The 72089-nt window shown below is 38.9% G+C and overlaps 1 protein-coding gene across 1 annotated transcript; it reads left to right on the top strand.

The window, feature by feature from the left end:
• Positions 1-4551: 4551 nt before the first annotated feature.
• On the top strand, positions 4552-25543 carry LOC308530530 (ankyrin repeat domain-containing protein 26-like; the record flags this gene model as incomplete). Its single annotated transcript, XM_081107242.1, has 8 exons — positions 4552-5149; positions 5258-5421; positions 9593-9770; positions 11061-11999; positions 13518-13913; positions 17883-17995; positions 19239-19356; positions 25256-25543. Exons 1-8 carry the CDS (start codon positions 5141-5143, stop codon positions 25541-25543), a joined length of 2205 nt encoding a protein of 734 aa, XP_080963368.1. The 5' UTR covers positions 4552-5140.
• Between the last annotated feature and the right edge of the window lie 46546 nt (positions 25544-72089).

Here is a 72089-nt window from a genome sequence, read left to right on the forward strand (position 1 = left end):
TCATTTCATTAGTCTCAAGGTATTTTTTGATTTTTGCCTTGATCTCATTGTTAACCCCTTCACTGTTTCGTAACACGTTATTTACTCTTCATGTGTTTGTGTGTAATTGATTTCTAGTTTGACACCACTGTGGTTGGAGAAGATGTGAGGAATGATTGCAGTCTTCTGAAATTTACCTAGGCTTGTTTTATAGACTTACATTTGGCCTACTTAGGAACTGTTCCATTTGCACTTGAAGAAAATTTATACCCTGCATTTTTAGGTTAATAATGCTCTGAACGTATCAACAAAATTCATTGGAGTTTTGTTTGGAGCTTTTAAAATACATACATTTACCTTCTTGCTTTTTTTTTTTTTCTAAGATCCATCAATGTCAAAGGGGTACTGAACTTCCTAACTATGATTGTATAGATATTTGCTTTACATATTGAAGTGCTCCTCTGGTGGGTGCATATATGTTCATAAAGGTTATTTCTTCTTGTTGGATCGGTTCCATATTGTTATGTAATGACCTTCTTTGTCTCTTTTTATAGCCTTACATTTAACTTCTATTTTGTCTGACATAAGGATAGCTATCCCAGCTCTTTTTGTGGTTTGCATTTTATTTATTTATTTATTCATTTATTTATTTAAATTTTATTGGGGTGACATTAGTCAATATGAGCATATAGGTTTCTTGTGTGTGGATTACTATTTTACAAAAACTGTATATAGGACCATGTGCCCACCACCCAAAGTCAAATCTTCTCCTGTCTCCTCATATAAGTATGGAGGGGTCTCTCTTTTCTGTGCGCAGCGTGGAAAGAGAGTGGTTTGATTATTTGAGTAGAGGCTACTGGGGATTTGAGAAATGAAAGAAGAAGACAAGACACAAAGATGGAAGGAAAAAGCTAGGACCGGGTGGGACCACCGTCCTCTTCTAAGGGACAGACAGGGACCCAGCACTGAAGCAGTGTGTTTATTTTATACCCCAAATACCAGGAGGTTTCACCAAAATTCAAGATAAAGGGTCTTGGCTAGGCAGGAGTCCTATTCATTCCTTAGACTGGATTTTCGTAACAAAACCCACTCCCAGACACCTGGGCAAAATGAAGTCAAGCTGAGAACACTTGTGCCTTTTTGGTAAGATGTGTATCCAGGACCTGGCTCTGCCTGTCACCTTGGGTTCAGCTGGCAGTTATTAAGTATAAATGCCCATGTGCCTTTCCAGGGGCCCTCTACATCTCCCCCGTTTTTAAATATATCTTGTGGACATCTACTTGGAGCCTTCAGACTTGAGATCACAGGAGCTTGCTGATGACTGAAAAAAAGAAAAGAAGAAGAAAAAAAAGGATAAGATTAGTAGTACACAAAGGAATCCAATTAGGTACCAGGTGGTGTTTTTTAATATATTCCATGGATTAAATTCTTTTCAATCATCCAGCAATTCTTTTGCTAGTTTTGCTTGAGATATAATATCATCATGACTATTCTGAATGGTTTGCACATGTTTGTGTAGCCGCACTAGGTCTATACTGATATTATTATGATGCTATATTCACTCTACAGGCATCTTGATGTTATTTGAATCCCATAGAGAACTGTTATAGCAGGCTGAAATCACACAAATATATGTAAAGGCAGCATGACACTGCAGCTGCTGTCTAATCTTGATGCTTTCTAATTGATTACTTAGTCCTATCGCTACAGCTTCCAAAGCATTTAGCTTTGTTCTAGCCTTTTGTCTATATCTTCTTGATCATGAAATGTGGTTGAGGTGTTCTGAGCCAATTCATTGACAAGCTTCGCATTCTGGATGCTTTGGGTCAATGCAAGAGAAGAAGTTATAGCAGATGCAATAACAGTAACTAGTTTAACAATACCAAAAATAATACATCCCAAAGCACGCTTTTCCCGGAACAATTGTGTAATTCCTGCAGTGCCTGAAGGCCCACACCATGATACCATTTTTCTGTTATATTGGTAGGAAGCATAATAAAAGAAGACTGCTTTAAAATTTATATATCTACATTCAGGTTATGCCTAGAAACGCAGCTGGTAAGGTTACAGTGATGGCATTGGACAGCATAATGGGTGTCCAATCTGTTGATGTTCACATTTCCAGTTACCAATACATTTGGGGCTGGACACAAGCTCATAGGCATAGGAAGGGCTCGATGAACAGCTCCTTTAGTATTAGCTAAGAAAGAGCCAGTAAAATTAAGAAAGTCAAGGGCAGCAGCTAAAAGCCGCGGATCTTTCTGTAAATTTCCTGTTTTCATGTTCAGGGCATTACTTACAAAACCTCCTGGTAACATAGGTTCATGATGGGGATATTTAGCATCAAGCCTATGGGACCAACCCAATACATAGAAGTCAGAGCCAGAAATATTATGTCTCAGTGGTATAGGATTGGCACAATCCTGCCATTGAGGACATGCTCCCAACTCAGTAGTGGTGATATTAGGGCAGGAGGGGGGCAGGGGATGCTTACCAGACAGCAATCGGGTGGCCTTAGGAAATCCTAGTTTAGTAACTGTCTGAATATGTTTTCCCATATCCCAATGTTTGCACCTCCATAGGATGTCTTATTTTCTTGGCCTCTCTCCCCCTTTCTGTTTTTGTAACTGAGTCTTTAAGGTTTGATTAGCTCTTTCTACAATTGTCTGTCTCTGAGGATTATAGGGAATTCCTGTTTTATGTATTATTTGGAATTGCTTTGGAAACTGCTGAAAGGAGAAGCTAGTTAGTATAGGCCGGTCCATTATCTGTTTTTATCTCTCGGGGCCATCCCATGACTGAAAAAGCCTCTAGGCCAGCAGTTCTCTACCTGTGGGTCGCCAACCTGTGGGTTGTGACTGCTTTGGGGGTCGAAGGACCCTTTCACAGGGGTCGCCTAAGACCATTGGAAAACACTTATATAATTACATATTGTTTTTGTGATTAATCACTATGCTTTAATTATGTTCAATTTGTAACCATGAAAATACATCCTGCATGTCAGATATTTACATTACAATTTATCACAGTAGCACAATTACAGTTATGAAGTAGCAATGAAAATAATTTTATGTTTGGGGGTCACCACAACATGAGGAACTGTTTTAAAGGGTCGCAGCATTTCATTTAGCTCTTTCTTTTTTTAAAAATACATTTTATTGATTTTTTACAGAGAGGAAGGGAGAGAGGTAGAGAGTTAGAAACATCGATGAGAGAGAAACTTCAATCAGCTGCCTCCTGCACATCTCCCACTGGGGATGTGCCTGCAACCCAGGTACATGCCCTTGAGCGGAATCGAACCTGGGACCTTCAGTCCGCAGGCCGGCGCTCCATCCACTGAGCCAAACCAGTTTTGGCAATTCAGCTCTTTCTTTTTGGGGATTTATCCTGTATTGTTTTATTTTGTTTTGTTTTGTTTTTGTGTTTGTTTTCATTTGGGGCATCGTTCTTCTTCTCCCCATTTAAGCTACCACTTTGTATTTGTTTCTATGAATTGGATTGATCTACTCTGTCTCCCAGTCTTAGTAAAATGGACTTCTGTGTTAGGTGTCTTGTCAGGCTCATTGGCATCATTCTTTCTGATCACCTTAGCTGGGTACTCCAGGAATGGCACTTGTGCGTGTTATGTTAGCCCTCCTTTGTAGAGTCTTAATGCTTGCCTATTTTTGGATGGGGTTGATGCTCACGCTGGCTGACCACAGTGTATGAGATGCTATGTGAAGGCTGGCCCAGGTCAATTAATACATGCCAGTATGTTGTGGTGCCTGTTGAGATCTTCATTTGGGTGTACTGATTGTGGAGCAATTGCTTCATGTTCTGTAGCTCCCCATTGGAGCCTCTTGGGAAGGGGGTGGTGGGCACACGGTTGTATGTCAATGTCAGTCTTTGCCTGTGACTTCCTCTGGGTGACCTGTGTGGAGCTACAAAGAGATGCAGTGTTTTTGACTGCCTCTGCTAGGCCTAGGTGCACCAGCGAGGGGCCAAGCTGCACAGCAATACCTCCTTCCACCAGCACAAAGCCCTGGAGGAAGCTAAGAACAAAGCCCAAATCTCTCTGAGATCCACCTCTGCCAACTAGCTTTCTGTAGGGGTCAATCACTGAAAGAGCTCCCATTGGTATGTGAGTCCCATGAGGTAAGTGAGCCATCAGGTAGGTGTGAATGGTGCTTTCCATGTTGATACAGATTCAAGCTCAACTTCATTTCTGGCTGTGTGGCCACTCAGCAAAAGTCACAGGCTATGCAAATAACAGCTATCACGCACTGGGTACACATGGACCTTATGGTTGGGGGGGGGGGGCACCTCAGAGAGTCATTACTGTAAGGCCAGCAGAATTCATCAGGCCCTAAAGACGAAGACTTGGCAGTGTGACATTAGGGGGGCATTACACACTTTCTCAAATTGTACTTTAACTAACAATTCATTGGCCTCACAATGCTCCTATATTGTAGTAAACTTTGGCTCATATATTTTATAAATGCCACACTTTTTTGATATCTTTAAAGATCTTGGAAAATGTAAAAGGCAATATAGGAAACAATAGCTTTGTGAAGAAAGAGGAAAGCTTCCTATTTGTTACTGAGGCACAATGTCACATCCTCTAAATCTGTGTAATGCAAGTCACAGGTGGGAAAGACAAAAGAAGCATATTTGCATTTTTTTGTCATTTATTTTATTGTTTCTGTGAGATAAATGGGATGGGGTAAGTATGGGGAATATTAGGTAGCAAAGGGTGGATTTTGTGTGAATAGGAGCACAAAATTAAGAAATCACTCTTAGACGTCTTGGGAAATTTGGCTTCTATATAGAAACAGACACAACATTGCAGTATTTAGAGCAATTTCAATGACCCTTTATGATCAAATAAAACACTCAAAATATTTTCACTGATTCAAGTCACAGCAGTTTCATTAATATCATGAAATTAATGAAAACACAATCTTTTGATGAATAAGGTAATAACAATATCTTTAATATCAAACATGCATCAAAGGTTAAAGGAGAAAATAAACAGAGAAGCACTATAAAGGAAGTATCAGGAAACATATATGAAGGTGCTGATGATCACAGTGACAGAAATGGATTGAGACAGCAAAGCAACAGTCAACAAACTGATACCCAGCAGTCAAAGGATGAAATTAATGGAAACACAGTCTTTTTCATGAATAAGGTAATAGCAAAACTAAATCATAAAGCCACATGAGAAAGGTAATGAAAACACAGTCTTCTTAATGAATAAGGTAATAACAATATCGTCATTATCAAACTTTCATCAAAGGTTGAAGAAAAGAAGGAGCAGAAAAATAGTAAGAGGGAAGAGTCAGGAAACATGGGTGATGGGGCTAATGATGACACTGACAGTGTTGGAGTGAGACAGAAAAGCAACAGTGAACAAAGTGATAAGCACCAGTTTCCTATCGTGGAGAATGAAGATTCTGAGAGGTAAGCCTATAGCAGTATTTAACAGTAGGTAATTATTCTTTTCCTATAAAACAAATTCCAAGTTGAGTTAATATTCATGATTAACAAATTTTGAACTTATAGTAGAGTGAACCTTGCTTTCTAATTAGAAAATGCTAATCAACAAAAAGTGAGATACCATTTTTTTTAACTTATAATAACTAATTATTGTATTTAACAAATAAAACCAGAATTTTCCCACTGGAGGAAAAGGCATCCTCATGCACTATTGGTAGATGAAATTAGCACATCTTTTTCAAAGGGCAATTGAGCTTTTTTCAAAATGTCATGTATGTCATTCCTTTATCACAATAACTTCACTTCCAGAACTAGATCTTTCATACAAACATAACTAGTATAAACACACACATATACAGTCTAAGGGTATTTATTAGATGTTATTATGTATATAAAACATACAGTAGGTCATTATGTATAGAATACTAGAGGCCTAGTGTATGAAATTCATGCACTGGGGCAGGGGGTGGGTTTCCCTCAGTCTGGCTTGCACCCTCTCACAGTCTGGGACTCCTAGCTCCTTACTGCCCACATGCTAGCTGCTCCTTACTGCTTGGCTCTCTGCTCCTTAGCACTGCTACACAGGCTGGAGAGGCTCCAGCCACCGCCTCTCTGCACACCAGCTGTGAGCCTGGCTACTGACTGAGCAATGTTCTCCCTGTGGGAAGGCACTGACCACCAGGGGGCAGCTCCTGCATTGAGCATCAGCCTAATGGTGGTCACTGTGCATCATAGCAACCAGTTATTCTCTCATTCAGTCAATTTGCATATTAGGCTTTGATTATATAGGACTGGAAACTAGGCTAGAGTATACAAAAGTTACCAAACATTTTACGTTGTAAGAAAATCATAAGTAATTGGTTTGCTGCCATTTTCTAGATATACCTATATATATATATTAATGCTTCCATATATATATATTAGAGGCCCGTTTCACGAAGATTCACGCAATAGGCCTTCCTTTCCCTGACTGTCAGCCCAGGTTTTCCCCCAGCACCCGGGACCCAGGCCTTTGGTCTGGCCACAGCAGAGAAGCCAAGCCTCTTCAGTCTTCAGTCTTCAGTTGTCTTCAAACTTCACTTGTACCAGCGCCTTCAGTTTTCACTCTTCGCCTTCATATGCAAATTAACCCGACATCTTTGTTGGGTTAATTTGCATACTCATCCTGATTGGTGAGTGGACATGGCAGAGTGAAAACGAATTTACATATTTCCCTTTTATTAGTGTAGATTGCCATGTGGATATTTTACTTTTTCAAATTTCAAATTTCTATTTTCCCCTGAACTTTATTGAGTCATAATTGACATGTAACATTGCATATTTTGAAGGTATATAGTGTGTTCATTTGATACACTTTTATGTTGGTAGGTGATCAGCACAGGAGTGTTTGTTCACATTTCCATTACAACACATAATTACCAATTCTTTTTTTGTGATGAGAACATTTAGATCTACTCGCTTAGCAACCTTCAAGCACAGAATACAGTATTGTTAACTATAATCACCATGTTGTACATCAGACCCCCACATGTGATCATCTTATAACTGAATTTTGTACCTTTGACCAACATCCCCTCCCCTTTACCCACACCCTCAGCCTCTGGCTACCACCACTGTACTCTCTGATTTTGTGAGTTTAGGTACTTTAGATTCCACATGCAGGAGAGATCATGCAGTATTTGTCTTTGTCTGACTTAGGTTTGCTAGTCTAATACTCTCAAGGTTCACCTATGTGGGCACGATTGGTAGTAAAACCTGACAACAAGTAAGTCCAGTCTGCCTGTCACTACTTGAGCCAATTAAGCAGAGACAGGTTTGATTCATATATGAGCATTGATTCCAACAATGCTTGCAGTATGGGGGAGCAGCCGGTCATCCAAGAATATTTGCTCTGAACACCATCCACCCCTCACCCCAATAAACCAGCTATCTGAATGGGGTAGAATGATAAAGATTACATGGGGAAGTAGGCAAATGAAATAAGAATGGTTATGTAAAAGTAACAAAAATGGGTCTTATAGGCATGGAAATATAGGCAAAAGGAAATAGATGGGTATATTGTTTACAGATCACAGGCAATGCAAGCTGAGGGGGTGGAAAGTGTGGGCACCTCTGCGACTCCATTGTTGCTCCAACAAGGTAATTAATCTTTCCATGATATTAGGCAGTTAAGGAGGATGGGCCACATTTCCAGGTAAACTCCCAGGTCCCAGAGGGGTGGGGAGAGCACCCAGCCAGATCAGAACATACTTTCTTTAATCAGAACAAAATAATCATGGTTAATAGAGCATGATTACTGTTTCTTATAACTATAGCCAGTCTCTATCATTCTATTTCTTTCTGATGCCAGAGAAAATTCCATTGTCTATGTATGTATGTTTGCATGTATGTATGTATGTATGTGTGTATACATAGACACACATAATTATATACATAATATACACATACCTACAAACATACATATATGCATACATACATACCACATCTCTTTATCTGTTCATCTATTGGTGAAAACTTAGTTCATATATCTTGGCTATTGTGAATAAGGCTGCCGTATACATGGGAGTATAGCTATCTCTTTGAGGTGGTGTAAAAAATGTATGATTATGCTAAGTGAAATAAGCCAGTCAGAGAAAGATAACTATCACATGATCTCACTCATTTGTGGAATATAATGAACAACATAAACTGATGAACAAAAACAGATCCAGAGACAGAGAAGCATCAATCAGACCGTCAAACCTCAGAGAGAAGGTAGGGGAGGGTGGGGGTAAGGGGGAGAGATCAACCAAAGGATTATATGCTAGCATATAGGCCTAAACAATGGACACAGACAACAGGCGGGTAGGGGCATGAGTGGGGGGATGGGGGGATAATGTTGGGGTAAGGACACATATGTAATAACTTAATGAATTAAATAAATAAATAAAAAGTATTCCACTATTTCTAAAAAAAAATAAAAATTTGTATGACTGCTCTCTAAATGTCCATTAGGTCCATTTGTTCTGATGTTTAGTTCAAGTTTAACATATCCTTGTTGATATTGTGTCTAGATGATCAAATCATTGCTGAAAGTGGGGTATTGATGCTCCCTGCTATTATTGTGTTGTTGGATATTTAAACCTTTAGTTCTGTTAAAATTTGTTTAATATTTTTAGGGGAACAAATGTTGGGTGCATACCTATTTACAATTGTTATATCTTCTTTATGAAGTGATCCCCTTATCGTTATATGTAGACCTTGCTTGTGCCTTGTTACAATTTGTGGCTTAAATTCTGTTTTGTCTAATAGAAGGATATCTACGAATGGTCTCTTTGGTTTGCCCTTGCAAGGGGTATCTTTTCTCTCTCTCCGCTTTGAGTCTTTAATAAGGACTTGAATCTTGGCTAGTGTGGCTTTCATGGTTGGAACACATTCCTATATACCAAAAGGTTGTAGGTTTGATTCCAGGTTAAGGCATATACCTAGATTGTGGATTCCATCTCTGGTCTGGGTACATAGAAGAGGAAACCAATTGATGTTCTCTCTCACATGGATGTTTCTCGGTCTGTCTGTCTGTCTGTCTGTATCTCTATCCATTCCCCTCTGTCTAAAATCATTGAGCACATCCTCTGGTGAGGATTTATTTTTTAAGTTAAGAAAATGATTGGAGTCTCTTGAAGGCAACAAGTAGTGGGGTCTTATTACTTAATCCATCAAACACTGTATGCCTCTTTTCCTTTTCATTGAATTTATTGAGGTAACTCTGGTTATCAATAGACTACAGGTTTCAGGTGCATATTTCTACAACAAATAGTCTGCCTGCCATATTGTGTGTTCTCTACCACTAGTCATTCCATGCCTTTTGATTGGAGAATTCAATCCATTTACAAAGAAATTATTGACAGGTAAAGGATTACTAATGCTATCTTGTTCTCTGGCTGTTTTGTAGTTCCATTGTTACATTCTTTCTCTCTTGCTGCCTTCATTTTTGAATTGAAGATTTCCGTAGTGGGCTTTGGATTCCTGCTCTTTATCTTTTGTGAATCTGCTGGAGATTTTTGTTTTGTGGTTGCCATGAGGTTTACATAAGATATCATATAAATATAACAGTACATTTTATATTGATCACAGCTTTGATTGTGTTTAACTGCAGATTAACCTTACAAGAAGAAAAAGAGAAGAGACAAAAAGCTGATCTGTTAAGTAAGAAGAATACAGGGCAGTCAAGGAAAAAAGAAAGGCAGTCTATTAAAAATGTTGAAATGAACCCCAAAGTTGCAAACACCACTGGAACACAAGTGATGCTATTGAAGACTGTAAGAGGGAATACGGTAAATTTATCTTTGGTAAAAATTTCTTATATCTAACAGTATTTTATCAATAATTGTATCTTTTTTATTTAGTGTACATTAAGACATTTTAAACAAGCCCAAAATGTTATCTCATTCTAAACATGAGCTGTGACATTTAGGACTAAAATTATTAATTTATTACTATCATTGCCAGGTAGTATATACTTTGTATATGTTTTCTAAATGAAGAAGGGGACAATAAATTGAGTTTAACCATTCACATCAATGTTAATTTTGGCTTTAAAAAATGTTAACATACAGGATAAATTGCCTTGACACTGTGATGGAATTACTCAAATGTTCATAAATAAATTTTCTTTCACCATACTGCATTTTTGCTCTATGACAAATTTAGCTATCACTTAAGTTAAAATTTGAGTTCTTCATGAAGATGAAGGATCCTTATGCTTAAAAAGGTTACTTCCTTTTAACATTTTTTTAAGGAGCTGTTCCTAAGCTTTGAACTTGTTGTTAAAGGTATGAGCTCACAAACTAAATGAAATATGTCCCTGGGTTTTTGAAGAACAAAATTACACTCAGAGGCGACTTTCTCAAGAACAGAATGCCAATATATTACAAGATGGAATTCTGACCAAACACCTTTGCAAACCAAAGGGGATAGAAAGCGCTCATAAGAGCAACAATTTTTGAGTCTGGAGACCTGGGGAAAATCCAGAAGTTGCTTATCTTTTTAACCTCTCCATTCCAGATTGTGTGAACTAAAGGGTTCAGTGATGGATGTAGAAGAGCTTAGGACAATGCCTAGATGATCAGTTATTAGTAGAGGTAGTTTTTATGACTGAAAGTACAAAAGCAGTAGACTATCTATGAGATAATCTTTGAAAGATCTTTTTTAGGAAATTTAGTTTCTCCTAGTATATGCAGTGTTAATACTCTTACTGTGGGGTAGCTGTATGTTCTGTCTATAAGCTCAATTTTTAAGTGTAGTTAGAGTTATTAATCTTTTACTTAATGTATTCTGGGTTGGTAGTGATTCAGAAAAAGCCCTTTCCAATTCTGAGATTCTTAGAAAGTACCTTGTGGTTTGCTTTTCATTTTAAAAAATCCATCAACTTATATTAATTTTTTGAACTTTGGAGGAGGTAGGCTTGTATAAAGTTAGAGGTTTGGTGAAATTCTATTTTTTTTATGAGGGATATCCGCCGATTGGAAACTTTTTATTGTAAACATAAAGGTTTCTTTCATTTCAGAGGCTATCATGAAATATCATTTCAATGAGTTAGCTAAAATCTCCTTTGTTGTACTTAGGTTTCTGATAGTGATGCAAAAGAAAAACGTCTGTTACGTGAAAATCGCATGTTGAAGAATAAAATTGCCATGCTAACACTGGAACTAGACACAGTGAAAAACCAGAACCCAGAAATGGTGAAAAAAAAAGATTTTTTGGACATTGTGATTGTCAAAGAAAAGATTGACCATCTTGAAAAGACAATAACAGAAACATTATTTCAACTCAAAGCAGAGCTTGAAGTTATGAGAGCTGAGCTGACAATGCTAAGCTCTAAACTGGAGGATGAACGACAAAACAGAGGAAGACTGGAAGCAAAAGGTGAATCACACAGGTCTAGACTGGCTACTGTTGTACAGGATCATGAACATTGTCAGATTTTAAAAGGAGATCTACAAGTTGATTTCAAGAAAGAAAAAGAAGAATGGATTTGTTCCCAGGACAAAAATAAATCTGATATGTCTAATCTAAAATGTGACTTTGAGATTCTTTCTCAAAAATTTTCTATACTTGAAAGCAAATACAACCGCCTAGAAATTGAGTTGCATCACACAAGAGATGCTCTCAGAGAAAGGGCATTAGTTTTAGAAGATGGAGAAAGAGACCAAAGCCAAACGCAGTGTCAAAAGGAGGAAACTGAAAATGTGTCTCAAAAGGAACAAGGGAAAGTGAATGCAGACATTGGAAAGCAGGAATCTTTACAGCAGAGGCTATCTCACCTGCAGAGTGAAAATAAGTGGCTTCAAGAACAGTTGGATCAGACTCACAATGAATCTGACAGTGAAGAAGAGACAGTCATTAGAATGCAGGATCAGTTTGTGGATACCATAAAAATATTGCAAACCAACAGTGAAAAGCAAGGTCTTATGCTGAATGAAACATGTAAGGAATTAATCAACGAATGCCATCTTTTCAAAGAAAGCGGACTTCAGTATGAAAATGATAAAACAGAAAGAGATGTAAGTATCCAGATAGATAAATATTTTCAAATTTCCTCAAAGAAAATTCATAGCAATATTTGAGGATGGCTAAATGTTGAATCCAGGTGAATATTAAAAATGTATAGATTATAAAGCTGTTTGTTCTATCATCTTAGAAGTAGACATTGTATCCATCAAATGAACATCAGACCTGGGAAGTGCTTTGTTTGAGTAGAGACATTGTGCTGCCCATGAAATTTTAAGAGGTTAAGTTCCAGATTGGTAATAGATGTAGATTGATAATACTTAAGTCTTATACTGATAGAATAATAATTTTAGTCTTTCTGTCATTGAATTTTAATATTGTTAGGAAGCAGATAAATGGAAATGTTCTTGCCTCAAATGAGTATTTTCAAATTAAGATTTAATTAAGTGGGTTTTCTTGACAATCAAGTTCAGATTTCCCACATGAACTGAAGTGTAGATGTTGTATGTCATAGTACCTTTTCTCCCCTGGCTCCTTGTACATTTAGGTTGATATAGTGTTAGTTTTATTCATGCCAATTTGAATGAAATTGGGAAATATTTAGTCTCAATAATATATTCATATGACCTCTTGATCTTTTAAAGGCATCTAATTTTCATTCCATCATAATTTGGGACAAATGTGGTGAGTTTTAGCAAATGTATACCTGATTTACACTTTCAAATACTATTTACAATTTTATTTGAATATTTTTACAAATAATTTGTTCATATTTCTCATGTTAAGGCCTAATTACTATCATTTGGGGCTGTTTGTTCAAGACAGAAAGCATTGTAGCTCTTTGTGATTGAATAATTTGACATTGGATCTCTATTTCAGTCTACTGAGGAGTGGAGGGATTTATGTGTAGCAGGGAGGGAGGTCAAGGCCAGGTTACCTAAGACCTTGAAGACCCTCGGAATGACTTCACTTTTCTTTTAAGATAGGAACCTATTGGAAGGATTTGAGCAGTGGATTGAATGTTCCAGGTGCTCTGACATTAATTCAAACCGATGGTTAAAAAAAGAAATAAAAAGAGAAAATGTTTCATACTATTGAATTCACTACCACTTGATCCACTTACATACCCATTTTTCTTTATGATGTCAGTAGATCGTAAAGTGTTGAGATTCATGAGGGGAGGAGGAGGGATTGAGAGTGTGGCTGAGTCAGCTGTCTAAGTACCTAATACTGATTAGGCAGGAGGATTACATTTTCTGTGACTTTTACCTGATTAAGCAAACAGGTGCATGTCCATATGAGGAAAAGAAGGTGAATCGAGTCTGGTAATGATACTTTTAAAGTTACATTTTATGTTAATAATATATGACTCTAACAAAATATATCCAGTGTGGGCCAAAAGTAGCTTTCTAGTTGTGTAGTATGGAGAGTAATATTATAAGTAGTAAGTAACCTACTCGCAACTGTAAACCTTCTTTTGCCCAATCCTGTATGTGAATTTATCTATGATTAACACAATTTAATAATGATGTGATTCATAAAATCAGTAAGACAAATATCTTACTTACTAGGAACAACTTCAAGGAGAACTGGCTGATACCCAAAGAAAACGGAGACAACTTCAAGGAGAACAGGATGATACCCAAAGAACAATGAGACAACTTCAGGGAGAACTGGCTGATTCCCAAAGAAAACTGAGACAACTTCAAGGAGAACTGGCTGATTCCCAAAGAAAACGGAGACAACTTCAAGGAGAACTGTCTGATTCCCAAAGAAAACGGAGACAACTTCAGGGAGAACTGGCTGATTCCCAAAGAACACTGATACAACTTCAAGGAGAACTGGCTGATTCCCAAAGAGAACTATTTATGACAGATGCTTCACTGAAGATTGAATCACATCGTCATATGCGTTCACGATATAAAATACAAGAGTTGCAGAAGGAATTAGATGAAAGCAGAAGTCAAGTATGTATGAAATTGAACATGTCATCGTTACTCTATAGCTGGTTAAATAATATAAAGTGTTTTAGGATATGACTTTTCATGGGCAGCTTTCTTTTGTATTTTCATTGTGATTAATTTATTATAATTTCATTATCTTTATAGTGCACTTATTTCTTAAACCCTGGCTTTTATTCTGCCACTTGTAGTTTATGTTTTTTCTTATTATATCTGCCCTTAGGAATTTTGACAGTTATGCATCATTCTTCATAGTGGGCAAAAGGCTTTCCTTCCCTTTCAAAAGAGTATTTTCAGTGATATTTCCATTATCATGATGAGGCAGCCAGATCAAATAAGAAATTAGTGTTAAATTTAATGTTCCAGAAAATTATTTTATGTCTTATCTTCACTTTGTTGAACCCATATTCCATAGATTTCAGAATAAGTCGTACAGGAAGGTCATTATAGTAACCAATTGAAGTAGGCATAGCCTTCATTCTCATTCACTTAGAAATGAAAGCATGGAAATATTCAGATCATTGTAATATGTATAACCACAACAGACAATTAAGCACATTAAATCTAGAGCTCCTAATGATATTTAAAAAAAACTGTATTTATACAATTCAGATAGCCACATATAATTTGCAAATTTCAATTGTACGATTTAATATTTTAAAACATAGATTTGTGCATCTGTCACCTCAATCAATTATAGAATATGTTTATCACTCCAAACACCAACTATACACCACTTAGCAGTTGCTACCAGCTTATCATCTTGCCCTGCACCGGGCAACAATCAACCTAATTTCTGTCTCCACTGATTTGCTTATTCTGAATAATATACATATATATGTATATGTGTGTATATATATATATATATATATATATATATATATATATATATATGTATATGTGTATATACACACACACACACACACACACACACACACACATATATATATATATATATATATATATATATATATATATATATGTACTCACACAAATTGCAGTTCTTTGTGATTGGCTTTTTTCATTTGATGTCCCATTTTAAAGGTTCATTCACATTATAACAGATAAAGATATTTTATTCATTTATTTTTATTGCTGAACTATATTTCATTGTGCTGCTCAACCATTTATCCATTTTTCAGTTGAGGGACATTTGTGTTGCTTTCACGTTTTGGCTATTAATAATTGTACTATGATCATGAGTGCACAAGTCATTGTGTGAACATAGGTTTTCCTATCCTGTCCATTGGATTTTAACCCTGGGAGATAACTGGGCTGATTTCAGCAACTCTCCACCTTTACTTTTGCTGTCTAGGCTGCCTTTTCAGTTTCTGTTCCCTGGCCTAATGCTTCATCTATTCAGACCTGGCTCCCAACCTCTCCTTTTCCATGAAATGTACTCCCACTGTTTGAACTCTCACTGAACTCATTTTTTTTCCAGCACTTGTCATCTAGTCTGTGAGAATAAGTTAGCCCCTAATTTCACATGGTTTTGATTTACTTCATGAAGGAGAATCTTGTCTTTCTGAGTGTAATTAGTCTGTGGAGGCTATTATTTGATATGAGGGTGCCTGTCTTTGTGTACATTGAAAATATTTCAGCTTAACTATTGTTAGGATACAATTAAATGCTTTTATATCACTAGTGGTCTTGGGATTCAAACCCACATATTTGAACAACACAAGGATGAGGTGAGGAGTCAAAATTAGCAAGAACATAGCTCTAGATTTTTGAAGACTTCAAAGAATATAGTTGAGGAAGCCAGTGAAAAGAAGTTCAGGAGACTTCCATAGGTCAGGTCTCTATGGAATAGGAAACTATTATTATTTTTTAAAGGCCAATAATTGATAATCTATTTCTTGTAAAAAACATTTGCATTATAAGAGAAAAACAAGACACAGAATGTTGGTCAACATCCTAAGGGTAAAGGCGCCCCCAAATTCAGAACATAACAGTCATACACTCAAAGTAGCACCAATAAGAACCAACATAAAATGTACCAGATCAGCTATCTACAAAGGTGATCCGTATCGCTCATGGCTTATGAGTATGTGGCTGAGGGTATTGTCTATGGAAGCAAGAAGGGAGGAAGAAATATAAAGTACAGGTGACCTTAGTACAGGGGTCAAGGATGAAATATTGATTAGGGAACCTGGTTTGACCTGCTGAGGTTTATGGATCTCTGATAGGATTTTTAAAAAGAAATAGACTAATCTCTATAATTCTGTCTCTATTTTTCTTGGTTGCTCATTAAATGCCACATCTGAGTGAAATCATATGGTACTTGTCTGTTGGTAGTGTTGATGCTGTTGGGGTGTGGTGTAGGGGTGGAGTGAAAAAGAAAAAAAAATAGAGAAAACCCATGAACGTTGACAACACTGTGGTGATTTCTGTAATGTGAGGGATTGTGTGGCAATGGAAAAGACCATAACAGGGATACATGTGGATGGAAAGAAAAAAAAAAGAGAGAGAGAGAGAAGTGATATAGGGGGAAAAAAGAAAGAAAATTGTGAACCTGGATGACGAACTATGGAGGATCAATACAATATTCTATCTTCTTCTGCTTCTGGTTAGATAATCTCTATAATAAAAGGTTAAAAAAGGATTCTCTTAGATTAACACTGTCTGTATCTGCTGCTAGACTGGAGCTCCCCTAATTCATTTTTGTGTAGTATTCCTCTTCTACATCTGTCTGAATTTGATATTATCAGCTTTGATCTTATCAGCTTTCTGCATTTTAGGGATTCTTAGGTTGATGCTATTATCTTCCTGTCTTTTAGAAAGTCCTCATAATTTCTGTTTTATTGATTATATACTTATGTTCATATGACAAGTAGATAATCTCTAGCCATATCTTTAACTTAAATATTCAAAACATCAGATTTTAGTTATTACCTTAAACATTCAAAGACCATCAGATTATAAAACAAGGTATGGAGTATCTTAAACTTGTTACTTCTTATCCTCAACTGCAATGCAGTTCTAGTCCATGGCTTTCAACAGGTGAAGAAAAATAGCCAAATAACCATGCTACCACTTCATACCCCTCAAAAGAAGCAAAAATAAAGATAAAGATAAATAAAAATGGAATTGAAAGAGTCGAGGACTGGACATCATGGTCACTGTTTAGAAATGCACTGTGGACGGAGAACCAGATGGAGAGGGTGGATGTGGTCATTGTTATCAGTTTCTGCTGAGAAGTAAAGCATTAAAAGACTAAAAACGATGATCCTCAAAATTTTTTTAGTGCAATTATAGGATTGAAATTCTGATTCTTATACAAAAGAAAAGAATGAGTGGTTAAAATATGAATATATGCAGATGAGACCTTGTAGTAAAAATGTTAGAGTTTAATGGAAGGGGACAATAGGACGATAGAAAAAGCTACACAAATCAAGTAAAAGTTATGTTTACTATATAATATAGAGAAGACGCTTTATTTAAAGAGAAAAGTGTTTAATAGAAAAGGAGAAACTGAAACCTATGGAAGAAAACTTACAGAGAATGAGAGTCTTTATCTCATTCAAAGTCAGATTATCATTATAAGGTAATGGGAACTGCATGGGAATTTTTCAAAGATGACCTTAGTAAGATGTGGTTTAATACAACCTGGAATATCTTGACGTATTGATGAAAATGTATCTAGGGCACCTTTTGAAACTAAAAGGTCAATATAGCCTTAAAAAGTATTTTAGCACTTACTATTTTATATTTCAAAACCTCTGTTTGAACAAATTTCAGCAATTTTAGTTCCAGAAAGAATTTGGTGGAAATGTAAAGTCAATTTAAGCTGCTGTAAGAAGTCATTTTTCTTAAAATCTGTACTGATTGGCATCTAGTTTATAAACCCCTCTACTACATTTCATAAACTTGTCCACACATATTATTCATGAACCCAGGAGAAATCACATTTTTAGGAAAGAAAGGCAAATCTCTAGATTCCCACAAATAATTTTCTTTAAATTTTTTTCAAAGTGTCAGCATGAAAAGGAAGAATCCAAGAAATACATTGATTTAACCATATCTCTGCAACAGAGCTTGCATGAAGTAATGAAGCAAAAGAGTGATCTAGAAAAATCAATGGCCAGGTAAAATTATAGCTCAGATCATTTCTACCATGAATTAAGATTTATTGGTCACTTACTTTATTAAAACCAAAATAAAAGTTTATTTCCTATCTGTAATTTCATAATTAAACAAATTATCCTACTTAAAAATTGTCTGCAGAAACTCACAGCACAATGTGAAACTGTTTTGAGGGCTATGATATTATACTTACACTTGAATGGTTCTAAAACCATAATGAGGATGCTTTTTGCATATCCTGTCACCTGCAAGTTCCACGTCTACCTTGAATGTTTATTTCTGCAAAATATCTTCTCTGTCTGCTGATCCTCTTTTCCTAGTGTGCGTCCCCTCAGCATTCAAATAGGCTAATATCTTGGTTCGGCTTATCTTTCTCTCTCTTTGTTTAGTTATAAAAGATATCATACATACAAAAATGTCCGTATGACCTAAAGAAGAAGTTGGGTAATCCTGTTTTTACCTCTCATAGAAACACAACAGCATTTTTCCCATACCTGGGAAGCCCCACATGGCTTCCTTTCAGTTTATTGGCTGAGTTCTTAAGTTGGTTCTCTGATTCTCATCATCAGTGCTTTTCCTCTCACTTAACTGTCTTGCTCTACTTTATTTCATAGCCCTTTCATTTTGTTAACTTTGTGCTAGCAAAGATCTCTTCTTAAAGCAGACTTGAGGAGACTGTTACACGTTATCTCTCTGACTTCCCTCCTTCTAAAGCCCTTCTCCTTCCCCATTCCCCCTTCCACTCAGACTTCAAAGAGTTTTCTTTCCTGCTTCTCCTTCTACTTTGAATGATCTGGTTGATGTTGGTACTTTTCTTTCCTTCTTGTAGACTGCTGTCAGTAGGTACCAAAAGGTATTTTGTGTCTTTCCAAAATATTGACATATCATTATGCTTTTCTTCTTCACCTTAGATACTTATCTCTGGTTTTTAGTTGATATTTGATAACAGGTTCATGTTTTATATTAACATAGTAAAATGAATATTAATAATAACTTACTTATAAGAGCTCTATACAGTTACTATATTAACTCTCTATCACACATGTCATGACTTGTTTTTCATCTTATTCATATAAGATTATAATTTAGCTAGTATGTTTTCAAACAATTTAGATTAAGACAAATAAGAGGATCATAATTTGTAGATTTGCGTATTTTATATGAAGGAACATAATATCTGTGTAAATAATTATTAAATATTTACTCTGAAAGAATTTGACACTTTTCTTTTGTACATTTCTTCAGATTTCAGGAACCCTTAAACATGCCAAAGAGGAATTTGAATGAAGACCTCAGTTTCCCCAGAGATTTAAGACCAAGTCTAACAGGAATGGGAATGCAGACTAGCCGGTTAATACAGGAGGTAATTACAAATCAGTTTGGGGACCCCAAAATACCTAATTTGGGGAAATAGATATCATTCAATGTTTTGAACAATGAAATATAGATGTTTCTGTTTATTTTAAACACTTGTCATCAGGGAAAAAGACAGCATTTTTCTTTATCACTTTTCCATAAAAAGGGCCCACTCTTAACTCTCCATGACTTAAAGCCTGGCACCGGCACCAAATCACAAAGTTTTTGGAAGCAGCTTGTTTGAGACATAATGAACATACCATGCAGGTCACTCATTTAAAATGTACAATTCAGTGGCTTTTTCTGTATTCAAAGAGTTACACAGTCATCATCACAATCCCGTTGAGGACATTTTCATCCCCCTTAAAAGTAGCCCTGTGCCCTTTAGCAACCACCCTGTGCCAACTTCCACTTCCTCACTCTTCCTGGCCTTAGAGAACCACTACTGTCCTCTCAATCTCCCTAGAGTTGTCTATTCTGCACATTTTTATCAGTGGAATGAAACAATAAGTGCTCCTTCAGGCCTGCTATTTTATGAAGCAGAACGTTGTCAAGGTGCTGCTGTCTTGTAGCATGTATCACCAATACTTCATTTCTGTTTATTGCTGAACAACATTTCATCGTATGAAGTGATTACATATTTTTAAATTTACTCATCATTTGATGAACCTTTGGGTTATTTCCACTTCCGGTTTGTTAAAAATGCTGCGATGAACATTCATGTCCAATTTTTTATGTGCACATATGTTTTCATTCTGTTGGAATATAGTTATAAATGGAATCGCTGGAGCATATCTTTAACCTTCGCGAAATTTCCAGACTGTTTTCCACGGAGGCTGCACCATTTTACATTTTCATTGACAGTGTGTGAGGGTTCCAGTTTCTCCACATTCTTGTCAATGTGCCATTACTTGTCTTTTGATTGTAGCCATCCCAGTGGGTATGAAGTGGCATCTCAGTGTTGGTTTTGATTTGCAATTTTCTTTTTTAATATATTTTTTTTATTGCTTAAAGTATTACAAAGAGTATTACATATGTCTCCTTTTTTACCCCCGCCCTTGGCAATCCTGTAGCCATCGCAGTGGGTATTAGGTGGCATCTTAGTGTTGGTTTTCATTTGCAATTTTCTATTGACTAATGATGTTGACCATCTTTTCACATGCTTAATAACCATTTGTACATTTTCTTTGAATATCTGTCTACTCAATTTCTTTGCCCAGTTTAAATTGGATTATCTTTTTTTAATTTTTTAAGTGTTACACATGTCTCCTTTTTGCCAGATTGACTGCTCCTACCCCAGGCTACTCGCCCCCCTCGAGGGCCCACCTCCACAGCCCCAGTGTCTTTGTCAGTTGGTTGTGCTAATATGCATGCATACAAATCCTTTGGTTGATCTCTAACCCCACCACCCTGCCAGTTGTTTTTCAATATATTTTCGTACATCAGTTTACGTTGATCATTATACTGTACATCTGAGTGATGCCATATCATAGTCATCATTCTCAGACTGGCTTGTTTCACTTAGCATAATGCTCTCCAGTTGCATCCATGCTGCTGCAAATGGTAAAAGTTCCTTCTTTTTTATAGCAGTGTAGTTTTCCATTGTGTAGATGTACCACAATTTTCAATTCATTCATCTGCGTATTAGCACTTAGGTTGTTTGTAAATCTTAGCTATTGTAAATTGAGCTGCTGTGAACATAGGAGTGCATATATCCTTTCTGGTTGGTGGTTCTGGTTTATTGGGATATAGTCCTAGAAGTGGGATTCCTGGGGTAAATAGGAGTTCCATTTTAACTTTTTGAGGCAACTCCATAATGTTTTCCACATTGGCTGCACCAGTCTACATTCCCACCAGCAGTGCAGGAGGGTTCCTTTTAGTCAAGGCAGTCTCTTCAATAAATGGTGCTGGGACATTTGGGCAGATACATGCAAAAAATGAAACTATATCACCAGCTTACACCATAAACAAAAACAAACTCAAAATGGTTAAAGGACTTAAATGTAAGATAGGAAACCATTAAAATCTCAGCAGAATCCATAGGCAGCAAAATATCAGACATATGTTGTAGTAATATCTTTACCGATACATCTCCTAGGACAATGGACACTAAGGAGAAAATAAGCAAATGGGACTACATCAAAATAAAAAGCTTCTGTACAGCAAAAGAAACCATCAACAAAACAACAAGAAAGCCCCTGCTGGGGAGAACATATTCGGCAATCCTATTTCAGATAAGGGTTTAACCTCCAAAATTTACAGGGAACTCACACAACTTAACGAAAGGAAGATAAACAATCCAATCAAAATATGGGCAAAGGACCTAAATAGACACTTTTAAAAAGAGGAAACACAGAAGGCCAAGAGACATATTATTACATGCTCAAAGTCACTAATCATCTGAGAAATGCAATTCAAAACAACAATGAGGAATCATCTCACACCTGTCACAAGGGCTATCATCAACAAATCAACAAATGCAAAGTGCTGGGGAGGATGTGGATTGTCTTTTATTATTGCATTTTAAGAGGTCTTAGTTCTAGAAATACAAACCCCTTAGACAAAGAATTTGCAAATATTTCTCCCATTCAGTAGCTCACCTTTTCTTTTTCCTGATGGTGTCTTTTAAAGCACAGAAGCTTTTTATTTTGATGAAGTTCAGTTAATCGATTTTTGTCTTTTTGCTTTCACATCTAAAAAATACTCAAATCCAGTCTTGAAGATATACACATATGTTTACTTGTAAGAATTTCATAGTTATAGCTTTTACATTTTGAGTTAATTTTGATATGTGGTATGATGTACAGGTCTAAATTTATTCATTTGCATGTGGATATTAAGTTGTCTCAGTACAAATTGTTAAAAGGACTCCTCATATCTGATTTAATTTGGCACGCTTGACAAAAGCACTTGGCCATAAAGGTGAGGGTGATGTTGGAATTCTCCCTTCTACTTCATGGATGGGAAAGTCTGTCCTTATGCCAGTACCAAATCAATTTTTATGAGTACTCTTTCCCAGTCATCTTGCATATTATCACTTGTTTAATAATAAAAAAGTCAGTGTAGTGGAATGGTTTTTGGAGATGTTTTGAATCTTGATAAAACCTGTGGCCAGCTTATGTTTTGCTGACCCTGTAACATGATGGGACAATACCCATTACTTTTTTTCTCCATTCAAACCTTTAACCTCTAACCATATGCCTCCCACTTCACTTTCATTCCATGGAATCCTGGTCACAGGATCTGCTGAATTAGCCATTTTCTTCATTGTGTTTAACTCATATTTCATAGACTCAATGCCTGGGGAGGAGAAGATTAAAATCTGGACTGTCATCATTCCTCTTCAGAAATGTCTCAATTTGAGCACTAGCTGGTTTGGCTCAGTGGATAGATGGGGTTTGATTCTGATCAAGGACACATACCTTGATCAGGTTGCAGGCTCCTCCCTGGCTATTGATGTTTCTTTCCTTCTCTCTTTCACTCTCCCTAAAACAAATCAATGGAAAACTATCCTTGGGCAAGGATTAAAAAATATTAAAAGAAAAAATAAATGTCTCAATATGAAATTTCAAAATTTTACAGCCAGTTTGTTTTCTGTGGAGAAACATTGTGGAATAAAATACAAGCAAGCTTGAAGTAAGCTAGGGGAGACCTTGTATTTAAATGGTGCCAAAGGACATTGCATTGGTTTCTCCCCTGAGATTTAAAATGATTTCATAGTGTTGTCTGTTTCCTCACTGAGGAAAGGAAAACTTATTCCTAACCATGGAATGCTTCTCTGTGGACCTTGGCTGTTCCCTCTGAGTCTTTGCTCTGTCCTTTTCATAAGAAATGACCTGTGCTTACAGCTCTTGTCTCAGCCTGCTTCCTCCCTGTAGAACATCTGAAATCCACAGGCCTCTTTTTATTGTGTACTGTGTTGGTCTCCCTTCAGGTGCTAGCAGGCAGGGTTTGTGCTACTACGATTCTCTTAGGAGCTTTGAGTTTCCTGTGAATTTAATTGGGGTTCATGGCATTAGAAAAGCCACCTTACAAATTGTTTTCAGATAAGCTCTTCACCTGGGGCTTCCTGGAGGTGTTGTAGGACAGTGCCCTTAAATTCTTACATTCTGAAAATCCTTAAAGGAATTTGAGGCACCACGTTAATGTTTCTGAGATCTTTAGGACTTTCATATGTCATGGCTTCATCCTTTGACCGTGATTTCCTGGATTTGATGTTAGCCCAGAAAGCCATTTCTTTACTTTCGCATTATTTGACAAATGGACATGAAGGAGCACCTGTGAATGGGAAGTGGGTACTTGAAAGCCATAAATCCAGGTTCTTTTATTGTTAATTGTCTTTCTTAGCTTACCTTTCTCATTGATTGCAATTTCAGTGGCTCCCTAGCGAGAATCTCTCTCATCTTCATTCAGTGTCACTTTTGCACTTGCCCAGAAGCCCTTGCTGTGAGCCTCCTCAGGAGCCATGAGGGCTCCACTCAGTGTTTCTTGGAGGCCCTCTTGGTGTTCATGTTCACGCTTCACTACATTATGTCGGGTTCCTCCTACCTCCTGTTCAGAGGCATGCCCATGGGTGTGTGTTTCTTTCTTAGTGTCAGCACTCCATTGTTCTATCAGTATCTGTGCCAGTTATTTCTTGCTGTTTAATAAATCATTTCCAAACCTCCTCTCTTAAAATAGCATTTACTTCGTTCACAACTCTGCAGTGAGGCCACCTCATTTCCTTCCCACCAGCTGGTATGACGTGAAGCTGGGAAGTGGAATCATCTTGAGGCTGTTTCCCTCTCTGGTTAGACAGTTGCAGAAGGCTTTTGGCTGGGACATTCACTGGGGGAGTGTCAGCTGGATACCTGTGTGAGGACTGACCATGTGGCCTGGGCTGCTTCGTTCTTCACAACATGGTGGCTGGGTTCCCAGGGTGAGCTCCCTTAGGGACAAAGTCAGATGGCCCCCAGACATAGCAGTCACACAACAGTCACCATATCCTATTCACCACAACCCAGTGAGCACTCAGGCCAGCACCTATTTCATGGACAAGTGCCAAACAATCTGGAGACGTGCTTCAAGAACTCGGCATCACTCACCTTGTCTTACCAAAGAATCATTGTATCAAAAGGAAAGTAGTTCTTCCCAAGTGGTTATCATTGACATTCCAGCAAGTTTGTTGTTATTGATGGTGTTGTTTTTGTTTAGTCTGCTCCCTTATGTTGTGGGATGTAACAAAGAATTTCAAGATAGCACTATTGAATCAAGCCCCCTCCCCCATTTTATCGGTTCTGAAAAATATAGGGCTCCTCTTGCTAAAGTTTTACAGGGAGAGATGCAATTTCTCAGCAAACCAGGGAATCATCTCATCATGGAATGCAATTCAAATTAGCATCAAAAGTTTGTAGTTCAGTAAGCGACTTATGGCAGTAGAATCCAAATATATCAGATTCATTAATGAATCTATTTTGAAAGTGCTATTTTTGGAGGCATTTGGTGAATCAGTCCTGAATCCTTCAATATGATATCCCTAAAATGTTTTTAAAGATTCTGAGGTGTTAAGATGGGGAAAGAAGAATGGGACTTTCTACTAAGAGGCAACGTATAGTCATTTTGTGGAGGAGAGACATGGAAAAGTCATAGAAAAGAAAGAGTCTAAAAGCAAGTGCAGACGTTATGTGGCAAAGACAAGGATAGTAAATGTATTTTGGGGATTCCTGGTCATTTTCACTTTGGCCTTGATACTGAGTAACTCAAGGTCCCACATTTTAAGACTCTAGAACAGTGCAGATAACATTTTATTGCTATTGGATTTGTTTCAGAATTTCGTGTGGTTAAACTATGAACAACTTAAATTTAAAAAAAAATTCAGACTGGTGTCCATATCTTCATAACCAAACTCTATTCTTTTATTCATGCAGTCTGAGGAGCCTCTTGCAGCTTCAACAAGTAATCATAGCCCTGAAGATAATACTGCTCAGCTGGAGGAAGAATTCAAAGTACTTCAAAAGAAATGTGACGAAATGACAGCTAGAGCAGAGTGCTGGGAACAAGAAGGATTAAGAGTCCGAAGACAAATGAAAATAAATAGGGCAAAACACCTTGAAGAAGAACAGCGTCTAGACAGGATTGGAGAATGTGCAAGACCCGACATAGCATATAGATCAGAACAAATCAGGCAATTTTACCAGGATTTTTTTGCCCTTTAATATGCTTTATTTCATTTTACTGCAAATTAAATACTGAATACAGGCAGTGTATGTGTTTTCCCTTCTTCCCGTAATAACAGCTTGTTCTTTAGATTTCAGGAAGGAAGGTGGCAAATTTCTCCTTTCAGTATGTTAGTTTCCATCACTCCCATCACTGAGTTGAGCTTGTAGAATGATTCTTATTGAGGATCATTTTATTTTCAAGGTCATTGATGAAAAGCAAGACTATTAGGAAAAAATAAAAGTCATGATCAAAATATTATACAACTAGAGGCCTGGTGCACAAAAATTAGTGCACTCGGGTGGGTCCATCAGCCGGCCTGTGCCCTTTTGCAATCTGGGGCCCTTTTGGGGCCCCTTTTCTGGCTAATAGTTTTTTGATGGAGTCTTTAGGGTTTTTTATGTACAATATCATGTCATCAGCGAATAAGGACAGTTTTACTTCCTCTTTTCCAATTTGGATGTCTTTTATTTCTTCTTCTTGTCTAATTGCCATGGATAATACTTACAGTACTATGTCGAACAAGATGGTGAGAGTGGGCATCCCTGTCTTGTTCCTGTTCTTAGGGGAAATGGTTTTAGTTTTTGTCCATTGAGTATGATGTTGCCTGTGGGTTTGTCACATATGCCTTTTATTATGTTGAGGTATGATCCTTCTATTCCCACCCTGCTGAGAGTTTTTATCCTCTTCATCCTCTTCCTCCTCCTCCTCTTTCTCCTGCTCCTTCTCCTTCTCCTCCTCCTTCTCTTCCTTCTCCTTCTTCTTCTTCCTCCTTCCTCCTTCCTTCCTTCCTTCCTTCCTTCCTTCCTTCCTTCTTTTTTTCCTTCCCTCCTTCCCCTACTCTTCCTCTTCCTCCTCCTCCTTCTTCCTTCTTCCTCCCCCTCCTTCTCTTCCTCCTCCCCATAATCCTCCTCCTCTCCTCAGCCTCTGCCTCCTCCTCTTCTTCTTTACCTTCTTGCATTTTTCTACTTTATTGCATTGTTATTATGTATTGTCTCTTTTTTATGTCCTATCTTTTAGTTTTTGCTTCACTTTTTTGGGGTGACTTTTTTTGCTTTTAATTTCTTTTTTATTTCACTGTATTTTTTTATTGCTTAAAGTATTACAAAGAGTATTAAATATGTCTCCTACTCCCTGCCCCTTGACATTCCCCCAGCCTCCCATACGTCCCAGTGGCTTGTGTCCATTGGATATGCTTATATGCATGCATACAAGTCCTTCGGTTGATATCTTAGCCACCCTTCTGCCCCCCCCTCGAACCCTCCTTGGCCTTCCTGCTGTAGTTTGACAGTTTGTTCCATGCTGCTCTGCCTCTGTATCTATTTTTGTTCATCAGTTTATAATGGTCTTTATTATCCATAAATGAGTGAGATCATGTGGTATTTTTCTTTCATTGACTGGCTTATTTCACTTAGCACAATGATCTCCAGTTCCATCCATGCTGTTGCAAATGGTAAGAATTCCTCCTTTTTCACAGAAGCATAGTATTTTATTGTGTAGATGTACCACAGTTTTCTAATCCATTCATCTACAGATGGGCACCTACGCTGTTTCCACATCTTTGCCATGCTAAATTGTGCTGCTATGAACATAGGGGTGCATATATCCTTTCTGATTGGTGTTTCTGATTTCTTGGGATATATTTCTAGAAGTGGGATCACTGGGTCAAATGGGAGTTCCATTTGTAGTTTTTTGAGGAAACTCCATACTGTCTTCCATAGTGGTCTCACCAGTCTGCATTCCCACCAGCAGTGCACGAGTGTTCCTTTTTCTCCACACCCTCTCCAGCACTTGCCATTTGCTTATTTGTTGATGATAGCCATTCTGAGAGGTGTGAGATGATACCTTATTCGTTTTGATTTGCATCACTCGGATGATTAGTGACTTTGAACATGTTTTCATATGTCACTTGGCTTTCTGAATGTCCTCTTTGGAAAGTGTCTTTTTAGTTCCTCAGCCCATTTTTTGATTGGATTGTTTATCTTCCTTTTGTTAAGTTGTATGAGTTCCTTATAAATGTTGGAGCTTAAACCCTTACTGCTGATAACATTGGCAAATATGTTCTCCCATGCGGTGGGCTTTCTTGTTGTTTTGTTGATGGTTTCTTTTGCTGTGCAGAAGCTTTTTATTTTGATGTAGTCCCATTTGTTTATTTTCTCTTTAGTTTCCAATGCCCTAGGAGCGGTATCAGTGAACAAATTGCTTCGGCATATGTCTGAGATTTTGTTGCCTTTGGATTCCTCTAGTATTTTTATGGTTTCCTGTCTTCCATTTAAGTCCTTTATCCATTTTGAGTTTATTTTTGTGTATGGTGTAAGTTGGTGGTCTACTTTCATTTTTTTGCATGTATCTGTCCAATTATCCCAAAACCATTTATTGAAGAGCCTGTCTTGACTCCATTGTATGTTCTTGCCTCCTTTGTCAAATATTAATTGAGCATATTGGTTCGGGTTGATTTCTGGGCTCTCTATTCTATTCCATTAATCTGTATGTCTGTTCTTGTGCCAGTACCAGGCAGTTTTGAGAACAGTGGCTTTGTAATACAGCTTGATATCTGGTATTGAGATCCCACCTACTTTTTTCTTCTTTCTCAGGATGGCTGCAGCTATTCGGGGCCTTTTTTAATCCAGATGAATATCTGGTGAGGTCATTCTAGATCTGTGAAATATGCCATTGTTATTTTAATGGGAAGTGCTTTGAATTTATAGACTGCTCTGGTTAGTATGGACATTTTAATGATGTTGATTCTACCAATCCATGACCATGGTGTGTTCCTCCATCTGTTTATGTCGTTCTCTCTCTCTTTTTTCAACGTCCTGTAGTTTTCTGAGAAGAGATCTTTTACCTCTTTAGTTAAGTTTATTCCTAAGTATCTTCATTTTTTTGGTGTGATGATAAATGGGATTGTTTTTTTAATCTCTCTTTTTGTAAGTTCACTATTGGTGTATAGAAATGCCATAGATTTTCATGGCATTAATTTTGTTTTCTGCTACATTGCCAAATTCATTTATCAAGTCTAATAGTTTTTTGATGGAGTTTAGGGTTTTTTATGTACAATATCATGTTATCTGTGAATAAGGGCAGTTTTATTTCTTCTTTTCCAATTTGAATGCCTTTTATTTATTCTTCTTGTCTAATTGCAATGGCTAGTACTTCCAGTACTATGTCTAACAGGAGTGGTGAGAATGGGCATTCCTGTTTTTTTCTTGATCTTAAGGGAAATGGTTTTAGTTTTTGCCCATTGAGTATGATGTTGGCTGTGGGCATGTCATATATGGCTTTTATTATGTTGAGGAATGAACCTTTTATTCCCACCTTGCTGAGAGTTTTTATCAGAAATGGTTGTTGGATTTTGTCAAATGCTTTTTCTGCATCAATTGATATGACCATGTGTGTGTGTGTGTTTTTTCCCTCTCAATTTGTTTATGTTATGTATCACGTTTATTGATTTGCGGATGTTGTACCACCCTTGCATCCCTGGGATACATCCTACTTGGTCACGGTTTGTGATCTTTCTGATGTACTGATGGATGTCATTTGCTAAGGTTTTGTTGAGGATTTTGGCATCCATGTTCATGAGGTGTACTGGCCTGTAGTTCTCTTTCTTTGTTTTGTTTTTACCTGGTTTGGTATGAGGGTGATGCTGTCTTCATAGAATAAGCTCGGAAGTGTTCCTTCCTCTTAATTTTTTGGAATAGTCTGAGGAGGATAGGTTTTAGTTCTTCCTTGAATATTTCGTAAAACTCCCCCGTGAAGCCATCTGGCTCTGTCTTTTGTTTGCTGGGAGCTTTTTGATGACTGCTTCAATTTCTTCCATAGTTATTGGCCTATTGAGATTTTTAGATTCTTCCTGATTGAGTTTTGGAAGATTGTATTTTCCTAGGAATAGGTCCATTTCTTCAGGTTGTCTAGTTGGTTGGAGTAGAATTGTTCATAGTATTTTTTAACAATCATTTGTATTTCTGTGCGGTCTGTTGTTATTTCACCTCTGTCATTTCTGATTTGTTTACTCGGGTTCTCTCTCTTTGTTTCTTGGTTAGCCTGGCTAAAGGTTCGTCAATCTTGTTTATCCTTTCAAAGAACCAGCTCGTGGTTTCATTGATTTTATGTATTGTGTTTTTTTGGTCTCTATGTGATTTATTTCTGCTCTAATCTTTATCATCTCCTTCCTTCTGCTTACTCTGAGTTTTTCTTGTTGCTCTCTTTCTAATTCTTTGAGATATAGAGTTTGATGATTTACTCCTTTTTTTTTTTTTTTTTTTTTTTTTTTTTTTTTTTTTTTAGGTAGGCCTGTAGAGCTACAAACTTCCCTCTCAGGACTGCTTTCATTGTGTCCCATAGGATGTGGATTGTTGAGTTTTCATTGTCATTAGTTTCCAGCATGTTCTTAATTTCTTCTTTGATCTCATTGGTAACCCAATCAATATTTAATAACATTCTATTCAGCTTCCAAGTTTTTGAGTCATATGGGTGGTTTTTATTGTAGTTGCTTTCAAATATTCTGTCATTGTAGTCTGAGAAGATGCTTGGTATGATTTCAATCTTCCTGAATTTGGGGAGACTTTGCTTGTGAACCAATATGTGATCTATTTTTGAAAATGTCCCATGTGCACTTGAGAAGAACGTTTATTCTGCCAGTTTGGGGTGAAATGTTCTGAAGATGTCAATTAAGTCCATCTGATCTAGTGAGTCATTTAGGATTGATGTTTCTTTGCTGATTTTTTGTCTAGAGGATTTATCCAGGGATGTCAGTGGTGTGTTGAAGTCCCCTACTATGATTGTATTGTTGTCGATCTCTCCCTTGCTATCTTCTAGGAGGTTTTTTTTTGTTTGTTTGTTTGTTTGTTTGTTTTTTTGTATTTGGGTGCTCCTACATTGGGTGCATATATTTTATCAGGGTTATACCTTGTTGTTGTATCGATTCCTTTAGTATTATGAAGTAGCCTTCTTTATCTCTTGTGATGGACTTTACTTTGAAGTCTATTTTGTCTGATGTAAGTATTGCTACCCCAGTTTTTTTTCATTTCCATTTGCCTGAAAGATATTTTCCCATCCCTTCACTTTCAGTCTGTGTGAGTCCCTACTTCTGAGGTGGGTCTCTTGTAGACAACAAATGTATGGTCATGTTTTTTTATCCATTCAGCCACTCAATGTCTTTTGATTGGAGCATTTAGTCCATTTACATTTATAGTTATTATTGAAAGGTACTTCTTTTTAGCCATTTTTATTTTTTGCCTGTTTTCTTTCTTAGCTTTTTATTTCTTCTTCTTACACCAGTCCCTTTAGCATTTCTTGCATTGCTGGCTTGATGATGATGAACTCCCTTAGTCTTTTTTTGTTGGTGAAGCTTCTTATTTCCCCTTCAATTTTGAATGATAGCCTTGCTGGATAGAGTATTCTTGGATTCAGTCCATTGCTTTGTATCACTTTGTAAATTTCCGTCCATTCTTTTCTGGCCTGATGTGTTTCTGTTGAGAAATCATTTGATAATCTAATGGGAGATCCCTTGTATGTAACTTTCCGTCTCTCTCTTGAAGCCTTTAAGATTCTCTCTTTGTCCTGAACATTTGCATGGTAATTATGATGTGTCTTGCTGTGGGTCTTTTCAGGTTCATCTTGCTTGGAACTCTCTGTGCTTGTGTGACTTTTTTCTTCCCTACTGCAGGAATGTTTTCTGACATTATTTCTTCAAAAAGGTTTTCTAATCCTTGTTCCTCTTCCTGTTATCTGGCCCCCCTATTATTCATATGTTGCTTCCTTTCATGTTGTCCCATAACTCCCTGAGGCTCTCCTCCTGTCTTTGAATTTTTTTCTCCAATTGCAGTTCAGTTTGGGTGTGTTTTGCTTCCCTGTCTTCTAATTCGCGAATTTGCTCCTTCGCTTCTCCTCGCCTACTTTTGAAACTGTCCATGGTGTTTTTTATGGCAGTTATATCACTCTTTATTTCTTCTTGATTCTTACATGTTATTGTTTTTTTTTCCATCCATTTCTTCTTGATTCTTACATTCGTTGTTGATTTTTTCCTCCAACCTGTTTATGCACTCTAGGACCCTTATTCTGAATTCTTTTTCTGACATGTTGCATGCCTCTTTTCATTTAGCCCCTTTGGTTGGGGGCCCTCCTTTTCTTTCCTTTGGGGGTTTCTTTGTCTACCCATTTTTGGTCTCACCCACTCATCTAGATTTTGAGTCATGCAGGGGCTGATCCTTGGGTGGCAGTTTTTCCTTGTGCTGCAGTTGCTCAAGTAGTCACAGTAGTGTTTTCTTCTCAGTTTGCAGCATCTCCTATGGTGGGTGCTGTTCACAGCAGTGGTGTCTCCTCTGTTTGGTAGGTGAGGCTGCTTGCACAGCTGCTGTTTCTTGGACAGGGGTGGGCGGAGCATTGCTGCTGCTCCTTGGAGAGGAGCATGCTGTTCATGTGGCTTCTGCTCCTCTGCTGGGCTCGGACTGCTCATGTGGCTGCTGCTCCTTGGATCAGAGCTGGCTGCATGCTGCTGCTGTTCCTCAGATGGGGCAGGCTGCTAGTGAGGCTGCTGCTCTTTGGACAGGGGCAGGATGCTTACAGGGCTACTGCTCCTCGTATGGTTGCATTCTGCTCACTCAGCTGTTGCTCCTCAGATTGGGGGTGGGCTGCTTGTGTGGTGCTGCTCCTCAGTGGGGCTGAGCTGCACGTGTGTCTGCTGCTCCTTGGATGGGGGAGGGATGCTCACCCAACTGCTGCTCATTGGTTAGGTGCCAACTGCTTTTGGCTGCTCTCCTTCCACCAGTGTAGGCTGCGCAGGGCTGCCACTCCCCAGATAACCTTGGGCGGGACGATCTGCTAGGGCAGCTGCTGCTCCTTGGGCTGGAATGAGCTGCACGTGTACCTGCTACACCTCGTACGGGGGCTGTCTGCTGCTGTGGCTGCTGTTTCTCGGACGGGGGATGGGCTGCTTGCATAGCTGCTTCTCTTCATGTGGGAGCGAGCTGCATGTGTGTCTGCTGCTCCTCAGATGGGGGCAAGTCGCTTACCCAGCTGCTACTCTACAGACAGGTGCAGGCTGCATGTGTCTGCTGCTCCTCTGACCAGTGTGGACTGCGCAGGGCTGCTGCTCCTCAGATGTGGGTGGTCTGCTCGTGTGGCTGCTGCTCCTGGGGCTGGGGGTGCTGCTCAGGTGGCTTATGATCCTTGAATGGGAGTGGGCTGCTCAAAGCGATGCTCTTCCATGTATGGGTATGGGCTGTTCACACCACCGTTGCTCTTCAGATGGGGGCGGGCTGGATGTGTCTGCTGCTCCTCAATCATGGGCAGGCTGCTCTTGTGGCTGCTCCTCCTCAGACTGGGCAGGCTGCTCACGTGATTGCTGCTCCTCGGATGAGGGAGCAGGCCACTCACACAGCTGACAGCTGCTGCTCCTTGGACTGGGGCAGGCCACTTGAGGCTTCTGCTCGTAGGTCTGGGGCAGGCTGCTCATGGGGCTGCTGCTCCTTGGACTGGAGTGGGCTGCTCACGTGTCTGCTGCTTGTGTGGTTGCAGTGCCCCGGGAAAAGGCGTTGGGCTGGTCAGGGGGGAACATGCTTCAGAACTCACAGGAGTCTGTGCCCAAGGTGGCTGGAGATTCGTTGACCATGGGGCCCCAGCTAAGGTAGCACGTCCCTGGCAGGGGTGTCTGTAGAGTCCCAGGTGTTATCTGAGGGAACCCTGGTTGGTGGGTGAGGCCTGTCTCCCAGTTACAGCAGCTCTCCCTTTAAAAGCACTAGGCTTCTGAGGGCGAGCCGGCTTCCTGGAACTGCTTACACAGTAGCAGAGTCTGCCTAGTTACGCGAGTCCGTTTAGCCTGACCCCGAAGGCGCTGCGGGATCTATCTGTGCCTCACTCACATACACACACACACACACACACACACACATCCCCCATGGCCACATACTCCTCTTTTGGCCCCTCACTCATTCATGCTCTCTTCCTCACTGCCGCCTTCTTCCTGCCTCTATTGTGGACGGAGTTTCCTCTCCAGGTGTCTGGTTATGAGGCTCACACTCTAGCACCTTGCCAGACAGGATTAAATTCACCTCGACAAGACACAACACAAAGGGAGCAAAGCACGAATCTACTATTTGTATTCCTAATAAACTTATTGTTTATATATAACAGGATTTCTAGAAAAAAATGACAAGTGATTATTGCATATACAAGAGGAGAAATATTATTAGTAGAAAACTTTATTGTTAACATCAATTCAAATACTTAATAGGTACCTAGAGAAAAAATTGAAATTACATATAAAAATGTTTAAAGGCAAAGTTTCTAAAGAATGTTGATATACATTTCCATAACAAAAACTAGGGCACGCAATTACATATTTTTGATTGAGTGATAAATTAGCTTACATTGAATTCATTTTAAGTTCTTTTTTTAAAATTTTACACCTATAAGAAATTTTAAAAGTACATAAATTGAAAGATATGATTGATTTAAATGCCCACCAGACATGCAATAAATGAAGATACTGGATATCCATGGTTGTGACGTTCTATTTGATTTTCTCCCAAAATTGCAAAGGGCTTTCACTAGGTTAATACGAGTACTAGTTCTGTGCCATTATTTCAACATCTTATTATATGAGTACTTATTAAAAGAGCAATGAAACATCATGAATTCTATGTTCACACAGGCATCATTTATATCCACCAATATTAATAAAATTTAAAAGAAAAATAAACTGCAATAACTTACATCAAACATTTAATAATAGATCTAAGTTTCATATATATAACAAGATAATAATATTGTTTCTCTATTAGCAGTTTACCAATTCAGGGGAAATATTGATGCAAGTAAAATACAGTACAGCAGAGACAAATAATTAGAGAGGGTTTTCAATCTGATTTCCATAGGGTTGTGCCATTGCTTCCTCCAACAGGGAAATGACATCTATGTTGATGCAATCAAGTATGAGTACTTCTAGAATAAACTCTTACTTGGAAGCTTGGAATAAAAAAGAAGCATGTGTTGTCAATATTCTTCAATATATTAAAAAATAAGACATGCTCTCAGTTTTTCTGGTTTCTGCAAGATCATACCTGTGACATTGCACTCAGGTATTGGCTATCACATAGAGCAGTCTTTATCATTGTTAAAGCACTGGCCCACATTGCTTCTGACTGGGCATATATTAGTAGTAAGCAGGCCCTTAGATAAAACTGAAAATTGCTGCAGATTGTTTTCTAGTCTGTTGAAATCATCATAGGTCACCTCAGCTCACAGAACTCCTTGCCTTTCAGAATTCCTATTAGATATGCTGTTCATAATCAACTTACTTATTTCCTTAACCAAAGTTGATGAGTTCATCTTATGTATCCTGAAAGACATTGTGAAATATATGATATTCCTTAAGGAGCTCAGGCTATATTGGACAGAAGGAAGAGCAAATTGACAATAGAGTGAGAGGTGCTGTGTTTGGGATATGCAGAGGAATCTTTTGAAACATTAAAGAAGGGGATTTTATTCATGCTTGAAAGAGGAAATCCATTCTAAAAATTTGACATTGGGGAGATGAGTAGTACTAACTTGAAAATGAGTTATTGGGGAAAATATTTAAAGCAAGAAAATATCACATATGCAGTCATGAACCCATGAAATGGGATAGCTTCCCATAGAGACAAGGTTGTATGTGAAGGATCAGAGCGAGAAAAATGTAGGAATGAATCAGACCAGTATACTAGTATATTTTGTGTGCTAAATTAAGAAGCTCAGACCAACAGAGAATTATTGAGGATGGTTAAGAAATGGAATGTAGTGATAAAACTCCAGTGGCTGAGAGGAGAATAACTGGAAAAGAATGAGCTAGACACAAGGCCTTGCTTAAAAGTCTAGTGTAATGATTCATGTTTTTAACTATATTACAGCCCTTAGCTTTTAATTTTCTTGGGTAGTGAACTCCTTAGATAATCTAACAAATGCTGCTCATGCTGGCATTGCATAATCACATATATTTGTTATAAGTTGGAAAATATGATTTCACAGATTGCAGAGGTTGTACTTAAGAGAAGAAAAATCCATAATGAAGATCACACTGCACATTTCTGGAGATTTCTGGTTTCTGAGTTCTGTGTATCAAGCAAAGTGTAGGAATGGGTGCTAAGCAGTATGAGAATGGCATGGTTACAAGGGGCAATGTACAGAATGAAATTGCTTCTATGAAAATACATAGAAGAACTGAATTCAATATACAAAATATCAGAGGATTTTAGATGACTAAATCTTATCCCAGAAAATGATATAAATAAATAGGTCAATTACCAATGACTAGAAAATTTCAAGTGTAAAGAAAGTTGTCAAATAAAAATCCAGCTTTCTCTTCTCCCCAAACATACATGTGCAGAAAGCTTCACAGGGAAATTCTATGAAACTGTTAAAAATTGCTAACAGCTCAGCCAGTGTGGCTAAGCGGTTGAGTGCCAACCCATGAACCAGGAGGTTGTGGTTCAATTCTGGGTGAGGGCACATGCTCGAGTTGTGGGCTCAATCTCCAGTGGGGGATTTGCTTAGGCAGCCAATCAATGATTCTTTCCCATCATTGATGTTTCTATTTCTGTTCCACTCTCCCTTCCTCAATAAAAATATATTTTAAAAAACTGTCAAGTACAATGTGAATAAAATATGAAGAAAGCCTAAAATATGAAGCAAATCTGTTACATTATTTTCATTTATGAACATAATAGTATATATAAAATACTGACGAAGTTTAAAAAATAAATTATGGATCATATTCAATATGTATATTGAATTTGCAAATATTTCTCCCATTCAGTAGCTCACCTTTTCTTTTTCCTGATGGTGTCTTTTAAAGCACAGAAGCTTTTTATTTTGATGAAGTTCAGTTAATCGATTTTTGTCTTTTTGCTTTCACATCTAAAAAATACTCAAATCCAGTCTTGAAGATATACACATATGTTTACTTGTAAGAATTTCATAGTTATAGCTTTTACATTTTGAGTTAATTTTGATATGTGGTATGATGTACAGGTCTAAATTTATTCATTTGCATGTGGATATTAAGTTGTCTCAGTACAAATTGTTAAAAGGACTCCTCATATCTGATTTAATTTGGCACGCTTGACAAAAGCACTTGGCCATAAAGGTGAGGGTGATGTTGGAATTCTCCCTTCTACTTCATGGATGGGAAAGTCTGTCCTTATGCCAGTACCAAATCAATTTTTATGAGTACTCTTTCCCAGTCATCTTGCATATTATCACTTGTTTAATAATAAAAAAGTCAGTGTAGTGGAATGGTTTTTGGAGATGTTTTGAATCTTGATAAAACCTGTGGCCAGCTTATGTTTTGCTGACCCTGTAACATGATGGGACAATACCCATTACTTTTTTTCTCCATTCAAACCTTTAACCTCTAACCATATGCCTCCCACTTCACTTTCATTCCATGGAATCCTGGTCACAGGATCTGCTGAATTAGCCATTTTCTTCATTGTGTTTAACTCATATTTCATAGACTCAATGCCTGGGGAGGAGAAGATTAAAATCTGGACTGTCATCATTCCTCTTCAGAAATGTCTCAATTTGAGCACTAGCTGGTTTGGCTCAGTGGATAGATGGGGTTTGATTCTGATCAAGGACACATACCTTGATCAGGTTGCAGGCTCCTCCCTGGCTATTGATGTTTCTTTCCTTCTCTCTTTCACTCTCCCTAAAACAAATCAATGGAAAACTATCCTTGGGCAAGGATTAAAAAATATTAAAAGAAAAAATAAATGTCTCAATATGAAATTTCAAAATTTTACAGCCAGTTTATTTTCTGTGGAGAAACATTGTGGAATAAAATACAAGCAAGCTTGAAGTAAGCTAGGGGAGACCTTGTATTTAAATGGTGCCAAAGGACATTGCATTGGTTTCTCCCCTGAGATTTAAAATGATTTCATAGTGTTGTCTGTTTCCTCACTGAGGAAAGGAAAACTTATTCCTAACCATGGAATGCTTCTCTGTGGACCTTGGCTGTGCCCTCTGAGTCTTTGCTCTGTCCTTTTCATAAGAAATGACCTGTGCTTACAGCTCTTGTCTCAGCCTGCTTCCTCCCTGTAGAACATCTGAAATCCACAGGCCTCTTTTTATTGTGTACTGTGTTGGTCTCCCTTCAGGTGCTAGCAGGCAGGGTTTGTGCTACTACGATTCTCTTAGGAGCTTTGAGTTTCCTGTGAATTTAATTGGGGTTCATGGCATTAGAAAAGCCACCTTACGAATTGTTTTCAGATAAGCTCTTCACCTGGGGCTTCCTGGAGGTGTTGTAGGACAGTGCCCTTAAATTCTTACATTCTGAAAATCCTTAAAGGAATTTGAGGCACCACGTTAATGTTTCTGAGATCTTTAGGACTTTCATATGTCATGGCTTCATCCTTTGACCGTGATTTCCTGGATTTGATGTTAGCCCAGAAAGCCATTTCTTTACTTTCGCATTATTTGACAAATGGACATGAAGGAGCACCTGTGAATGGGAAGTGGGTACTTGAAAGCCATAAATCCAGGTTCTTTTATTGTTAATTGTCTTTCTTAGCTTACCTTTCTCATTGATTGCAATTTCAGTGGCTCCCTAGCGAGAATCTCTCTCATCTTCATTCAGTGTCACTTTTGCACTTGCCCAGAAGCCCTTGCTGTGAGCCTCCTCAGGAGCCATGAGGGCTCCACTCAGTGTTTCTTGGAGGCCCTCTTGGTGTTCATGTTCACGCTTCACTACATTATGTCGGGTTCCTCCTACCTCCTGTTCAGAGGCATTCCCATGGGTGTGTGTTTCTTTCTTAGTGTCAGCACTCCATTGTTCTATCAGTATCTGTGCCAGTTATTTCTTGCTGTTTAATAAATCATTTCCAAACCTCCTCTCTTAAAATAGCATTTACTTCGTTCACAACTCTGCAGTGAGGCCACCTCATTTCCTTTCCACCAGCTGGTATGACGTGAAGCTGGGAAGTGGAATCATCTTGAGGCTGTTTCCCTCTCTGGTTAGACAGTTGCAGAAGGCTTTTGGCTGGGACATTCACTGGGGCAGTGTCAGCTGGATACCTGTGTGAGGACTGACCATGTGGCCTGGGCTGCTTCGTTCTTCACAACATGGTGGCTGGGTTCCCAGGGTGAGCTCCCTTAGGGACAAAGTCAGATGGCCCCCAGACATAGCAGTCACACAACAGTCACCATATCCTATTCACCACAACCCAGTGAGCACTCAGGCCAGCACCTATTTCATGGACAATTGCCAAACAATCTGGAGACGTGCTTCAAGAACTCGGCATCACTCACCTTGTCTTACCAAAGAATCATTGTATCGAAAGGATAGTAGTTCTTCCCAAGTTGTTATCATTGACATTCCAGCAAGTTTGTTGTTATTGATGGTGTTGTTTTTGTTTACTCTGCTCCCTTATGTTGTGGGATGTAACAAAGAATTTCAAGATAGCACTATTGAATCAAGCCCCCTCCCTCATTTTATCGGTTCTGAAAAATATAGGGCTCCTCTTGCTAAAGTTTTACAGGGAGAGATGCAATTTCTCAGCAAACCAGGGAATCATCTCATCATGGAATGCAATTCAAATTAGCATCAAAAGTTTGTAGTTTAGTAAGAGACTTATGGCAGTAGAATCCAAATATATCAGATTCATTAATGAATCTATTTTGAAAGTGCTATTTTTGGAGGCATTTGTTGAATCAGTCCTGAATCCTTCAATATGATATCCCTAAAATGTTTTTAAAGATTCTGAGGTGTTAAGATGGGGAAAGAATGGGACTTTCTACTAAGAGGCAACGTATAGTCATTTTGTGGAGGAGAGACATGGAAAAGTCATAGAAAAGAGAGAGTCTAAAAGCAAGTGCAGACGTTATGTGGCAAAGACAAGGATAGTAAATGTATTTTTGGAATTCCTGGTCATTTTCACTTTGGCCTTGATTCTGAGTAACTCAAGGTCCCACATTTTAAGACTCTAGAACAGTGCAGATAATATTTTATTGCTATTGGATTTGTTTCAGAATTTCGTGTGGTTAAACTATGAAGAACTTAAATTTAAAAATATTTCAGACCGGTGTCCATATCTTCATAACCAAACTCTATTCTTTTATTCCTGCAGTCTGAGGAGCCTCTTGCAGCTTCAACAAGTAATCATAGCCCTGAAGATAATACTGCTCAGCTGGAGGAAGAATTCAAAGTACTTCAAAAGAAATGTGACGAAATGACAGCTAGAGCAGAGTGCTGGGAACAAGAAGGATTAAGAGTCCGAAGACAAATGAAAATAAATAGGGCAAAACACCTTGAAGAAGAACAGCGTCTAGACAGGATTGGAGAATGTGCAAGACCCGACATAGCATATAGATCAGAACAAATCAGGCAATTTTACCAGGATTTTTTTGCCCTTTAATATACTTTATTTCATTTTACTGCAAATTAAATACTGAATACAGGCAGTGTATGTGTTTTCCCTTCTTCCCGTAATAACAGCTTGTTCTTTAGATTTCAGGAAGGAAGGTGGCAAATTTCTCCTTTCAGTATGTTAGTTTCCATCACTCCCATCACTGAGTTGAGCTTGTAGAATGATTCTTATTGAGGATCATTTTATTTTCAAGGTCATTGATGAAAAACAAGACTATTAGGAAAAAATAAAAGTCATGATCAAAATATTATACAACTAGAGGCCTGGTGCACAAAAATTAGTGCACTCGGGTGGGTCCATCAGCCGGCCTGTGCCCTTTCGCAATCTGGGGCCCTTTTGGGGCCCCTTTTCTGGCTAATAGTTTTTTGATGGAGTCTTTAGGGTTTTTTATGTACAATATCATGTCATCAGCGAATAAGGACAGTTTTACTTCCTCTTTTCCAATTTGGATGTCTTTTATTTCTTCTTCTTGTCTAATTGCCATGGATAATACTTCCAGTACTATGTCGAACAAGATGGTGAGAGTGGGCATCCCTGTCTTGTTCCTGTTCTTAGGGGAAATGGTTTTAGTTTTTGTCCATTGAGTATGATGTTGCCTGTGGGTTTGTCACATATGCCTTTTATTATGTTGAGGTATGATCCTTCTATTCCCACCCTGCTGAGAGTTTTTATCCTCTTCATCCTCTTCCTCCTCCTCCTCTTTCTCCTGCTCCTTCTCCTTCTCCTCCTCCTTCTCTTCCTTCTCCTTCTTCTTCTTCCTCCTTCCTCCTTCCTTCCTTCCTTCCTTCCTTCCTTCCTTCCTTCCTTCCTTCCTTCCTTCCTTCTTTTTTTCCTTCCCTCCTTCCCCTACTCTTCCTCTTCCTCCTCCTCCTTCTTCCTTCTTCCTCCCCCTCCTTCTCTTCCTCCTCCCCATAATCCTCCTCCTCTCCTCAGCCTCTGCCTCCTCCTCTTCTTCTTTACCTTCTTGCATTTTTCTACTTTATTGCATTGTTATTATGTATTGTCTCTTTTTTATGTCCTATCTTTTAGTTTTTGCTTCACTTTTTTGGGGTGACTTTTTTTGCTTTTAATTTCTTTTTTATTTCACTGTATTTTTTTATTGCTTAAAGTATTACAAAGAGTATTAAATATGTCTCCTACTCCCTGCCCCTTGACATTCCCCCAGCCTCCCATACGTCCCAGTGGCTTGTGTCCATTGGATATGCTTATATGCATGCATACAAGTCCTTCGGTTGATATCTTAGCCACCCTTCTGCCCCCCCCTCGAACCCTCCTTGGCCTTCCTGCTGTAGTTTGACAGTTTGTTCCATGCTGCTCTGCCTCTGTATCTATTTTTGTTCATCAGTTTATAATGGTCTTTATTATCCATAAATGAGTGAGATCATGTGGTATTTTTCTTTCATTGACTGGCTTATTTCACTTAGCACAATGTTCTCCAGTTCCATCCATGCTGTTGCAAATGGTAAGAATTCCTCCTTTTTCACAGAAGCATAGTATTTTATTGTGTAGATGTACCACAGTTTTCTAATCCATTCATCTACAGATGGGCACCTACGCTGTTTCCACATCTTTGCCATGCTAAATTGTGCTGCTATGAACATAGGGGTGCATATATCCTTTCTGATTGGTGTTTCTGATTTCTTGGGATATATTTCTAGAAGTGGGATCACTGGGTCAAATGGGAGTTCCATTTGTAGTTTTTTGAGGAAACTCCATACTGTCTTCCATAGTGGTCTCACCAGTCTGCATTCCCACCAGCAGTGCACGAGTGTTCCTTTTTCTCCACACCCTCTCCAGCACTTGCCATTTGCTTATTTGTTGATGATAGCCATTCTGAGAGGTGTGAGATGATACCTTATTCGTTTTGATTTGCATCACTCGGATGATTAGTGACTTTGAACATGTTTTCATATGTCACTTGGCTTTCTGAATGTCCTCTTTGGAAAGTGTCTTTTTAGTTCCTCAGCCCATTTTTTGATTGGATTGTTTATCTTCCTTTTGTTAAGTTGTATGAGTTCCTTATAAATGTTGGAGCTTAAACCCTTACTGCTGATAACATTGGCAAATATGTTCTCCCATGCGGTGGGCTTTCTTGTTGTTTTGTTGATGGTTTCTTTTGCTGTGCAGAAGCTTTTTATTTTGATGTAGTCCCATTTGTTTATTTTCTCTTTAGTTTCCAATGCCCTAGGAGCGGTATCAGTGAACAAATTGCTTCGGCATATGTCTGAGATTTTGTTGCCTTTGGATTCCTCTAGTATTTTTATGGTTTCCTGTCTTCCATTTAAGTCCTTTATCCATTTTGAGTTTATTTTTGTGTATGGTGTAAGTTGGTGGTCTACTTTCATTTTTTTGCATGTATCTGTCCAATTATCCCAAAACCATTTATTGAAGAGCCTGTCTTGACTCCATTGTATGTTCTTGCCTCCTTTGTCAAATATTAATTGAGCATATTGGTTCGGGTTGATTTCTGGGCTCTCTATTCTATTCCATTAATCTGTATGTCTGTTCTTGTGCCAGTACCAGGCAGTTTTGAGAACAGTGGCTTTGTAATACAGCTTGATATCTGGTATTGAGATCCCACCTACTTTTTTCTTCTTTCTCAGGATGGCTGCAGCTATTCGGGGCCTTTTTTAATCCAGATGAATATCTGGTGAGGTCATTCTAGATCTGTGAAATATGCCATTGTTATTTTAATGGGAAGTGCTTTGAATTTATAGACTGCTCTGGTTAGTATGGACATTTTAATGATGTTGATTCTACCAATCCATGACCATGGTGTGTTCCTCCATCTGTTTATGTCGTTCTCTCTCTCTTTTTTCAACGTCCTGTAGTTTTCTGAGAAGAGATCTTTTACCTCTTTAGTTAAGTTTATTCCTAAGTATCTTCATTTTTTTGGTGTGATGATAAATGGGATTGTTTTTTTAATCTCTCTTTTTGTAAGTTCACTATTGGTGTATAGAAATGCCATAGATTTTCATGGCATTAATTTTGTTTTCTGCTACATTGCCAAATTCATTTATCAAGTCTAATAGTTTTTTGATGGAGTTTAGGGTTTTTTATGTACAATATCATGTTATCTGTGAATAAGGGCAGTTTTATTTCTTCTTTTCCAATTTGAATGCCTTTTATTTATTCTTCTTGTCTAATTGCAATGGCTAGTACTTCCAGTACTATGTCTAACAGGAGTGGTGAGAATGGGCATTCCTGTTTTTTTCTTGATCTTAAGGGAAATGGTTTTAGTTTTTGCCCATTGAGTATGATGTTGGCTGTGGGCATGTCATATATGGCTTTTATTATGTTGAGGAATGAACCTTTTATTCCCACCTTGCTGAGAGTTTTTATCAGAAATGGTTGTTGGATTTTGTCAAATGCTTTTTCTGCATCAATTGATATGACCATGTGTGTGTGTGTGTTTTTTCCCTCTCAATTTGTTTATGTTATGTATCACGTTTATTGATTTGCGGATGTTGTACCACCCTTGCATCCCTGGGATACATCCTACTTGGTCACGGTTTGTGATCTTTCTGATGTACTGATGGATGTCATTTGCTAAGGTTTTGTTGAGGATTTTGGCATCCATGTTCATGAGGTGTACTGGCCTGTAGTTCTCTTTCTTTGTTTTGTTTTTACCTGGTTTGGTATGAGGGTGATGCTGTCTTCATAGAATAAGCTCGGAAGTGTTCCTTCCTCTTAATTTTTTGGAATAGTCTGAGGAGGATAGGTTTTAGTTCTTCCTTGAATATTTCGTAAAACTCCCCCGTGAAGCCATCTGGCTCTGTCTTTTGTTTGCTGGGAGCTTTTTGATGACTGCTTCAATTTCTTCCATAGTTATTGGCCTATTGAGATTTTTAGATTCTTCCTGATTGAGTTTTGGAAGATTGTATTTTCCTAGGAATAGGTCCATTTCTTCAGGTTGTCTAGTTGGTTGGAGTAGAATTGTTCATAGTATTTTTTAACAATCATTTGTATTTCTGTGCGGTCTGTTGTTATTTCACCTCTGTCATTTCTGATTTGTTTACTCGGGTTCTCTCTCTTTGTTTCTTGGTTAGCCTGGCTAAAGGTTCGTCAATCTTGTTTATCCTTTCAAAGAACCAGCTCGTGGTTTCATTGATTTTATGTATTGTGTTTTTTTGGTCTCTATGTGATTTATTTCTGCTCTAATCTTTATCATCTCCTTCCTTCTGCTTACTCTGAGTTTTTCTTGTTGCTCTCTTTCTAATTCTTTGAGATATAGAGTTTGATGATTTACTCCTTTTTTTTTTTTTTTTTTTTTTTTTTTTTTTTTTTTTTTTTTTAGGTAGGCCTGTAGAGCTACAAACTTCCCTCTCAGGACTGCTTTCATTGTGTCCCATAGGATGTGGATTGTTGAGTTTTCATTGTCATTAGTTTCCAGCATGTTCTTAATTTCTTCTTTGATCTCATTGGTAACCCAATCAATATTTAATAACATTCTATTCAGCTTCCAAGTTTTTGAGTCATATGGGTGGTTTTTATTGTAGTTGCTTTCAAATATTCTGTCATTGTAGTCTGAGAAGATGCTTGGTATGATTTCAATCTTCCTGAATTTGGGGAGACTTTGCTTGTGAACCAATATGTGATCTATTTTTGAAAATGTCCCATGTGCACTTGAGAAGAACGTTTATTCTGCCAGTTTGGGGTGAAATGTTCTGAAGATGTCAATTAAGTCCATCTGATCTAGTGAGTCATTTAGGATTGATGTTTCTTTGCTGATTTTTTGTCTAGAGGATTTATCCAGGGATGTCAGTGGTGTGTTGAAGTCCCCTACTATGATTGTATTGTTGTCGATCTCTCCCTTGCTATCTTCTAGGAGGTTTTTTTTTGTTTGTTTGTTTGTTTGTTTGTTTTTTTGTATTTGGGTGCTCCTACATTGGGTGCATATATTTTATCAGGGTTATACCTTGTTGTTGTATCGATTCCTTTAGTATTATGAAGTAGCCTTCTTTATCTCTTGTGATGGACTTTACTTTGAAGTCTATTTTGTCTGATGTAAGTATTGCTACCCCAGTTTTTTTTCATTTCCATTTGCCTGAAAGATATTTTCCCATCCCTTCACTTTCAGTCTGTGTGAGTCCCTACTTCTGAGGTGGGTCTCTTGTAGACAACAAATGTATGGTCATGTTTTTTTATCCATTCAGCCACTCAATGTCTTTTGATTGGAGCATTTAGTCCATTTACATTTATAGTTATTATTGAAAGGTACTTCTTTTTAGCCATTTTTATTTTTTGCCTGTTTTCTTTCTTAGCTTTTTATTTCTTCTTCTAACATCAGTCCCTTTAGCATTTCTTGCATTGCTGGCTTGATGATGATGAACTCCCTTAGTCTTTTTTTGTTGGTGAAGCTTCTTATTTCCCCTTCAATTTTGAATGATAGCCTTGCTGGATAGAGTATTCTTGGATTCAGTCCATTGCTTTGTATCACTTTGTAAATTTCCGTCCATTCTTTTCTGGCCTGATGTGTTTCTGTTGAGAAATCATTTGATAATCTAATGGGAGATCCCTTGTATGTAACTTTCCGTCTCTCTCTTGAAGCCTTTAAGATTCTCTCTTTGTCCTGAACATTTGCATGGTAATTATGATGTGTCTTGCTGTGGGTCTTTTCAGGTTCATCTTGCTTGGAACTCTCTGTGCTTGTGTGACTTTTTTCTTCCCTACTGCAGGAATGTTTTCTGACATTATTTCTTCAAAAAGGTTTTCTAATCCTTGTTCCTCTTCCTGTTATCTGGCCCCCCTATTATTCATATGTTGCTTCCTTTCATGTTGTCCCATAACTCCCTGAGGCTCTCCTCCTGTCTTTGAATTTTTTTCTCCAATTGCAGTTCAGTTTGGGTGTGTTTTGCTTCCCTGTCTTCTAATTCGCGAATTTGCTCCTTCGCTTCTCCTCGCCTACTTTTGAAACTGTCCATGGTGTTTTTTATGGCAGTTATATCACTCTTTATTTCTTCTTGATTCTTACATGTTATTGTTTTTTTTTTCATCCATTTCTTCTTGATTCTTACATTCGTTGTTGATTTTTTCCTCCAACCTGTTTATGCACTCTAGGACCCTTATTCTGAATTCTTTTTCTGACATGTTGCATGCCTCTTTTCATTTAGCCCCTTTGGTTGGGGGCCCTCCTTTTCTTTCCTTTGGGGGTTTCTTTGTCTACCCATTTTTGGTCTCACCCACTCATCTAGATTTTGAGTCATGCAGGGGCTGATCCTTGGGTGGCAGTTTTTCCTTGTGCTGCAGTTGCTCAAGTAGTCACAGTAGTGTTTTCTTCTCAGTTTGCAGCATCTCCTATGGTGGGTGCTGTTCACAGCAGTGGTGTCTCCTCTGTTTGGTAGGTGAGGCTGCTTGCACAGCTGCTGTTTCTTGGACAGGGGTGGGCGGAGCATTGCTGCTGCTCCTTGGAGAGGAGCATGCTGTTCATGTGGCTTCTGCTCCTCTGCTGGGCTCGGACTGCTCATGTGGCTGCTGCTCCTTGGATCAGAGCTGGCTTCATGCTGCTGCTGTTCCTCAGATGGGGCAGGCTGCTAGTGAGGCTGCTGCTCTTTGGACAGGGGCAGGATGCTTACAGGGCTACTGCTCCTCGTATGGTTGCATTCTGCTCACTCAGCTGTTGCTCCTCAGATGGGGGGTGGGCTGCTTGTGTGGTGCTGCTCCTCAGTGGGGCTGAGCTGCACGTGTGTCTGCTGCTCCTTGGATGGGGGAGGGATGCTCACCCAACTGCTGCTCATTGGTTAGGTGCCAACTGCTTTTGGCTGCTCTCCTTCCACCAGTGTAGGCTGCGCAGGGCTGCCACTCCCCAGATAACCTTGGGCGGGACGATCTGCTAGGGCGGCTGCTGCTCCTTGGGCTGGAATGAGCTGCACGTGTACCTGCTACACCTCGTACGGGGGCTGTCTGCTGCTGTGGCTGCTGTTTCTCGGACGGGGGATGGGCTGCTTGCATAGCTGCTTCTCTTCATGTGGGAGCGAGCTGCATGTGTGTCTGCTGCTCCTCAGATGGGGGCAAGTCGCTTACCCAGCTGCTGCTCTACAGACAGGTGCAGGCTGCATGTGTCTGCTGCTCCTCTGACCAGTGTGGACTGCGCAGGGCTGCTGCTCCTCAGATGTGGGTGGTCTGCTCATGTGGCTGCTGCTCCTGGGGCTGGGGGTGCTGCTCAGGTGGCTTATGATCCTTGAATGGGAGTGGGCTGCTCAAAGCGATGCTCTTCCATGTATGGGTATGGGCTGTTCACACCACCGTTGCTCTTCAGATGGGGGCGGGCTGGATGTGTCTGCTGCTCCTCAATCATGGGCAGGCTGCTCTTGTGGCTGCTCCTCCTCAGACTGGGCAGGCTGCTCACGTGATTGCTGCTCCTCGGATGAGGGAGCAGGCCACTCACACAGCTGACAGCTGCTGCTCCTTGGACGGGGCAGGCCACTTGAGGCTTCTGCTCGTAGGTCTGGGGCAGGCTGCTCATGGGGCTGCTGCTCCTTGGACTGGAGTGGGCTGCTCACGTGTCTGCTGCTTGTGTGGTTGCAGTGCCCCGGGAAAAGGCGTTGGGCTGGTCAGGGGGGAACATGCTTCAGAACTCACAGGAGTCTGTGCCCAAGGTGGCTGGAGATTCGTTGACCATGGGGCCCCAGCTAAGGTAGCACGTCCCTGGCAGGGGTGTCTGTAGAGTCCCAGGTGTTATCTGAGGGAACCCTGGTTGGTGGGTGAGGCCTGTCTCCCAGTTACAGCAGCTCTCCCTTTAAAAGCACTAGGCTTCTGAGGGCGAGCCGGCTTCCTGGAACTGCTTACACAGTAGCAGAGTCTGCCTAGTTACGCGAGTCCGTTTAGCCTGACCCCGAAGGCGCTGCGGGATCTATCTGTGCCTCACTCACATACACACACACACACACACACACACACACACATTCCCCATGGCCACATACTCCTCTTTTGGCCCCTCACTCATTCATGCTCTCTTCCTCACTGCCGCCTTCTTCCTGCCTCTATTGTGGACGGAGTTTCCTCTCCAGGTGTCTGGTTATGAGGCTCACACTCTAGCACCTTGCCAGACAGGATTAAATTCACCTCGACAAGACACAACACAAAGGGAGCAAAGCACGAATCTACTATTTGTATTCCTAATAAACTTATTGTTTATATATAACAGGATTTCTAGAAAAAAATGACAAGTGATTATTGCATATACAAGAGGAGAAATATTATTAGTAGAAAACTTTATTGTTAACATCAATTCAAATACTTAATAGGTACCTAGAGAAAAAATTGAAATTACATATAAAAATGTTTAAAGGCAAAGTTTCTAAAGAATGTTGATATACATTTCCATAACAAAAACTAGGGCACGCAATTACATATTTTTGATTGAGTGATAAATTAGCTTACATTGAATTCATTTTAAGTTCTTTTTTTAAAATTTTACACCTATAAGAAATTTTAAAAGTACATAAATTGAAAGATATGATTGATTTAAATGCCCACCAGACATGCAATAAATGAAGATACTGGATATCCATGGTTGTGACGTTCTATTTGATTTTCTCCCAAAATTGCAAAGGGCTTTCACTAGGTTAATACGAGTACTAGTTCTGTGCCATTATTTCAACATCTTATTATATGAGTACTTATTAAAAGAGCAATGAAACATCATGAATTCTATGTTCACACAGGCATCATTTATATCCACCAATATTAATAAAATTTAAAAGAAAAATAAACTGCATAAACTTACATCAAACATTTAATAATAGATCTAAGTTTCATATATATAACAAGATAATAATATTGTTTCTCTATTAGCAGTTTACCAATTCAGGGGAAATATTGATGCAAGTAAAATACAGTACAGCAGAGACAAATAATTAGAGAGGGTTTTCAATCTGATTTCCATAGGGTTGTGCCAATGCTTCCTCCAACAGGGAAATGACATCTATGTTGATGCAATCAAGTATGAGTACTTCTAGAATAAACTCTTACTTGGAAGCTTGGAATAAAAAAGAAGCATGTGTTGTCAATATTCTTCAATATATTAAAAAATAAGACATGCTCTCAGTTTTTCTGGTTTCTGCAAGATCATACCTGTGACATTGCACTCAGGTATTGGCTATCACATAGAGCAGTCTTTATCATTGTTAAAGCACTGGCCCACATTGCTTCTGACTGGGCATATATTAGTAGTAAGCAGGCCCTTAGATAAAACTGAAAATTGCTGCAGATTGTTTTCTAGTCTGTTGAAATCATCATAGGTCACCTCAGCTCACAGAACTCCTTGCCTTTCAGAATTCCTATTAGATATGCTGTTCATAATCAACTTACTTATTTCCTTAACCAAAGTTGATGAGTTCATCTTATGTATCCTGAAAGACATTGTGAAATATATGATATTCCTTAAGGAGCTCAGGCTATATTGGACAGAAGGAAGAGCAAATTGACAATAGAGTGAGAGGTGCTGTGTTTGGGATATGCAGAGGAATCTTTTGAAACATTAAAGAAGGGGATTTTATTCATGCTTGAAAGAGGAAATCCATTCTAAAAATTTGACATTGGGGAGATGAGTAGTACTAACTTGAAAATGAGTTATTGGGGAAAATATTTAAAGCAAGAAAATATCACATATGCAGTCATGAACCCATGAAATGGGATAGCTTCCCATAGAGACAAGGTTGTATGTGAACGATCAGAGCGAGAAAAATGTAGGAATGAATCAGACCAGTATACTAGTATATTTTGTGTGCTAAATTAAGAAGCTCAGACCAACAGAGAATTATTGAGGATGGTTAAGAAATGGAATGTAGTGATAAAACTCCAGTGGCTGAGAGGAGAATAACTGGAAAAGAATGAGCTAGACACAAGGCCTTGCTTAAAAGTCTAGTGTAATGATTCATGTTTTTAACTATATTACAGCCCTTAGCTTTTAATTTTCTTGGGTAGTGAACTCCTTAGATAATCTAACAAATGCTGCTCATGCTGGCATTGCATAATCACATATATTTGTTATAAGTTGGAAAATATGATTTCACAGATTGCAGAGGTTGTACTTAAGAGAAGAAAAATCCATAATGAAGATCACACTGCACATTTCTGGAGATTTCTGGTTTCTGAGTTCTGTGTATCAAGCAAAGTGTAGGAATGGGTGCTAAGCAGTATGAGAATGGCATGGTTACAAGGGGCAATGTACAGAATGAAATTGCTTCTATGAAAATACATAGAAGAAGTGAATTCAATATACAAAATATCAGAGGATTTTAGATGACTAAATCTTATCCCAGAAAATGATATAAATAAATAGGTCAATTACCAATGACTAGAAAATTTCAAGTGTAAAGAAAGTTGTCAAATAAAAATCCAGCTTTCTCTTCTCCCCAAACATACATGTGCAGAAAGCTTCACAGGGAAATTCTATGAAACTGTTAAAAATTGCTAACAGCTCAGCCAGTGTGGCTAAGCGGTTGAGTGCCAACCCATGAACCAGGAGGTTGTGGTTCAATTCTGGGTGAGGGCACATGCTCGAGTTGTGGGCTCAATCTCCAGTGGGGGATTTGCTTAGGCAGCCAATCAATGATTCTTTCCCATCATTGATGTTTCTATTTCTGTTCCACTCTCCCTTCCTCAATAAAAATATATTTTAAAAAACTGTCAAGTACAATGTGAATAAAATATGAAGAAAGCCTAAAATATGAAGCAAATCTGTTACATTATTTTCATTTATGAACATAATAGTATATACAAAATACTGACGAAGTTTAAAAAATAAATTATGGATCATATTCAATATGTATATTGATACAAAAATCCCAAATGTATATCATAACAACATAATCTGGTATAATATAACTCAAAAGAGTGGAATTTATTCCAAAAGTGGAAAGGCAGCTCCATAATTCATAACACAAACACACTTGAAGAGAAAAATCACATAATCTCACATAACCATGTGTACATATATTAAGAGGCATATTTGATGGACCATCAATTTTTGATAAATTTTTTAATTAAATATTTTAATATATAAAATATGTACATACCTCATCCTACATGCCAACATTATTCTTAGTGTGAAAGTATACATCATATTAAAATCAGAAAAAGACAAAAGTATTTATGATTATCCCTGTTATTTTATTTTTCTAGATTTTAATAATTATTTTAGTTCCTAATACTTCTGCTATTTTAAACAGCTCTGAGTTGATATGTAAAGAAAATCAAGTGAGCAGAAATTAATACTCCCTGAGGAAGAACATTTATGTATTTAATTTATTCTGGGGATATAACTTCTTCAGCAATGCAGCTTGTAAAATTTAAAATAACAAACATTCACATAGTGCTTACTGTGCTTCAAGCATTTCCCCAGCACTTCTTATTAATAATTTAATATTCAAAACTATCCTGCGTTAGGAAAATCTCAGATTAGAGGAGTGGAGGAATTTGCCCAGGATCCCATAAATAGCAAGTGGCAGAATGGTCTCTACAACTAAACACCTGGACTACTCATATGATTATGGTTACTTCTGGTAGGATTGGTCAATTGGGTTGAAATTAAGCTAATAATCCTACTGGCTTTTGTCTCCAGTGGAGACAACTTTTTCTGAAACTCCCTTTTTTTTTCCACATTAACTTTTTAATATTGGGACTAGGTAATCAATCAGCATTGCCCTTTTTGACAATTTAGGAAATCAAATTCTAGAAAGTTAGACAAGTTGACTGAGGACACTTATCTAGTAAGCCGCAAAAGTAGAATCTGAATCCAGTTCTTTGAATGCCATTCCTTGTTCAGCATTCATCCATTGCAGGGAATGTAGATTTTCTTAGACCACACAGAGGAAAGGAGGATTCCAGTGGAACACTGGTGGAAGGGTTCTGGGACTGGGAGGCTATTCAGGGTCCAGGAAGCTCTGGGGCCACAGGGCTTCATTTGTGTAGCCTTAGCTTCTTTGCAAAGGATTGTTCCACTCTCAACTTGCTCCTGTCTGGCCAATTTTCTCTGGACTTGCTAGCACAAAAGTAATTGGTTGCTGCTGTCGTTATCTATCACCCCTACTCAACAGCACCTTTAGTGATAGGACCCCTCATGGTTTGCTGGCTGGCCATGGGAATCCAGCCTCCAGTTCAATACTGCCTTTACAACTGTAGGTGGCCATAACCGGTTGGCACAGTGGAGAGAGTGTAAGATTGTGGGTTCAATTGCAGTGAAGGGCACTTACTACATACCTCCATTGTGTGGGAGGCAGGCAAACAATGTGTCTCTCAAACATTGATTTTTTTCTCTCTCTCCCTGTTGCTTCCTCTCCCTTCCATTCTCTCTAAAATCAGTGGAAAAATTATCCTCATGTGAGGATTAACAACAATAAAAAAAAACATGAAAAAAAACTTCTTGTGTATATTGTGTTTATCTGTAGCTGTTAATTTGTAAAAACACTTTCAAGATGAAGTAATTTTCTAATTAGACCAATATGAAATGTTATTTTTCTTCATAATTGGGAAAAAAAAACCTCTCTTTATTTGAATTCTTAGATGTTCTTCTTTCTTTCCAGGTAAAAACATACTTTTAAATTGAAATTCAACCAAATCATGATAATCAAGAGTGTTGTGATTATTAAATGAATTAATACACACAGTATTATATATATGATATAGTATATATACTAACACATTTGTAATATGTAACTTTACATATATAAATGCTGTTACATATATGTGCATATGTAATGCAATATATATAATTACACTATGACATTATATGTGGACATAGTGACATATATTATGTACCTAATTATATATAATATATGATTTTTAAAATATACTATTATATATGTATATATTGTATATATATTATTACATATGTGAATATATATAAACAACATAATATATACAATTATAGTTGCTCTGTTGATATATATGTGAAAGTATATATACAATATATATTACTTAGATGCATACATGTAATAGTATATATATTATTGATGCAAAAACATAAGAATATGTAATAGTGTATATGTGTACACATAGGTTCTTGCTCCTATTTTTGTAGTTGCTGTGTTGAACAGAGCAGTTTTCTCCCTGAATACATGTGGCTTTGATTCATCCACCAATTATCTCAACAACTTAGGTACATTAGAGTAATAGTAAAATTATTTTGGAAAGAAGAACAAAGTAAACATGATCTGTCTATACCACATTTCTGTTCTAGAATAATTGTCATGTTTTTGTTTACCACATTGATCTGTGGATCCTCAATCCAGACCCACTGAATCAACATTTCCTAGATGAAGCTCGGGTATATATATTTTGACAAAGACCCACAGATGATTCAGGTCTATAAAGAGAAATAAATTCATCAGGTGGAGTGACATAGTTCTGGATTCTGATACAGGATCAGAGTCCTTACCTGTAAATTCAGTATGATAATCTTTATAATCATCCTATTCTAGTAGGAATAAAATTCATTTATTGATTGAACTAACACAACTTTATGTGTAACGCATTATTCTATATACTTTGGGTATGGTAGTTTAAAAGAAACACAAAAATGGACAAGTCTCTGCCCCAGTGGGAGAAAATAAATTTAATAAAAAATAAATGAATGAATAAGTAAGTAAATAAATATTAAATTAAAGCCAGGTTTTAAGATATTCAGTGAAGAAAAGGAGTCCTAGCCATTTGGTTCCATGGATAGAACTTTGGCCCGTGGACTGAAGGGTCCCAGGTTTGAGGCTAGTCAAGGGCACTTATCTCGGTTGTAGGCTAGCTCTCCAAACCTGATGGGGCCTCAAGGGAGGCAACCAATTGATGTGTCTCTCTCACATCGCTGTTTCTCTCTCTCCCCATCCCTTCCACTGTCTCAAAAAATCATTGGGAAAATATCCTTGGGTGAGGATTAACAATAAATAAATATTAAAGAAAGAGAGAGAAAAAATAAAAAAAAAGAGTGTGGTGGGGAAAGGGGTGATGGAAGAGGACAATGGGGGATAAAAGGGACATATGTATTACTTTCAACAATAAGAATTTTAAAAAAGAAAGAAAAATATAAGAAGGAAGGAAGGACGGAAGGAAGGAAGGAAGGAAGGAAGGAAGGAAGGAAGGAAGGAAAGAAGGGAGGGAGGAAGAGAGGGAGAAAGGGAAGGAGGGAAGGAGGGAGGGAGAAAGGGAGGGAGGAAGGGAAGGAGGGAGAGACTGAGAGAGAAAAAAGAAAGGAAGAAAGAAAGAAGAAAGAAAGAAAGAAAGAAAGAAAGAAAGAAAGAAAGAAAGAAAGAAAGAAGAAAGAAAGAAAGGGAAATAAAGAAGACGTTTGGCAAAACCAAAGGAGAGTCAATGATTCATGGAAATATTTGGAGGAAGAGCATTCTAGGTTGAAAGAACTGGCAAAGACCCTGAGGCAAGGAAATGCTCCAGAATTTTTATAGCATCTCAAGGTGGCCAGTCTGGCTGAAGTTGACTGAAACGTAAGAGTGGTAATTAAATTTTGTGATCTAGTCAGAAGCCAAATAGCAAAGACTGTATAGGGTTTTTTTGTTTATTCTAAGGCAATTATAATTTTTGAATCATTTTCAGGAGGTAAGGAATATGATCTGAACTTAATATGAATTGCATTTTATTGGGGTTATGGGTGTTACTGTGAAAATAAGGAGACTCTAATTATAACCAAGTCTAGGAAATATTACTGGTGGCTTGGACTATAGAGGTAGAGGTGGAGGTGCGGAAAAGTTGTTAGATTTTAGAAATATTTAAAAATAAAATCAACAAAACAAAATAGATGTGAAGTTCATTGTAACAATCTGCCATAGTTTGATTTCTGCATTTCCTTTCCACTATTACTTTCACATTTTTGTATACTTCATGAAAAATTGAGAACTCCCGCCAACCCTGTCCTTAAACAGTTTAGAAAAAAATAAAAATTGGTCAGTGTTTAATAGCCTTTTCATATTTCAAGTTAAATTAAATAATAGTGATTTAATAAAACATTCTAAAATTCAGAAAATTAAACACCATTACAAGAGAAACATCAATAAATTTGACAATAAGTATACTACATAACTTTATCTCATAAGTTAAAGACCAGCAATTTTCAAGCACTAGTTTATGAAACCTTAGGAATTATATTTTTTATTGTATTTTATTTATTTTATTTTATTTTTCATCATGATGAAATCACATTCCTGCTAAGTTGACAGAAAAAAAAAATTAAACCTATTAACTCTATGATGGATAAAAATAGGAAAACAAAATTAACATCTATAGTTTTACTGGGCGCAAAAGAAAGTGTAATACATTGTTAATGAATAGCTATCATATATTCAGAATGTATTATAATGTAAGTTTTGCTACAGAGAATTTCCCAGAATCTTTGTCCTGTAATAATTCTCCATTGAAGTTTATTTGGGTTGTTCTATTTCAAGGATTTGTTAACATCACAAATTGCAGTAACGTTTTCTTACATGTCTACACATATATACAAGTCTAGCTTTGTCCCCTTGCCTTGCTTTATTCTCTTCATAATTTATGTAGCTAAAATTGAATACTTATTTTGCAATGATTTAATATATTTTTGGCTATTATGGATCATATTAAGATGAATATATTTGTACATATGTCTTTATCTTTTTCTCTGTTTTTACCTTAGTTTTAATTATTTTTCACAGAATTTTGAGTCAAAGTTCTGAGCACCTCTAAGGATCTTGATATATATTATTAAATTGCTTTCCATAAAACTTACGTGAATTTAGTACGTACCAGCCATGGGTGAATATGCCTGCTTCACTTCATTCCCAATTATAGAATTCATTAAACATAAGTCACTATTCTATCTCTAAGACCCCATGAGACTGTTAGCAGGTTACATAAAATATCAGATATTTTTATCAGCTCTATGCAACTATGTGCCATATTTTCATGTCTCCAGATTTATTTTGTTCATCAGTTTATTTTGTTCATTAGGTTCCACACATAAATGAGATCCTATCATACTTGTCTTTCTCTGACTAAGTTATTTAGCTTAGCACAATAATATTTTGAAAATATCAGATTTGTCTACAAAAAAACCATAAGCAATTTCTATTTCATTTATGACTCTTGTTATGTCTTTAAATATAGCATTATATAGTCTTGTTTTTAAATGTCATTTGATCTTAACATTTTTGTAAGTCTATTACTTGCATTTCTATAATTTAAGTTTTGTGGAATCAGAAAGGCAAAAGAAAAACATTCTTTTCTGGTGGGCTAGCTTGAATTAAAAAGCCTATAGATTTTCTCTTCTATTAAAAATGAAATAAAAATATTTACCCTGACCGGATTTTTTATGATTAAATGAGATGATTTATTAACATATGAAACATTTTACCTACTTGAAGAATTAATCCAATATAAATCAGGAATTCAAAGAACAAGGACTGGGCCAACCTAATCCAACCTTCTCAGTATTTATGCAATTTCTATGTGTCCACTAACTATTTCTGGATTCATCCTATCTAATAAAAGAGAAACATGGTAATTGGTGTATGACCGCTACCCTTCCCATTGGCTAATCAGGGCAATATGCAAATTAACTGCCGGCCAAGATGGCGGCCGACAGCCAGGCAGCTTGAAACTAACATGAGGCTTGCTTGCTTCAGTGACAGAGGACTCCAACGTCCCTGCCTGCTGCTGCAGGCCTCTGAGCTGCAACTCTAAGCAACTATGTAACAAATACCGCCGGATTTCAGCCAGCAGGATCGCAACATTGTAAGCAAAGGGCAGAAACCTACTTTCAGCAGTGGAGGCCTAAGAGCTGGAGCCAAGCCTAAAAGCTAAAGCTGGCCCAGAATAAGAAAAAAAGGAGCGGTTGGGAGCTTCAGTCATCCCCAGCCTTTAAACAGCCCTCAGCCCTTCACCCAGCCTGGCCAGGCACCCCAGTGGGGACCCCCAACCTGAAGGGTGTGTGACCAGCTGCAAACAGCCATCATCCCCTCACCAAGGCTGGCCAGGGACCCTAGTGGGGACCCCCACCCTGAAGGATGTGTGACCAGCTGCAAACAGCCATCATTCCCTCACCCAGGCTGGCCAGGAACCCCAGTGGGGACCCCCACCCTGATCCAGGACACCCTTCAGGGCAAACCAGCCGGCACCCACCCGTGCACCAGGCCTCTACCCTATATAGTAAAAGGGCAATATGCCTCCCATCACTGGGATCAGCGGAGCCACAAGGCCTCCTGGCACTGGGATCAGCATGACAGAGGGCAGTGCCCAAACACCCTGATCGCCCTGCAGCTCTGTGTGTGATAGGGTGCGGCGCCCAAACCCCGTGATTGGCCCTGCTCTGTGTGTGACAGGTTACGGCGCCCAAACTCCCCCTTCCCCACGGGCCCTGCTATGTGTGTGATGGGGTAGAGCCATAACCTCCCCATCGGCCCTGCTCTGAGTGTGAGAGTAGTGGTGCCCCAACCCCCTGATGGGCCCTGCTCTGTGTGTGACAGGGGGCAGCGCCCAACACCCTGATTGGCCCTGCTCTGTGCATGACAGGGTACAGAGCCACAACACCCCTAATGGGCCCTGCTCTGTGAGTGACAAGGGCAGTGCCACAACCCCCTGATTGGCCCTGCTCTGTGCGTGACAGGGGGTGACGCTACAACCTCCCCATCGAACCTGCCTTGAGGGTGACAGGGGACGGTGCCCCAACCCCCCAATCTCGCCTACCCTGAGCGTGACTGAGGGTGGCATCACAACCTCCCAATCTCCCTGTTCTGTGCATGACAGGGGGCAGCACCCCAACTCCCCAATCTGCCCTGCTCTGAGCCTGACCAGGGGCTGCACCTAGGTATAGGGCCTGCCCTCTGCCACCTGGGAGCAGGCTTAAGCCAGCAGGTCGTTATCTCCCGAGGGGTCCCAGACCGCGAGAGGGCATAGGCCGGGCTGAGGGATCCCCCTACCCGCCGAGTGCACAAATTTTTGTGCACAGGGCCTCTAGTTTCCAATATAAAAAATAATACTTCGGTGTCCAAAAATTCTTAATGTTAACTCTAAAAATACCCAATGAGTGTTAACTTATACTATTTGCTTGTCAATTAGGAATATGGTTTCAACAAACAGTATGCCCCAAACAATAGTTGCTGTTGTATTTTTTTACATAAAAGATATTTAGAGGTAGACACTTGCTAATGTTGGTACCTCGGTCTAATAATTCCATAGAAAGCCTAGGTTATATCCATCTTTATGCTCTGTCACTCTTGTATGATAATCTCTATTCAATGCCAAGGTGATTGCTACAGCTTATAGAGTTCTTGTTCTCACTGAAGGCAGAACAAGTGCCACCCTCTCAAAAAGAATATCAGGGGCACCTGCAGTAGTGTCTGTATACTTTTATCATGAAAATAATAACTTTCTCATTGGAATCTTTCCCATTGCAAAGACAATCTTTAGTTTTGTTAGCCTAATGGTAGAGACAGGCAAGGGTGAAGAGGTTTAAGGGGTTTTGTAAAACAGGGTGGGGCCAAAGTAGGTTTACAGTTGTTTATATGAAAAATAATAAATAATCTATAGCTATAAAAGCCTAAGCAACGGTTACTACCAAAGACTGGAATAACCGGTTGACCAGTTGCTGTGATGCGCACTGACCACCAGGGGGCAGACGCTCAATGCAGGAGCTTCCCCCTGGTGGTCAGTGCCCTCCCAGAGAAAACCTCCCGTAGCCCCTTCCTCTGGCTGACCACCAATAGGCCTCGATTGCTTGCCAGGCCAAGGAACCCTCCCATGCACAAATTTGTGCATCAGGCCTCTAGTTAATAAATGATAATGCAAGAATAAAGTGTGTTGCCCTGACTGATTTGGCACAGTAGATAGAGCATTGGCCTGCGGACTTAAGGGTCCCGGGTTTGACTCCAGCCAAGGGCATGTACCTTGGTGGCGGGCACATCCCCAGTGAGGGGTGTGCAAGAGGCAGCTGTTCAATGTTTCTCTCTCATCCATGTTTCTGACTCTCTGTCCCTCTCCCTTCCTCTGTTTAAAAAACCAATAAAATATATTAAAAAAAAAGAATGAACTGTGTTTCACATAAAACTATTGGCCTACTTTTGCCTCACCTTGTATTTTTTGGTGCAATCACGCTCCATTTCTACCCAAATAAATCTGAAGGGAAATAATCTTTAAAAAATACTAAGATGTTCATTTACTTACAGTTTATCACAAATGACACTTATTTTCATTATTTTAAATGTACCCATATTCTTACTAGGTCAAATGACCACACACAGAGAGCCTTTTTTACTTTTTCCAAAGGATCACAAATCAATAAAACCTTTCTTTTTTTTTTTAATGTAGAAGCAACTTGGGACATTATGAATCCCATATTAGTACACAATTTCCACAATTTGTTCTTCTCTCAGTTATGATTCATCATTAACCTGGGAAATTATTTCTCTATCTACTAAGAATACTCTGAATTGCATGAGGATGAAATAAAAAGCCCTGGCATTAATAGTGTTTAATGGATAGGAAGAGAGTATTCTAATACTGGGTAATAACCCAAACCAGGGAAACTGAAACAAATACAGAGTGGGGCAAAGGTGGGTTCACAGTTGTTCTTATGGAAAGTAACACAATAATTAGTAAGTATTAATACAATAATAAATTCTGTGTTTCACGTACTCACAGCTGTAAATCTGTATGCAGACTGTTTCCTATTTGACAGGCAGTATCCCGGGTTGGGTGGATAAAATCTTTAGTAGTATAGATATACTACGTGCTCTTCTATAGCTTATCACTCAGAGGACGAATAAAGGAGTAGCTCTGTTTTAGAAATGTATGTTCATAACATATAATCAAGGCCAAATTATAATGTAAGTATTATTAATCCCCTTTTTAAAAAAAGAAAAAAAAATGAGGCTTAGAGGAAAAGTTAGATAATGACATATAGTTAGGAAAGTAACAAATATTAGTAAAGAAGCCTGGACCCAAATCTATTCCATCCCCTACACTACCAATCAGTGATCAATTTATATTACACTAAAATGCATTTATAATTTTATACCATTAAAGTGTTTTCTGTCTCTAACACAGTGCTGCACAAATCAGTTAAATGGTCTCTTACTTTCAAGCTCTGTGATTTTGTGGTTTATAAAACAGATAACTTCCCATAAAAAGTTTCAGTGAAAAAACGCATGTAAAATACTTCAGGATAGAACCTAGAAATTGTTGTTTATTAAATAGTAACTAGATTGTGACTCACAATGAGATTATAAACCCTGTAAGGTAGGGACACGTCATTAGTTCTTTTCAACATGAACATAGGTATAATCTTGAACAAGGGGTCTATATGAGATTGAGCATTTGGTGTATACAAAGAGTAAGCAAGCATTTTAATAAATGTAAACAAATTATACTTTTTATTCTACTTTAAATTTTATTACTAATAATCTGGTAAATGTAGGGGAAAACAATGATGACCAATTATGTATCACTTATACAATTGAGGGGAAAAAGAGAAACAGTATTGTAAGAAAGAGTGAATAAATATTGACACTCTCATTTGACCCTGATAGTATTAATGAGGACATTACACAAAAAGCCTAAAATGATACTTTTAAAAAATCCAAGGAATATAGTTTTAGGAGTTTATTCTAAAGAAATTATCAGAAATTCCATAAGAAACATCCTATATAATAAGAGAGAAAACATTCAAATTAACTCTCCCTCCACCACAAAGATGGCTGCACCCACAGCTGAGACCCAGTTCCCATAATGAGCCTTAAGGAGCAATCAGCAGGGACCTGAGACCACACCCTGCTGTGGGACTTGACAGGGGACCGCAGGCCATGCCCCCCACCCTGGTGCCAGGCCAGGGGACCTCAGGCCACACCCCCTGCTCAGCGAGGCTTGACCTGAGACCATGACCCCTCCCCAGCACTGGGCCAGGGGACCTGAAGCTGTGCCCCACCTGACAGGGTTTAACAGGGAAACTCACGGTGCGCCCCCCACCTCGGTGTTAGGCCAGGGGACCTCAGGCCTTGTCCCCCACCCTGGCAATGGGCCAGAGGACCTGAGGCCATGCCCCCCACCCTGGCACTAGGCCGGGGGACCTGATGCTGTGCCCTCCACCCAGTAAGCTTTACAGGGGGCCTCAAGGTGCACCCCTGCCCTGGTGCTGGGCCAGGCAACCTCAGGCTGTGCCCCCACCCCAGCGCCAGGCTGCAGGACCTCGGGCCACACACCCCGCTCTGTGAGACTTGACAGGGGACCCTCAGGCTGCATCCCCAGCCCTGGCATCAGGCTGGGGGTTGGCAGGCCGCTCCCCCTGCCCAGCGGGACTTGACAGGGCACCTCAGGCCATGCCATCTGCCCTGGCCTGGGCTGGGGGACCTGAGGCTGTGCCCCCCCACCCGGCAGGGCTTGACAAGGGTGGGACTAGTTAGGTCTGGATCTAGTCCAATGAGGGGTGGCCGGCTGGGTCTGGGTCTCGTATGATTTTGAGGTACATGTGACTGGGTGGGGACTTGACTCTGGGTCCCGTGGTGTACCACAGACTCTAATAGAAGGAAGATTTTCATATACATTTTACTAATTTTCTTTCAACTCTGGCACTTCTACTATAGAGAAAGGGCAAATAGCTATATTAAAATATTTCCTCTAGCCCTAGTTGGTTTGGCTCACTGGATAAAGCGTCGGACTGAGGACTGAAGGGTCCCAGGTTCAGTTCCAGTTAGGGGCATGTACCTTGGTTGCAGGCACATGCCCAGTAGGGGGGGTGCAGGAGGCAGCTGATCAATGCTTCTCTTGCATCGATGTTTCTAATTCTCTATCCCTCTCCCTTCCTCTCTGTAAAAAAGCAATGAAATTATTTAAAAAAATATTTCCTCTAATTAATCTGCTTTTAATGTGCATGAATTTCGTGCACCAGGTGACTAGTTAACGTTATAATGTTCATTATAACAGTATTTATTATAGTAATACTTTGAACTGAACTGTTGAACCGCTCCATGCAAAACATTAATATGCAGTCATTAATAGAAATTATCTTAATAAATAATAACAAAATAATTTTCAAATCTATTATTAAATTAAAAAGTGCTATTGATTCAACTGCCCAGGTACTATAGCGATCATGGCTGTAACGTATAAAACAAGAACTTTATTGAACAAAGTAACATTGAGACCATTTATTACTTTCCTACTGCTTGTTGACTTAACAAACTCCTACAAACAGAGTGGCTTTAAGCAATACAACTTTACTCACAGTAAAGTTGTAGGGTCAAATGTTAAATCAACCTTTCATTTTTTGGAAAAATCTCATTAGTTATGGTTTATAAACCTATTTTATATGTTGCAGAGTATGGTTTATTGTGGGTTTTTTTTTTCCCCTGTGAGTTAATAAATGTTTAATTTTTAAAGTTTCCTTCCTGTTAGTATAGTATACTTCAATAGGTAATACATATTGATACAATTCCTGTCTCCATCTTACAGAAGAGCCTGTGAATGTTTGAAACTTTCAATATTTCAAAAAAGAGGTATAGTTTTTCTTTCTTTGTTGTTGAACTCCTTTACCTCTCTGTGAATCTGTTGTTGGTGTTGTTTGGTGGGGTTTTTTGGACATTTCCCCAAAACATGTAATCTGTTATAGCCCAAAATAATCCAATCAGCCATGTAGAACATTTCTTCTAGCTTTTCTTGTTCAAAAGATTAACTTAAAAACAAATTCCTTTAATTCTTGACAGAAAACATAAGTATAATTGATTACATAATATGTGGTCTAGTTCACCACTTGCCATGTCTCAGCTTGTATTCCAGATCTGTAATATGACTTATGTAGAAGTGAAAGTGACCTTTTCTTTTTTAAAATTTAAATTCTTTATTGTTGAAAGTATTACATATGTCTCCTTCCCCCCAACCTATTGAACCCTCCCCAGCCATTCCTGTTCCCCAGCACATGCCCTCACCTCACTACTGTCTGTTCCATAGCATTCATACAAGTCCTTTAGTTGATCTCTTACCACCCCTCCCCTGCCTTCCCTCTTAGGTTGGATGGTCTGTTCGATGCTTCAATGACTCTGGCTCTATTTTCATTCATCAGTTTGTGTTGTTCATTATATTCAACAAATGAGTGAGAGCGTGGGATATTTATCTTCCTCCGACTGGGTTATTTTGCTTAGCATAACGCTCTCCAGTTCCATCCATGCTGTTGCAAATGGTAAGAGTCCCTTCTTTTTCACAGCAGCATAGTATCCTACTGTGTAGATGCACCAGTGGTTTTTACTACACTCATCTGCTGATGGGCACTTAAGCTGTTTCCAAATGTTAGCTCTAATGAATTGTCCTGCTATGAACATAGGGGTGCATATATCCTTTCTGATTGGTCTTACTGATTTCTTGGGATATATTCCTAAATAGACACTTTTCAAAAGTGGGCATACAGAAGGCTGAGTGACATATGAGAGATGAAAATCAAAACAATGAGGTACCATCTCACACTTGTCAGAATGGCTACCGTCAACAAGTCAACAAACAACAGATGCTGATGAAGATGTGGAGAAAAAGAAAACAGTATGGAGTTTCCTCAAAATATTAAAAATAGAACTCCCATTTGACCCAGTAAATCCCCTTTTCTTGTAACCTGCCTTTGTAGCCCAAGAAGCTCCTAATACAGCAAATAAATTTGATTTAACTTATCTAAATGCACAGAGGTACATGGTGAATAAAAAGCAGTTGCTGAGAATTTTTGTGTCTATAATCATAAGAAATATTTTTCTGTCCTTTTACTGTTGTATTTTTTGTCTAGTTTTGGCCTCAGGGTAATACTAGCCTCATCAAATGAGTGGTTAAGTGCACCCTATTAGTATGTTTTCTGGAACTAATTCTTAAAAATTGACATCCATTCTTAAGTATTTGGTAGAATTCACTGAAATTATTTAGTTTTGGCTCAACTTGATGAGATGGTTTTTAAATTAGTAATTCAGTCTCTATTTGTATACTTACTTCTATTCAAATGTTTTAGCGCTTTTTGGCATCATTTCTCTTTAGAAAGATGCTCATTTTGTCTCAGTTATCTAATTTTATTAGTATGTATACAGTTGTTCATAGTCTTCCCTTATCATCTTTTCCATTTCTCAAAAGTGGTAGCAATGCCCCCTCTTTCATTTTTGACTTTAGGAATTTAAGTCTTCTCTCTTTCTTCTTAGTCAATCTATCTAAAGGATTATCAATTTTGTTGATTTTTTCAGTAACTAATTTTTAAGTTTATTGATTTTCCTTATTGTTTTTCTATTCCTTTTATCATTAGTTTTCTTTTTTATCTATAATATACTATACTTAAAGCAGCATATCATTGAATTATGACTTTTTATTCATTGTGACAATCTTAGATTTTTAAGAAGTTTTTAAAGTAATTACCATTTAAAGAGCTTATTGATATAATTACAAATATATATTCTTGCTATTTGTCTTCTTTTTTCCTATATGTTTTTGGATTATTAGCTGTACATTTTTGTGTTATTTAGGTATTGCAGAGTTAAGTATACTTTTTTATAGCTTAGTTTATTGTCCTGATTGCTTTTACGCATTTGGGTCATATGTTCCTGCTGTTGTGAATATTTGATAATATTTTATTGCATGTATTAACACTACTTTGCATTCCTACATTTTGGAAAAGAAACTGAAAAGAATTTTTTTCAGTAATCTTTAATTATCTAGAACTAGTATATTGGACCAGAGAAACTTTTAATCTGGGATGAGTTTCACCCCACTGCTCACCCTTCTGAATAATCTGCCCAACAACGAAGTAAATTGCAAGGTTTTCAAATCTGGCTTATGGGAGCAGACACTCACTATTCATGACCCTTTGTGAATGCTGGGTGCACTCCCCTGTAATGACTTTGAATGTTTCCCCCCCTGCACTACTTTCTTTTTTTTATTAGTTAAGGTATTACAAATGTGTCCTCATGCCCCCCATTAAGCCCCAACCCCCCCCCCCCACCCCCGCCCGCACACTCATACTCCCATCCCCCAGTTGTCCTAGTCCATTGGTTTGGTTTATATGCTTGTATACAAGTCCTTCGGATGATCTGTTCCCCTTACCCTCTCCCTCCCCTACTTTCCTTCTGGGAATTGATAGCCTGATCTCTGTTTCTCAGTTTTTGCATCTGTCCCTTTTCATCAGTCTATGTGCACTACTTTCTAAAATCCATATTCTGATTATAACTCTGCTGAATATTTCTAGAAGATACTGTGCATATCAGTAGTGTTTCGTCTCAGTGAAGTTCTGTTCCTTTTGTCTTTCCAGACCTTCAGCTCTATCTACTGTAATTGGGGACACCACTTGGCTCTACCTAACTTTCTTCTTCACCCTATGCCTGTAAACTCTCCCAAGGCAGGTGAGACAATTGTAGAACTCACCTTGTTTATTCCCTATATTTTTCCTAATGTTCAGTGTCTTTAAAACAATGGTATCACCTCTTTCCTTTTTTCTTTTTAGTTATTTCAGAGTGGAAATCCAAAACCAGCCTTACTCAGTCGCTAAAATGGATGTCTCCTTATCGGACCCACCCTGTATAGTTCTCATCTAAAACACTAGTTTTCATCTCTACAAGTTTGATTAAGGTCTTGTTGTATATGTTTTAGTCCTCTTCTTAATATATTAAATTTTTCTATTTTGTCTTGAATATATGGAACCCATTCATAACTGTTTTATTACTCTTGCATACTCTCACATGAGTAATCACTAAATTAAATATTCTTATTATGGTTTCTATTTTCCTTCTTCTTTACATGCCTGGTAGACTACACATTCTGAACTTTGTTGGGTGCTGGATATTTTTAATTTCTAAAATATTGTTAGAGCTTTGTTCTGGGACATAGCAAAGTTACTTAAAATGGTTTGACTTTTGAGCCTATATTATGAGTTATGTAGGCTGCATCAGGAACTATCAGACCCTTCTCATCACAGGTCACTACAGAGAGCCTCTCCTGTAACTTTGAGGAGAAAATAAGGGACAATAGATAATTTCTAGTTGGGCTGATGTAGGAGGCAAATGCATGGTGATCATAGTTTACACCATTCACACACACCAAAACCAGTTGGTCTAGCTAGGCTGAGTGACACAGGCTTGGCCTCAGAATTGGTTGTTGGTTTTGTTAGTTGTTCCTTTCCCAATGAAGGCACTCATCCCTCAGTGGGGAATCCATCACCAGCAGTAATTTCTGCTGAAGGTCCAGGCACTCAGCTTCTGAGCTTCCATTTCCAAGCAATTTTGTGAACTATTCAAGCACCAAAGAACAAAATGGCAGTAAATGGTCTCAGAAGAATAAATTAAAACCTATGCATTTGTCTTGGTGTAAGATGTGTTTGCCAAACTTCCACATTTTTCCGGAGCATTTTGTGCAGTGCTGGTTCCTGTTACTTTTCATTTGGGTTAGCACTTGAAATCATTAGCAAATGCAGTGGGAATGTGGTGAGTTCTGAGTTAGCTGGGTTTGTATTAGCCGTTGCTGTGGGGCAGCTCCTGCTCCTGTGTGTTTCACCCACCGTAGCAGGTGTAGTCCATTTGGAGTTGCTGGACAAGAACTACACTAAAAGGAGTCTCTGTATGCACTCACATGTTTATAGAGTTTCTATGGAATATGGAGTCAACCTATTTAACCTTCCTAAGACATGGTATAAAGATGGAAAGAGAAGTGGCTGGTAGAGAAAGAAAGAAGCAAGGGGAAATGAGTATTTAGACTTTCAGTTTGTTAATCTTAAAGAATATGGAACACTTATGGATTACAAGAGACTTCATAATGGTGGACATAAGGTCAGTAAACGAGTTACTGAAAAATTTGGCTAATGTGATTTGTAAGAAAAATAGCCATTTTATATAATTTCATTTTTAGCGATTATATTACTTGCAATAAAAACAACCCCTCTTGCTTGCATTTTCCTTTATTTTTTTTTCTATCTGCATCATAACATTCCTCAATATCTTTCTGGTGAAATCTTTACCATCCAGTTTGCCTTTCCTGAAAAACTGCCATAAACTCTCAACTCCTTCACCAGTTACAAAATTACAGGTTTCTTCAGCCTGATTATCAGATGTACAGATATTAATACAATAAACATTTTTACAAATAATGGAAAAATAGTCCATCACAATAAAAATTGAAAAATCCCTGATATGTATAGAAGTGGGCAAAATTTACATAAGAAAAAGAAATATCACATCTGTAATAATGTCAATAACAACAACAAAAATAATCTCAAAGGCAAAAATAAAAATACCATTCTGGCTGGGAAGTTCAGTTGGTTAGAGCATTGTCAGGAAATGCTAAAATTGTGGGTTGATCCCCAGTCAGGGCTTATAGAATAAGCATCCAATGAAAGCATACATAAGTGGAACAAGAAATCAGTGTTCCTTTCTCTCTAAATAAAAAAAAAATAAATAAATACATAAATCTATATATATATAAAAACCTAAGTGAATGGCTGACTGTCCCAGTGTCCAGCTGGTAGCTATGACAGGCACTGACAACCAGGGGGCAGATGCTCAATGCAGGAGCTGCCAAGATGCAGTGACTTGGCAGCTGCGGGTCTTGAGTGACACACCTGAAACCAGAGAGGAGGTATTCCCTGTCTTTTTTCCCCTCAATATTATTCTGGTGTAGGGGCCCAGTGCATGAATTCGTGAACCTTGAAAGAACCTGTGGGGCTCTAGGCTGAGGTGGGCACAGGAGCAGTTCTTGGCCATTCCTCTGAGCCGCTGCCCAACCCCTGCTGTCATGGCCCCCTGTCCCCTGTCTGCCAGAAGCCCTGCTTCTGCCACCACCACTCCCATGTGCTGACAGCGCCAGCCCCACTTGCACCCGCTGATGGCACAGAGCGATTGGGGCTGATGCCAGCAGCGGGTGCATTCAGGGCAGGCGCTATTAGTGGGCGTGAGTGGCAGCTGCTGCCTGGATCACCCCTCAGGAGCAGGGGGAGGTGTGAACCCCTCAGGGGCAATTAGGGCCAGCAGCTGCCACACACACCCGCTGATGGCACCTAGCAATTGGGTAGGTGCCGGGTGCTGGCGGCAGGTGTGAGTGTGGCCAGTGCCAACAGCAGGTGTGGGCGCTTGGTAGGACCACAACATGTGGGAGCAAAGAATTTTCAGTAAGTACCAGAGGCTCACCCTGATGACAATGACCAGCACCCCACCTTGGTCTGTTGCCCCACTAACCTGTTCCACCGTCCTTCCATGGCTAACACACCAATGTTTTGAATTCTGCCGCCTGTGGTCGCGAACCCTGGTGGTCCCTGCATATCATAGTGACTGATTGTGCGGGTGTTCTGTTGGTCAGTCTATTTGCATATTACCATTTAATTATATACGATTAGTTTCATGTGTACAACATAGTGGTTAGACAATGTTATACTTTACAGAGTGGTTCCCCTGATATTTTAAGTACCACCCCCCAGACTGTACATAGCTATTACAATATTATTTTTCCCCCATGGGCTTCTCTCTGGCGATTCCCACATCCCAGCACCTTCTCTCACCCCCGTAGTGTCTGTGTCCATTGGTAATGCTTCTATGCATGCATACAAGTGCTTTGGTTGCAGAGATTTTCTTTTAAGGAGAGTTTCCTGGGACATAATTCCTTGAGCATCCTGAAGTTTCACCCCACCCTAGCTCTGTTCTTAGGCAAAGACTGCTTTTTCACTGGGTGAGTAACTGTTACAAGCCTCTGGAAATACTTGGCCAACTCTCACGGATGTTTGAGCAGAACCCAGACCTACCCACAGGCAATCGCTGATATATTTCTTTTAATTTTTATTTTTCTTAAACCTCACTGAGAATATTTTCCGCATTTTTTAAATTTTTAAATATTTATTTATTACTTTGTGGAAGGAAAGTACTGGAGGGAGCAGGGGTAGGAGAGAGGGAGAGAGAGAGAGAGAGCGAGAGAGAGAGAGAGAGAGAGAGAGAGAGAGAGAGAGAGAGATAGAGAGAGAAACATAGACATGAGAGAGACTTGAATTGACTGCCCCTTGCATGCATGCCCCTAACTTGAGACCAGGGATCTAATCTGAAACTTTAGTTCATGCTCTTGACCACTTATGGAACCGCCACCCTCTGGTGCTGTGGTGGGAGCTTTTACCAGGGAGACACACCCACCAGGGTAGTCTCTGAGATTTGAGATATGTGGGCTTTGCACATGTGCTCTGGCTACCTTTGACCTCAAGGCTCTATGCGTATGGGTAGTGATGTCAGAGGCCGTTGCTTAGTTACTATGATTCCGAGAGGAGATGGTAAACTGCCAAACTGCCCTGCTTGAATGCTGTGGCATAAGGTGGTTGGCTAGAGAGCTCCTGTTCGGTTCAGGAGGTGCGAAAAGCAGAGGGAAGTTGGGGCTTCTCTGAAGCCCTAGACTCTCTGCCATGGAGAACTATTTTCCTATTCTGAGATGTCCCAGAGTGGCAGTTATGGACTCCCCCACCAGTCCTGGGAGCAGTGGCCTGGGAGCCAGAATGCCCCAATATCAAGAAGAAGATATGCACGCCATCCACAAAGCTGCCAGCGTGGGAAACCTGTTGAGAGTGAGGCAAATCCTATTGTTCAGGAAAAGTAGCCTGAATGATAGGGACAGGATGAGAAGGTAATAGGGCCTGGGAGGCTGGTAGCCTAGGGTCCACTGGGAGGAGGTGGGTAGACTGGGAGAGGTGAACCCTTGCAGGGCCCAGCAGCAACTCTTTGGTGGACACCTGACCTGGGTTCAAGCGCTCAGACCAAATTTATGAGCAGCAAAAATAAAAATACATGGACTCACAGATAATTCTTCTTACAGAACACTTTACTAACAATTTTTAAGTGATTCAACTACATATCAATAATGAATTCATGCACCAGTGGGGTTCCTTGGCCTGGCCTGCAGGACTGGGCCCAAACCAGCTTCCCAACATCCCCTGATGGGGCCTGGATTGTGAGAGGGCGCAGGCCAAGCCAAGGGACCCTACTGGTGCACAGTCGGGGCCAGGGAGTGACACGAGAGGTTGGCAAGCCGCAGAGGGACCATGGGAGGGCTCCAGAGCATGTCTGGCCCATCTCGCTAAGTGCTGATCAGCATGACCCCAGCAGTAAGCAAACCTACTGGTCTGAGTGTCAGCCCCCTGGTGGTCAGTGCACTTCATAGCGAGTAGGTGAGTGGCCTTAGCTTATCAATAACATATTACTCTCCGAATGGTTGAACAGCTGACCGATGACCAGCACTTAGCATATTAGGCTTTTCTTATATAGGATTTTATACCATACACATTTTTATACCATGATGGTACATACTATAGAAAAGTGCACAATGAGAGAGAGAATTCCCATAATAGATCCACTTCTGGGCTAGAAATTCCTTGGATAAAATCTAATAAACTATATTCTTTATGGAGGGAACTCAGAAGCAACTTTGAAATGGGAAGGTGGCTGTGGTCCTGAGCATGACGACTGACTTTCTCAAAATGTGTGCTTGTCCTATGTTTATTAGTTTTACCAACCAACTCAATATACTTTAAAATTTTTTGAGTTCCATGTTATCTTCCATCGTTGTCATGAAATTAAGAAACATTTTCCATAGTAGACACAGGTTTACCCTTCCAGATATTAATGTGTGCTATGAATTTCCATAAAGTATTAGTTTACTAATAGCTGAAAAGACAGATAAATGATTGGAACAGAATGAAAAGTGCCCAAACCTCCAAATATATGTAACACTTTAGAACTCGATACTGGTGACATTTCATGCTTGTTGGAAAAGGTCAATGAAAAATGGTGGAGGATTCTATGTTAAGTGTTTGTATAAAACTAGCTAGATTTGGATTACTCCAAAAAAATCTCAGATTAAAACTTTTAAATATGCGAAATGAGAAAAGTACCAGGAAAATACACAAATATCTGTTTATACTTTGTTTTTTTAATGTTGACAAAGACTTGAAGCACAAGATTTCTGGAGGTTGATTGAGTAATATAAAAAGTTAAAGTCCGGCTGTCATGACTTAGTGGTTGAGTGTCAACATAAGAACAAGGAGGTCATGGTTCGATTCCTGGTCTGGGTACATGTCTGTGTTGCTGGTTCTATTCTTTGTAGGAGTGTACAGGGGGCAGCCAGTCAATGATTCTCTCTCAACATTGAATAAAGTATATTTTATTCATCAATAAAATATATTTAAATATTTTTCAAACACTGTCTACCAGGAAATAATTTTAGCAAGATAAAGAAAATGTTCTTGCAAAATATATGCAGTATATGTGTATCAGAGAAAAGTTATGTCTTCCTTTTACAGAGAAGTCTTTGAGATCAACAACAAGAAACTCTAAATTAAAAATGAGCAAAGTATTTTTTTTGCATAAGGATAAGTGACCAATGGACAAATCAAAAAATATTTATTGTCCCTGGAATAAAGGGAATAAGTTAAAAGAGTAAAATAATATTTTCCATCCATCCAGTTTTTGAAGATTGTCCTTATACTGCTGTTTATAATTTACGTTGTTTTTGACATTTGCAATAGGCAATTTGGCCCTGAGCACCACATTTAAAAATCTGCTAGTATACTAATAAAGGGGTAATATACTAATCAGACTGGATAGACCAGACATCTTCCAGACATCCTTCTGGATGTCCTTTCTGACAGAGCAGGGGTCCAGGCAAAGCCTTTCAGGCCCAGGGTGCCTATGGGCAGCCCGGGCAAAGCTGCCGGGGGTTCTGGGTGCCTGAGGTCAGGCCACGTGAATCTTCCCGGGGTTCTGGGTGACTGAGGCCAGCCCACATGAAGCTGCCCAGGGTTCTGGGTGCCTGAGGCCAGCCCACGTGAGCCTGCCCGGGGTCCCAGGTGGCTGTAGCTGGCCAGAGGAAGGAAAGCCTGGGTACCAGGTGCCTGCAGCCAGCTGGAGGAGAAAAGCGTAGGTCCCGGGTGTGGGAGACGAGACAGAGGTGGTTTGGGGCAATCAGGCAGGCAGTCAGAGCAGGCAGGGTGGCAGGCAAGTGCTTAGGAACCAGTGGTCTTAGAATGTGAGAGGGATGTCCACTGCAGGACCGGGCCTAAACCAGCAGTCGGACATCCCCTGAGGGATCCTGGATTGCAGGAGGGTGCAATCCAGGCTGAGGGACACACCGCCCCCCAGACATATTTCTTACATTGGGCCTATAGTAGAGATATATTCCCAGTACCCATCAATTCTATTTATACTAAAATCTA

Source organism: Myotis nattereri, assembly GCF_964212035.1.
Source record: "Myotis nattereri genome assembly, chromosome: 1".
Lineage (NCBI taxonomy): Eukaryota > Metazoa > Chordata > Mammalia > Chiroptera > Vespertilionidae > Myotis > Myotis nattereri.